This window comes from Callospermophilus lateralis, unplaced genomic scaffold (assembly GCF_048772815.1).
Source record: "Callospermophilus lateralis isolate mCalLat2 unplaced genomic scaffold, mCalLat2.hap1 Scaffold_64, whole genome shotgun sequence".
Classification (NCBI taxonomy): domain Eukaryota; kingdom Metazoa; phylum Chordata; class Mammalia; order Rodentia; family Sciuridae; genus Callospermophilus; species Callospermophilus lateralis.
The window spans coordinates 9,020-81,108 of NW_027514767.1; the positions used below are offsets into that span (position 1 = coordinate 9,020).

The 72,089-nt window shown below is 37.7% G+C and overlaps 1 protein-coding gene across 1 annotated transcript; it reads left to right on the forward strand.

The window, feature by feature from the left end:
• The first annotated feature begins 13,285 nt into the window (after nt 1–13,285).
• On the forward strand, nt 13,286–42,136 carry LOC143388561 (pseudouridylate synthase TRUB1). The gene is made up of 8 exons (XM_076842247.2): nt 13,286–13,588; nt 17,117–17,215; nt 19,606–19,661; nt 27,152–27,233; nt 36,639–36,711; nt 38,333–38,472; nt 40,678–40,734; nt 41,479–42,136. The coding sequence occupies exons 1-8, from the start codon at nt 13,300–13,302 to the stop codon at nt 41,736–41,738; spliced, it is 1,056 nt and encodes a 351-aa protein (XP_076698362.1). The 5' UTR covers nt 13,286–13,299; the 3' UTR covers nt 41,739–42,136.
• Nucleotides 42,137–72,089: the final 29,953 nt, after the last annotated feature.

A 72,089-nucleotide genomic window follows, 5' to 3' on the forward strand; every position in this document is an offset into this window, starting at 1 on the left:
CCATTGATTTAGGCTGTTGTTGGTTACATGAACCTTAGTATAAATGAAGATCCAAAGGAAAGAGTTTAATGGGGCACTAGGAGAAACAAGAAGACAATAGTTCCTAAAACGAAGGCATGTGAGGCAGTCAGTCCTGGAGAGAAACACAAAACATGCAGCCTCACTGTTCTCCCGGACCTTGCCAGCAGAGCTTGCAAAAGAACCAAATGCGTGAACGTGCGCTCTTTATGGTGGCACTTCCGCTGACTGGGGCAATGAATGAGCCAGGGACAGCCCTCAGAGGGGTAGAAGGCAATGAAGAAAGAGAGAGTAGTTTGGGTCTTCTAATGAACCAGGAGAAATCACCTTGATTTTGTCTCATTTTTGAAGGTTTAAATCTGGACCAAAGGTCAGGAGAGGGTCACTGGGACATCCAGAGGGAGTGATCTGGGTGTCTCCAGATATCATTTACAAATTGCAAGGTGCTGTTAAACCTTGGACATTGCTTTCTTAAACAACTTAAGAAACACATCTGGGGCTCATCATAGTTTCAATACAGAGCCAAGTTGTGCTAAGGTTTTCATAAAACAAACCACTCACTACCAATGGTGTGTAGGTGTCAGGGTTGGTTCTCATCTCCATTTTTGTTTATCACTGACAAAGAAAGATAACTACAGAGATTGTTTTTCTTTCTTATATCCTGCCAGAACAAATAACCAGTTGTTTGTTTTGATAATTTTTTGAAAGCCCTTAAAGGTCTACATTCTGCTGTGTCTCAGTAATTCCTTCCTCAATTCTTAATTAGATTATTACTACTTGAAAAATGAGCATATTTTTATTGCAAGGGGAATGGATAATAAATCTTATAAATTTAAAACCGGAATCAAAGCCCCCACTGAGTTAGGAGGAAATCAAGGGACTGTAAAATGTATTTCATTCATTTTCCCCTGGGCGGTCTGATTCTTCTAATGTCAGACTCTGCCTGCTATCTTGTCATAATGGGCTGAACCGTGCAGATAGGCAAGGCAAGACATTACAATGTACATTACTGATGATACACACAGAATTCTGATGCTTACAAATGTTCAAAGCATCATAAGGGAAAAGGCCTTTATTAATAAAGGCCTTGAATTTATCAGCTTCCAGGATTTAACTTCCTCTTGGATTTCAGTTAGAGAAATTTATCCAATTGAATAATTAATTTTTAAAAACTCATAGTTAGAGGATGCTAAAGATACTTCCTAAATTCACTATAATGAAAATTAGACTACCTCGTGGGTCTGAAGACTGATTTCTTAGTGCACCGGTGAACCCACATATTTTCTTTTACTCATCCCTAGAAATAAAAGAGAATTACTTCAGAGAATAGCGGTCATTATCAATTCTATCCATAGAAGTAATTACCATACTAAGTATTCTCACAGCACAGAGCTTTGATTATTGCTACCAGATGAATATTTTACTTTAACCTCAGTAAAAACTGAAATCTTTCTCTTACAGGACATAGCAAGTTAAGTAGTTTTAAAAAAAAAAATCACGGGAAAGCTTTTTTACTTAAGTGTAAGAAAAAGAGCATTGTGTTATATATTTCTAGGGACTTTAAAAATCCAAATATGATTCTTCTGTGGAAGAGAACAGAACATCGTTTCTCCTGTGGCAATTCTTCCCTTCCAAAGAAGAGTAAAGAAAAGGTTTGTAGTCTTAAAATGAATCATTGAACATTAATACCCAGTTACAGGTTTTATTACTGTAATCACAAAAGGCCAAAGACCAGCCTCATTTCCTATTGCATCTGTGGCCAGTTAACAACTTTTAAGAAAATTTCATGTTCCAATAACACACAGAAAAAGAACTGACATCATCTATAAAAAGGAATACTACTCTGCTTCCTCTTCAGCAATTCTGAACAGTGCCAGGTGATAAATAACCTTGCTTGGCCTCTCATGCTGCTCTGTCTGCAGAGCAAGCTTGGCTCTGGTAGATCAGCCTTCTGAATAATGATCCTGCCCGTAAGTTACACATTAGAAATCACTGACACTCTATTTGTTCACAAACAAACCCTGGTAACTATGTCTCCTTTTGAAGCTATGGACAGTTTCTAGTTTTCTAGATGATGTTGAGCTATGGAATCTTTTTTTCCCCATTTTTTTTTTTTTTTTTAGTTGTAGATGGACACAATACCTTTATTTTATTTATTTAATGCGGTGCTGAGGATGGAACCCAGTGCATCACATGTGCTAGGCAAGTGCTCTACCGCTGAGCTGCAACCCCAGCCTGAGCTATGGGATCTTTTTCTCACCCCATCATTAAATACTTCCCAAATACCACAGCCTCAGGACCTCTCTGCCTGCTGGTGCAATGCTGGGTACCACCCACCGAGAGCATGTCCAAGGGCAGAGGTGTGGTGAAAGATGGTGATCCCCACTTCAATCCCTAGACAGCTAACCAAGGAACTTGCGTCTCATCCATTCCAATTTCTGCAAGTTATACGGAAGCATTTTCTGAAACACGATGAAGGGAGAAAACCCTTCAATTTACCACTATGGGCATTGTCTTTGCTTTGCTTTGCTTTCTTTTCTTTTCTTTTCCTTCTCCTTTTCTTCTCCCCTTCCTTCCTTTTCCCTTCCTCTTTACATCCGTGACACGTGACTGGGAACAGAGCTGAGAACTGGGCATACAAAGAAAAGGTAACCCCCCCACACACATACACAGCTAGCCTCAACGAACTCCTAGTTTACCATTTATAATAACGATAGATCCATTCATTGCATGTTTACGTCATGCTAAATGTACTCTATGCACTTTTGCATTGAATCTCCATAACACTCTTGAGAGGAAGTCATCATGACCATTCTATTTTACAGATTAGGACAGGAAGCTCAAAGTGGTTAAGTAACTTGTCCCTGGTCACACAGCTCATAACGAGAGACTGGGATTCAAACCCAGGTCTGCATACGAAAATTGTGCTTATTCCACAATAATATTCTACCCCTGGAAAGGAAAATAGGAGCTCCAGGCTGGATGATACTGGCCACTGCATGAAAGAGGAACTATGTTTCCTCTTCTGAGGGAAGATTTCCCGGAAAAAGTTTGAATCTCAGTTTGATTATAGGGTATAAAATACATGCTTCAGCACATAAGGAAATATAAAGCACAAAGGAAAAAAGGCTTAGGTCAGTCAGTTTTTTTACTTTAAGCAAAAGTCTAATCTATAGACCAGCACCAAGCAGTGAACTGTGTGTTATTACTTTTTGATGACATAGAAATTGAGAATAAGTGCTTAGGAACTTTTATAGCAACTTAACAGAGTATAACAATGAGCATGGCATTGTATTTTTTGGGGGGGGCGGTTAAAGTTTATTTTAATCCCCCCTAAATAGTAGTTGATTTTCATTATATATAAAAAATATCCATCTGCAATAGATGGGGCATTTAAAACAACAACAACAAAACACTATTTCACAGTAATCTGAGAAACACTGGTTTAGGTCATTTGGAGTAATGTAACATTTAAACCACATTAATAAGTTACCAGTTTGATTTTCCATTCATGCCACCATGATTCCCAGAATAGATGATTTTTCTTCTCTAGGCCTGTTCATATTGAACTTGTGAGCATTGGGCCACTTTGGTGATATATCTGCCCCTGGATACTCTACCCAGAAACTGGAACAATGTCTTGGTTTGCAGGAATATTGGGTGCATGTTAAATGGACCAATTAATAACCAGTGACCTGTGAGGTTAAAAAGAAGAAAAAAATGTTTTCTGAGTTTTGATTTATATTTCTCAGGAAAAAAGAAATAAAGCATGTGCATATCGGAGAACCTGCCAATAATTCTGATCATAGGACTTAGTGGCAGACGTTGACAATACCTTTAAGTGGTGTGATTTATCCACAACATCCAGAGTCGTGTCCTTTAGCCTCCCGTGGTGGAGTATTTCAGGGAATAATACAAGGTGATAAGATTCTCTCAGGGCTATTCTCTCGGCAGAATACAGACATATAATCTGGTACTTGGAAGAGACATGCAGGAAAATTTATGTACCTAGGAATCGGAATTGGCTTATTCATGACTGGGAAGGAAAGTCATGCATTTAAGGAGTCAATTATTGCAACTGGTGACAAAATGCTGCTGCTAGTAGAAAATGTTATTTTATGAACACTTTTAAGAGAATTCTTTCCTCAAACCCCTGATGATAATATATTTAAGATTTCGATTGCACGTGTCATTTCCTTATTTCCAGAGGTGTCCTGGCTGGGAAAACAACCTCTGCCTTGAGTGCCACATCACTAGAGTTTCTGGGGTCCAGTCCCTGCTGACTGGTGACAAGCAAGAACCCTTCATGGAAAAATCTGAGGGAACAGTGGCAGAGTGGCCCTGGCCCCAGAGTCCAGCTGTGAGAGCACAGGCTTCTTGTTGTGTGACTAGAGAAGCTAACAGGGTGACTCAGCGGCTAGGGGAGAACGTGCCCTGGGGATTCCTTCTTTCAGACCCCTAAAATGGGTGGAAGATAAATGGCGGTGAGGTCAGGCTGCCGGTTGTGATTCTCTGCAGGCAGGTTCTAGGGGTACACTGGCCAACTCTGTGCGTGGGCGTGGGAGACAAGGAAATAGGCTAGGCCACTGGGCTGTTTTCAATGCCATTTATGTGCTACAGAGTGAAATAAGGGTGCCTTCGCAGTGAAGGCAACAGAGTTTATGCACATGAAATATATAAATATCAGATACCTACATTTAACAAAACAAACTGGCTAAAAACTCTGAAATGGATTAAGGCTAAAACTTCCTGAGTACCTTGCCTTTTGTTTGATGAACTGTACAAACTGGCAGCTTAGTGAATGCCACAGTGGCTCAAAATTCTGACAAGGTATGTAATATGTACTGCATAATATAGATAGCGGAATCTCAATAGTTATAAAAATTATATAGATATGACTATCAGGTGGAGAGAGAGAGAGAGAGAGAGAGAGAGAGAGAGAGAGAGAGAGAGAGAGAATGCACAAAACAGAATTGTGCCCTGGGAATAGTTATTTATTATCAAAGATAAATCTGTTGAGTGGGATATAGCAGAATATAGCAAAATAGGTAAAATTTTATCAGTTCAACCATTGATGGAGGAGTCACAGCCAATTCACAAACCCAGTATAAACTTGAAGTGCTCATGACACAGATAAAGAAAACAGACCAGAGACCAGCAATACTGAGTTTCAGTGTGGTCTCAAATGAACCAAATAAGTATTATATTCTCTCTCTTTGGAAACTCTGTGAAGGAGAAGTATTTTTGTTTTGGGAGAGAAGACTGGTCAGATGTTCATGGTTAATTAGTACATGTCCAAAGTATGAGAGCAAAATAGAAAAGAAAGGGAAAACAATAACATTTATTGTGGATGTAAGATGTGGGTGTAGGTCAGACCTTATTCTTGTAAGTCCTTTTGTAAAGTCCACAAAGCAATAAATATATAATGTACTAGATACAATGCAATTTTAAACAGTAAAAAGTAATTTTAGAATCCATATGCGAGCTTGGCTTTTTTTGAAATGTGTTTCCATACTTTAGGTTAACCACAAGAATCTAGAAACTTAGGCAGATATGCTTTGACTCCAAAGAATGAGAACACATTTTTATTTTCCAAATTGGCTAAAACATTTAGATGTGTTTTCATCTGTGGAATAGATACCAAATCACAGATGAGGAGGGACATATTCAAACCTCCATCCTGCCTCCCCTCCCCTCAAAAATCAATCTTACATTTAAAAACAAGTGAAATATTAAGAAGAAAGATCATGCTTTTCTAAATTCAATTAAGTGGTAATAGGAAAGGTTGAAGCTTCAGGAGTTTCGAGATAACAAATGATAGAGCTAAGCCTCCTCCCCCAGTTAGCCTGCAGGCCTATTCCATGCTAAATAAGAGGCTTTTCATTCAACCTGGTAATGGGTCACATCCATCACCCCTGCCTCTAAGGCCAGCCTTAAACTCTTCCTCAAGTGGAGAGCATTATTAAACTCTTAAAGAAAACTGAAGTCACAGAATGACATTTCCCTGGCTTATGAGAGTGCAGATTAATCAATGAAGACAATTTGTACATTATCTTTGGAATGTGAATATAGAATGGTTTTAAATATTCCAACTCCTCAGAGCCTGCTTAAAAATAGATACTGATAGCACTTTCTCCAAGCTCTTTATAAAAATGACCCTATTTACAGCAGTAGTCCATGTGAAAGTTAACTTTATGTACCCATCAGTCAGAAGGTACATAATAAACATTTGTTAAACAAATGAATGTTAACATATAAACAATCAATTTTATTCTATTTCTTTGGTAGTGTTTAAAGACAACATATGATGATTCCAGTAGTCTGTTTCTGTTGTATTTGTAAGCTAACATATAATCACATAGATGTAATTTACATTAAATTGTAAATATTTTTACTATTAATGCAATTTAATAAAATTTCAACATGTATAATGTATACATCTGTTTAACTTGAGATGTTATTAATCATCTTGAATATCCCTTGATAGCATTGTACTTGGTTGTGAATCAATTACATTCTTCACATGAATGTTTTGTGAACTCAGGAGTAATAACAGCAGTTTCATCTGGGCCTCAAAAGCAAAAAAAATCAAGTCCTCTTTATACATTGTAAAATAGCTCTATCACCCCTAGCCCTTCTGCATTGTGTCCCCTCTTTGTACCTCTTGGCCCTTTAAATTTGTCACATTTGTTTTACTCTGAGCTTCTAGGTTGGGGTGGGGGAGGGCACACACTGCATTGATATGAAAGCATGCTGTGTGGTTTCTGATAAGAGAGGTTGTGTGCTGGCCAGTGACTAGCTCTATTGCCAATGAGTCAGCTGAGATAGGACCATTCGTTTATTTGAGTGGACATGGGTTGACAGTGCAATAAGAGGTATTGGTATGGAACACACAGTTGAGGAAATGTAGGTTGGGCACAGAGTGATTCGGCAAGCTTTGGAATGTTTCCATGTACACAAATACCTCACCTTCCTGATCTGGACTGTTGTCTCTTGGATTCCTTGGCTAAATGCAAATGCCCCTAGAGGAATACACTTCAATCTAGTGTCACGTGTTAATATTATATTGAACTCACAGGTGTGCAAATTTTTTGACCTACAAGAAGCAGCAGTTTCAGTTGGTTCAGAAAACACCTTCCTGGGGTAATTCATCACATTGTCCTGTTATCAAACTGAGGAGACAGAGGACAAGAAATCTTGAGACAGGGAAAGACCGGGCATAGGAAGTACTGCCCTGTTATCAGGACCTGGTCACATTCTCTCAAGCTAGACATGATAAATCTACCATTGCTTCCAAGATCACTGTAGCTGCCGTGCTGGGCCCTCTATATCCCATCAAGCCCATGTGTAAGGCTCATTCTGGACTGAATTCCCCAGGCTTCTTCATTTAGGTTGATTCTAAACTATGTTTTCTATGACCTGTATTAGGACTCATATTCCAGGACCTAATGGTTATCTCTATAGAAATTTATTTAAATTCACCCTAGCACTCCAGCCTATCTCTGTGGGTTCTAAGATGATGAACTTTGGACTCAGGTGATCCTCATACCAAATCTAACTGTTAGTCATTGAGCCTTCAGCAATCTGCTCAATCATTTTGGACTTCAATTTACTCAGTTTTACTTTATGATAATATTTCTCAGGGGGTAAGATGAGCTGTGTGGGGTTAAATGAGTCACTGTGCCAATCACTGTGGACGGAACATGGTACTGCACAGAATTTATCATTTTGGAAGCTCTTTCTGTCCTCAAGTGCATTTACTCTCTTTTTGTCAGATACAAATTCCACCTTTTTTTATGTTTTTTTTAAAGAGGGAGAGAGAGAGAGAGAGAGAGAATTTTTTTAATATTTATTTTTTAGTTTTCGGCGGACACAACATCTTTCTTTGTATGTGGCGCTGAGGATCGAACCCGGGCCGCACGCATGCCAGGCGAGCGTGCTACCACTTGAGCCACATCCCTAGCCCCAAATTCCACCTTTTGTCAAAGACAAATGACATACACATAACTTCTATATCTTCATCCACGTCAGTGATACTCAAATTTGTGGTAAGGAAACAGCCCATTACACAACACTAGAGATCTCTCTTTTGGGTGACATTAATCCATTAAATGGTATCCTTTCTCCAAAGTTATTCCATCTGCCTTTCCTTACAATACCCACATTTCACCCTCTTTTTAAGAACATCATGGTAAACCTTCTCAAGTGGCTTTCTTAAGTGCAAATACTAATATCTTTCACTTTCTAGCCTAGCAAATTATCAAAGAGGATCTGTATTAAAAGGAGTTCTAAGGGTAGAAAGTTTGCCTGTCACTTACCTCTGGCATATAGAAACTCAAGGCACTTTGCTCTACAAGAGCACAAACTGAGATTGTTTACTTACTGCTGAATTTTCGATGCTTTCCACAGAGTAGAGCCTTGTTAAATGTTTGTTGAATTAATAAGCCCATTCTGACTTTCTATAATCACAACCTCCTTTTTATACAACTAACTTATTAGCCACCTATTCTAGACTCCTACCCAGGTTTCTTGTATGCAAGTTGCTATATCTGCCTTTAATACTTTTGAAAATTGAAATAATATTTAGCCAAATGGTGTCCTCTGGACTTACTCCAGAAGTAAATTCTCCATTATACCTCTAAGATCTTTGGCAGTGGTTATTGCAGGCTCTGGAAAATTTGGAGTAAGTCTTGGATTTCCAGTACCAGATTGTTTGTTGTGCTATAAAAAGTTAACCCAGCAAATTTGGGAAACTTGATCCCTGCACATTCCAAAGAAAAGATTGGCTCTGAGACAACTTCTGAATGCCTGGAATATCTTGCCTGATAAGAATGTACTAAATTATTAGGCACCTATTCTAGACTGCATCAGTTTAACCTGTGGAGCCAGAGACTGAGTAGCCAAGTAGGATTAGTCACGCAGGCACTAAAATAAAAACCAATGCTCAGATGAATTTCCCTGATTGGCAACACTTCACACATGTTGTCACACTTCAGTGTTACGAGAATCAAGCTCCATATATACAACTCCACTAGAAGAAGAAACTGGAAACTAGTGTCTGGTTTAATTCCACATACTTTTCCTTTTGTTAATTTTAATCGTTCACCATAATAAACTTCAACCATGAATATTGCAGCTTTTTTGAATGTTGAGTCTTTTTAGTGAATCCAGCCTGAAGTTGGTCTTGGGGACTCCCAACATATCCACAAACTCTATGCCTTGATCAAATTAACTAATCTCATTAAGTGTCAGTTTCTTTTTTAGTTAAATAATAATCATCATCATCACATTAATAATACTACCACCTACCTTGTGGTGAAGTTTTGGCACCCATTATATTCCAGAGTCTCCACAAACATAACTTGAGATTTACTCTAGACTTCCAGGCCAATGTTAAGTGTGAGTGCATATCATATATTCAACAAAAGTTTGTCCCCTTGAGCTATTTCTTTTGCAACTTTTCATATGCCCCCACCTCAAGATAGAATTTTCTAGACCAGGAGCTCTAACCTCCAGTATCACAGGGAGAGCCTTTTCCTTGGCACCCCCATGAACATTACTCTCCTCCAATTCTTTGCTTTTTCCATTTCCACCCCAAAAATTATTCTCCTTGATAGAGAAGACAGGCCAATCACAGTTTTGCTTCATCTTTCTCATCCATTTCCTTTATCTTACTAGCCTTAAGCAATAAATCTCTTTCTTGATCTTTTTTTAAACAGTTTATTTTTGTTTTCTTTTAATATACCTGGATTTTTTTTCTCCATTTCCAAGTCATTTGGATGTTGACTTTTCTGACCTCCTGCGGGTTTGTGATGATTTCTGGTATTAGTATTTTATCATCTATGTTCCTTCTTTTTAAACAAACAAAACCAAAAAATGTTCTTTGCATTTAAGTTTTACTTTACTGCTACTATTTTTCTTAATTACAAAAGACATGTAGGGTCAAAACCAAAACATTACAGATATCTATATTTTAAAAAGTTAAACTTTCTAGACACTCACCCTGAAGGTTCTGCAGTGTGTTTCTTTTAGACCCCTCAGCTCATAGCAGAATTCCTTGTGCAACCAACCACTGGAAAACCACTAATTTCTTTAGTTACCTTACCATTTTCTTCTCTATTGGGATTCATTTCAAAGGCACAGAAGATTTTTTTTTAAAAAATAATTTTCTAGCTCTTCCAAATTTTATGGGCAGATAGAACACGGATCTATCTTTTCTCTGAACTTTTTAAAAACTATGGTTTTCTCAAGTTTATGGCACAGGCTTGAGCATCCTCAGTTTTCTCTTCTTGGATATCAGGAATACCTTTCTGTGCCTTGAACTATATATGAACTATATATATATCTCAAGAAATTAGAGCTTGGAGCTCAAAATTCTCATCATGTTCTACTGATTCTACCGTCTATAGGAAGTTCCATGGGTGAACAAAATTTGGAGAAGACTGTTGAAAAACAGCTTTTCCAGTCATATATGCCTGCGTCAGGGATCAGAGAAGTGTTCTGGGAATGCAGCTGTAGATTTGACTCTTGCTGATGTGTGAGTCTTACTGGTGGACAATCTTTAGTGGCACATGGGCGGCTGAGGAAGGAAGCTGATTTAGAAAGTTGGAGTCTTGTTACACGGCATTGAGTAATTTTATTCTCTTTGCCATACATACGAGATTAAGGCATTTGAAGCCAAGTGTGGTAAATTTCATATATTACACACAACTATTATTTCATGTGTTCAGCACTCCACTTTTATTGGGAACTGGAACTAAACCCTTTATGGAGATTTCTCTGGGGACTCTCATTTACTTTACTTAACAAATACTCATTAAGTGTTCTATCTGTGGCTATTTCGGACCCTGGAGATTCTGCAATTAATGAACATTCTTGTTCTTATGGAGCTTATATTCTGGTAGATGGAATCAGACATTAAACAAAATGAGCAAAATATGTAGTATTTCAGATGAGGTACTGTGGAGAAAAAGCAGGCAGGTGAATGGGAAAGTGTTATGCAGCGGGATGTTCTACAGGTGGCCAGTAGCAACCTCATTCAGAACACTTTGGGAAGTGGATCAAAACAGGACGGTCTTACCCAACAATGTGGAATGAGGATTAGAGGAAAAGCTATTAGAAGCAACCGAGAAGAAAGAAGAAAACACAAGAGTGTAGCAAAAAAGGTGGTGGGGGGGAGACGGGGAAACTTCTCAGGTTCTGAGTAGTATTCTAGTATATTTCTGATCAATCCTCCCACCTCCTTCCAAGCTGGTATGAATCGGTTTCCGTTGCTTCTAACAAAAGAATCCTAACTTGTATGCATCAAGTAAAAATGCCGCTGCATTTAAGGCTTGCTCTATGTGAGAAATGTCGGTTATCTCAAAAATTAGAGCTTGGAGCTTCTGATGCCAACAATACGTATTTGATTATCAGAGCAGAATTAATTTTATTTCGCCCTAGCATCCAAGAAATCAAATGGGGAAAAATCCATTTCTTTTTCTTTAAATCAAATTAACTCAGACTCTGCTTTGGGCTGGTAGAAAATTCAAATTTAATTAAGCATTATTTGTCTCCCCTAGTTCTGCCCTCCTTCACATACCCACCCCAGAGTCACATAGAATTAGAGAAGCTTACTGATGTCTGGACAATTGGGAAAGGCTGTGTTTCAAATCTCCAAATAATCGTTTAACCCAGAAACCTTGTATGAAAGTCCCTGGTTCTTTGCTTCCAAGCTAAGAGGAGAACACATAAATCTTGGCTGAGACAAAATATCCCTTGCTTCCCAGGGTGTAGTCATCCATCCCTTCTATGTCCTGTCACATTCTGGAATGGAGAAAATCTTGATGCAGGCACAGATATCCGCTAATCATGTGACATGTTCATCTTTCAGTTAGCTTAGGCTTTGAAATAGGTCACAAGTATACCAGGCTTCCTTCTAGGAGTTGCAGCTTTCCACCCTATAAAAACTTCCTCAAAGATTTTTTTTTTGCCTTTCTAAAAATTGTGGTAAAATATATACTGTATACAGCACATAATTTGCTACTTTCACCATTTTAAGTGTATAGTTCTGTGGTATTAAAGTATATTCACATTTTTGTATTTTCCAGATAAAGATTTAATTAGAATTTCATATTCTAGTTGAAATGGGGAAGGATGAAAATATAGAAAGAAAGAAATATGATATTTAAAATAATTGTTGTGACATGCACTCATTGCATGAATGGCAGCAAATTCAAATGGGATCCCCTAACTGGTGATTCTGAGCAGCTAAGAGACATCATTAGGATACTAAATACTAAGGTCCAAGAGGGTGATGAAAAAGTGACTGTAAGAAAATGTTGAAAACAATGAAGACAAACTTATTTGTCTCACCACATTCAGTACAGCATTTAGTGAGTGTGTGGAGCGGAAATAAAATGCAAGAGTCTGTCTCCATTTTGCCTGTGCTAGCATCAGAATAATACTCTTTGAATTTTATTGAGTAACTTTGAATTGAATTGAGTAACTTTGAATTTCTCAAATTGAATGTAGTTTAATTTTGTGAATTTCAATAATGCTTTTCACATCCTAACAATGTTCTGAAGAATGCAACATAGCGAAGAATTAATTAGTACAGAAACTCTTCAAATTGTTAAGAAATGGGGAGGTGGGGGAGACGGAGAAGAGGGGTACCAAAATAGGTCAGAATGATTTGCCATTGGCTCGGCCTATAAGTTTCTTTGTGGGATTGAATTCTATTCACTTATTCATTTCCAAATATTTATTTAAGCTCCTACTAGGCGTGAGGCAATAGAGATACAGCCAGGCACAGGTTCCTGGCTCTAACTGGGCTTACAATAGGTGTATTTTAATTCGAAACCTTGATTGCAAATCGGACGAAACAGTGAGCCTAGGCGGCCGTGGACCCTGACAAGCCGCATCAAAGGTCATCAGGTTTTCTATTCTTTGATGCGGGATGCTTTTAGTTCAGGCGAGGGTGTGCAGGTGGGATACGGAGAGGTTCCTCCATCTAAAACATAGATTTGGTATTTGGGTTTTGGTACTTCAGGATTGCAACTGAAAATAACCTCTGGGGCACGCAACTAACCCCTTGTAAGAAGCAGAAAGGATTCTAGGAGAAAAACGAACCCAGGGGCGCCTCTGCGAACCCTTGGCCGGCGCGGGGGAGCCGTGAACTACAACTCCCACAGGCCCTTGCGGCCCCGCGCGTTCGCACGGCTGGGGAAAGAGGGCTGTCGAGCGCAATCTTGTTGCGTCATCAGTATGCGCCTCCCGGTAACAGGTCTGGGCCATCAAAGTATGGCAGCTGCAGAGGCGGCCGTGGTGTCGTCTTCGTCTTTAGAAACAGACCCAGCCCCTGAAACTGCAGAAAGTGCCGAAACAGCCGCAACAACGGCGGCGACCACGGCAGCAACGGCTGCAGCCATGGCGGTTGCAGCCGCAGCTAGGACCGGATGCGAAGCCAGGGTCGTCAAGGCCGCTTTGGCTACTAAGCTGCTGTCCCTTAGCGGCGTGTTCGCCGTGCACAAGCCCAAAGGGCCCACTTCAGCCGAGCTGCTGAATCGGTTGAAGGAGAAGCTGCTAGCAGGTACTGCAGCCCGGGAGGGGACCAGTTTGGGCTTTTTGCAATACGCATTGTTGGAGAAAGAAGAGTAAGGGAAAGGGAGAACCACCACCAGATTAGCCCTGGACAGAAATCAGGCATTTCGGGCTTGGGCTTGCCCTCGCGTGAATTAACTAATTAATTGATTAGTGTACCGGGGACTGAATTCAGGGCCACTTAACCCCGGAGCCACATCCCCAGCCCCTTTTTTGTATTTTATTTAGAGACAGGATCTGAGTTGCTTAGGGCCTCTCTAAATTGCTGAGGCTGGCTTTGAACTCGGGAGCCTTCTGCCTCAGCCTCCAGATTCGCTGGGATTACAGGCGTGCGCCATTGCGCCGGCCTGCATAAATTTTTGATAACCCAGTTGTCATCATGACGGAGTGGGAGATTAAAACACACACATACACACACACACACACACACACACACACACGCATACACAATAAATTTCTACCCTACAGTGAGCACACCAATTTTCTGCAATCTGATGCCTCAGGAGGGTTTTGTTCTGTTCATGTGGATGAACCTCTTCAGAGGAAGCTCTGGCTCTGTACCCGCAAAGTTGCATTCTTCAAAATATATTAGAAAAGCAGATATACTTAGGCAAGACTTACTTCAGTGTTTTTCACATTTTAGTGGGCATAAGAATTATTGAGAGTCTTGAACAACAGCAGATTCCTAACCCTTGCCTTCCAGAACCTTGTGCTTCTGAGGGTCACATACACTGGGAAAATATTAGAAGAGCCTGAAGGATCACAGAGTTCATCAGCCCACTAGATCATTACAGATAGTAGTATCACAGAACTTTAATTTTTGTTTTTGTATTTTTTGAACCTAGGGGACATTTAACCACTGAGCTACATTCCCAGCCCTTTTCTAAAATTCATTTTGAGACAGGGTCTTGCTACATTGCTGGGGCTGGCTTTGACCTTGTAATCCTCCTATCCCAGCCTCCTAAACCTCTGGGACTCAGACATGTGCCACAGAACTTTAGTTATATTGGACCCCACACTAAGCTAGATCTGTCTTGTTTTAAAGAGGCAAGAAGATGAAACATACTATCTCTTCCAGTAACTGAGCTCACAGTCTAATAATCTCTTCAGGCTTTAGTGGTAAAACTATTAAGGTTATTTGAGGCTTTCCAGGGTTTGGTCCTAGCCTGTCTTGCCATTAAACCAGAATGGAAACTTTCTTAATTGTTTAGTGTTCCCTGACAAACTACATTAAAAAAAAATGCAAAACCAAATTATTCTGATAGGAAATTAATTATAACTGGCACAATACAGATTTAAATGTTTGTTGGCTAACAGGTACGCTTAACAGAGTTGAATTCCAGTGTTATACCTACTCATTGTTTTGTTGTACTTTTGTCGCCTATTACAAAGGGTCATATAGGGATGTTGAAGCAAGGAATTGCATCAAGGGTAAGGATAGTATTATCATTAAAGTTTTTTTTTTTTTCTCCTTCATAGAGTTCCTGCCTTCATTTGGCCTGATTTGTTAGCCGAACTATGGCTTTATTGATCCTTAAGGTAATGGTTACCATTCTTTTGTTCCAACAAGTTTCTGACAGGATCAAAGCCATACTCTGGCCTTATGGTTAGTCCACCTCCAAGAACTGAATGTTCTTGTTGAAACTTAGTTAAAATTGATTGCTTCAATGCCATGGCTAGGTTGTTTCTGGAAACCACTCATTCAGATATTAATATTCTCAGTGCCATCCATCTCTACAGTGTTTGTGATTGAGCTATTTTTTATTTATGTTAACTAGACTGGGGCTTCCCAAGTGCCATTCTGACTAGTTGACAGAATTACCTGGGAAGGTTCTTTACGATTCCCACATTCTGATAATGGCCATGTTTGACAAGCACCAATTAAAACCGCAGTTAATGGTCATGGCCTCTAATAAACATCATTTGTCTTTTTTTTTTAATATTTATTTTTTTTTAGTTTTTGGTGGACACAATTATTTATTTTATTTTTTTATGTGGTGCTGAGGATCGAACCCAGCGCCCCGCACGTGCCAGGCGAGCGCGTTAGTGCTTGAGCCACATCCTCAGCCCCATGTCTTTTTTTAATATTGATTCCCATCACACTATAATCCCCACTGTTCTCTGTCTGAATCCTTCAAGGCCTGAAACATCAGAATTTTATAGCTGGAAAAAAACCTTAACAAATGTTCATCCATGAGTATTTGTTTCAGTAAATTGAGCCAAATTTCAATGTGGTGGAGACAGTATGTCTGTAAATTAGAAAGAGGTAAATTTGGCTACAGATGATACAGTAAGTTTATAGGGCATTCACACAAGAAGTATCAAGCTGAAAATACCCCCGAAGATTTCAGTAAATTCATGGATGAAAGATCCATGATAGATTGCAAGTGAAAAGTGAGGCATTTGAAGGCTAGGCCAAACCTTAGGAATTTATGTCAAACAGACAGCCATGCTCTTCTAAGCATGGTGATGTCGTAATTAGAGAGTGACACTGGGGCTGTGTTCCTGATAATGTGGTTCTGACTCAGTAGGGTGGTAATTATGCAGTGAGGCTGAGCAACCCAGCACATCATATTAGCTGTTTTACCTGGCTTCTCCATTTCTACTACTGCTTTGATTCCCCCTCATCTTTTCTCTCTTCCTTTCTTTGCCTTTTGCTGTTTTCTGTCTCCTGGGTTTGAAAGGTTGAGGGGGTGGGATGTAGATCATTATAGCTGTCTTGTTCTCTCCTTTCTCATTTAATCAGTAGCCAGTATTCTCTCAATATATTGTTAAGTATCAACAGCAGCAGCATAACTTTTAAGTGCTTCGTACTTTCCAAAGCATTGTCAGGTAACATTATTTAATTTTATCTTTATGACAAGCATGTGAGAAATAAATCAGGTTTTTTTTTAAAAAAAATTAAGTGCTTTAGAGGTCAAGAGACAACTGAACTGTTACCTGTTTCCCACATAACCTTTAGTTGAGATTTTTTTCTTTAAGGAACTGAGTTTTAATTAGAAGATGGGAAACAAACAAAAGTAGTTTGTGATCTCAGTGTCCTTGGCAGTATCCCTGAATGAGATGTACTCACAATGTTAGGTGGCTAGTTTACCAGTGAAGAACACCAGGTAATGGAAGAGAGTTAGAAATGCAAATTGAGGACTTTTAAAACTAGTTGTCTATATCAAAGTTAACTTCTTTTCATCATTCTCTGACAGATCACATTACCAGGAATTTACTAGATTTTTTATGGCTTGTCTTTGATATTTACCCATTTTTTTAAAGTATTGATTTTTTTTTTTCTTGAATTCTAGTTTCTAGACAACTAATTTTGGAACAATATTTTTTTCTGTAATTTAGGGAAGTGTGTACATTTAAAAACTGTTCTTTGCTAGTAATGTTATAGTCTTAAGTTTGTTAAGTTTGTATAATGTGTTATTTGTTTTGAATATCATCCTGTCTTCCCCCAAGTTTATAGAAACTCTACTTCACTCATCTTGGTAATTACTTTCGTTCATCTCAATTACTCTCATAGAAGCTGGAATGCCCTCTCCAGAATGGACCAAGAGGAAAAAGCAGACTTTGAAAATTGGACACGGAGGGACTCTAGACAGCGCAGCTCGAGGCGTTTTGGGTAAGAAATGAGAAAGCTAAATGGAACTGCCTCTAATATCAAAAAGTAAGATTGGTTGAATGCAGATTAACTGGTTAAAGCCATGCCAGTATTAGCCTAATTTGGAATGTTTTACTTCTACTGGATTAGAGTGCTATTTTCTAAAGAAACCCTGACAAAGTATAGAAAGTTATACTTTCATGTGTGGATTGAGGCTTTGAGAAAAGGTTTGTATCTGTACAGAAAACAGTTACCACCACAGGCCTGGAATTGCTATCTTTAGAAAGTTCTGCTTATAAGGTTTGTCTTGGGCTGGCATCTGCAAACTTAAGTTTTAGGAGTGTTCCCACCCTTCCCTGTAGGATAAGGGCAATTTGCTGTGCCAAGCTTTTTGCATGAAAATCTACTTTTCTTCCAAGAATCTGGAATTTTGTCCTAGCACATAAGCAGAGGATGCCTGGGTGACCATTCTCAAACCTCCAGTAAAAACCTTGGGCACTGAGTTGCTGATAAGCTTCTCTGAGAGAAACATTGTACATATATTACTGTTTTTTTCACTGTTGGAAAAAGGAGCAAGCTCAAGTGTGTCCCCCCTCATAGGAGGGAGGAAATATGGATTTCACCAGTGTCTTTCTCCCTTGTGATGCAATGGGATGCTGTTACATGAATTGTTTGGAATGCTTGAATGAAGCATTCTCTGGTCTCAGGCATTTAGAGTGCTTTTTGCCTTTGACGTCTTGCCTCAGTTATTCTGTTGTCATTTTAATGCTTAATGGTATATTCACATATTGCCTTATTCACTTATTAATTCGGGCAATAATTCTTGAGCACTGTGATTTTTCTCTTCTGTACGATGTTTTACCCCTGAGATTATAGACTCTTTCAAAGTCAGGGAATGTGTCTCAGTTTTCTTTTTTTGTTCCTTTAGAAATATTCCTCTTAGGAATGTGCACATAGTAGCTGTTCAAAGAGTATTGATTAGGGACTCATTTGAATGGAATCAAATTGCATTGAATCTTTGTTGTTATTATTGTACAAAGTTTTTGCCTCAGTGGGAGAAGTGTCAACACATCCTGTCATTTGAAGGATATTGTGTTCTTCAGAGTTTATTAAAGGAGGGCAGTTTTTGGTCTTAGTTCTAGAACTAATGTGACTATATTTAAATAGAGACCAAGGATCAATAGAAATGAGTTCCATAGAAGTGTAGAAGTGACTTTATGAATGAGTTGGGTCTTTACCCGGGTTTAGAAGGTTAGATTTGAATACTAAGGGGTTGGTACTGTAAAAATTGGAATGTTATGAAGTTGTTGGGGGTTTTGAAGTATGCAAAATGGGTTTTGAGAAATAGTTATAAAATGGTAGGAATTGGAAAAGGAAGGGACAGATTATGGAGCAGTCATGTTTGCAGTGGGTTAGGCCTATGGCGGTGGGAAGCAAGCATGGATCAGTAAGATTCAGGGGAATGAAAAGGTGAGGCCAGTCTGCTTTGAATTTTAACTCTATCAGTGTTAGTTGTGAGATGCTGGGCAAAGCTCTTAGACTCTCTGTGCCTCAGTTTCCTCATCTATAAAACAGGGGTAATTATAACTTTTTAGGGTCGTTTTAAGGATTAAATGAGACAATGAATGATGACAGTTTTTTTAGTTTGTTAATCATCTCTGCAGTTTCTTCTGAGTTCTGAATTGTGTGGTTATACTGTGTACTTATACACAGTTGGGTCCATTGATGATAAATACACCAATTCTATAGAATTTTGCCTGCTATTAAGTGAAGAAATTATTAAAGCCTCTCAACCTCACCTGATGAAATGTGTGGTTATAAGTATGTGTTTGAAACTGAAGAGAAAGGTAGGCCATTGTACTTTAGAGTTGGTCTATGTTAAAATACTCTCTCTAGGCCCTCATTTTAGCCTGTAGTTTTCTTTGCGTTAGATTGATTTGTTTTGTTTCTCTTTCCTGAATTGTATCCTGCCGGGCACTAATCATCTTTAAATGGTTCATTAGCTAGGATGATGGCTTTTGCTTTGTTTAGTAATGAACTCTGTCAAGATCTCATCACACCACTTGAACATGGTTAATTGCCACATGTATTTTTCTCTGGTGCCCATATAAAATTCCAGTGAGTCCTTTGAGATTGTTCTAAAACTTCATCATCTAATTGGCTAGGTTGAGGTTTCTGTAGTTTTTGATACTTTGAGAATGGGGAAAAAAGGGTCTCTCTCCCATTTTCTCTTCAGCGTTCCTTAGTTTTATGAGAAGTTCAACTGATCCGAGTAATAGGAACTTTCAAATTATGTTAACTGTATCTCTTTCCAACTTCACATTATATAGGTCAGGGACCAAATATGTAGATATTCTAAAAACCTAATTTTCAAAATAGAGTGTCATAGTATTTCTTTCTTTGATTTGTAGTGGTTGGAATTGGAAGGGGAACAAAAATGTTGACCAGTATGTTGTCAGGATCCAAGGTAAGAATACTGGAATATTTTTCTTTTATCTTTAATGTTTTTCTTACTGAACTATACTTTGAATATTTTCAATTAAAGGATAAACAAACTTTAAATTATATGAAAAGTTTCACTCTTATTAATCAAAATGTCACAAACATTTATGATTCAATTAGTAAGATTCTAAATTGAAAAATAAATTAGACTTAAAGAAAAAAATATCTGCAGTGTCCATAATTTAAAAAAATTATATGCAGCTTTTTTTAAAAAAATTAATTGTTAGATGAAAGCAAACTTATAGGTTATGATTTCTATTGGCAGATTTTTTTTTTTTAACCTTGGAATTTTTATAAAACTAGCATTTTATAAACCATATACTTTTTAACAAATCATACTTTGTTCAGTGGTTATAAATGTTTATTAAAGAAAAGAATATGGCCTTGAGATGACAAATTATATTGTTCATCTGTGAAAATAGCTTTAGTCAGGCATGGTGATGCATGCCTGTAATCCCAGCCAGTCAGGAGGCTGAGGCAGGAGGATTGAGAGCTCAAAGCCAGCTTCAGCAACTTGGTGAGACCCTAAGCAACTTAGTGAGGCTCTATCTCTAAATAAAATATGGAAAGGGCTGGGTATGTGGCTCAGTAGTTAAGCGCCCCAGGTTTAATCCCCAGTACCCACCCACCCACCCCCAAAAAGAAAGAAGGTAGCCTTGACAAGATCCAGAAGCACTTTTTTAGATCCTTGGTAGGAGAGAGAAGAGAGTTTACTCAGGCAAGAGAGGCTAGAAACTTGTGGACTGCATTGGGCATTGAGTGTGGCAGAAGGAACATTGAAACAAATCAGATGTCAAAGTAGTTGACCTCCCTAGGAAAGATTATTAGTGTCTCTTCCAGTTCTCAAAGGAAAGCTTATATGTGTATTTTAATTAGCAGTCAGGCCCAGGTTATGATAGCTGGGGCTGGGGGTCCAGTGAAAATGTCAGTGGAAGAAAGTTTACTATGCCAGAAGGTAGAGAAGGATTTCGCCAAGTTCTTAGACTAAATGTTTTGAAACCCTTGCTCTAAGTGTAATATAAATAGTTGGCAAATTGATTTTTATCTTATTGTTTCTTAAAAAATAAATGTGGTCAAAGACTGCTTGAGTGAATTTCCAGTTCATTGCAGACTGATGGATGACTTTTGTAAAGTATAATTAAAACCTTATAGCAATGTCAAATTGCTAAATAAGTTTCTAAACACCCTTATTTTCTGCACCTATCTTATTAAAGGGTACTGGCTCGTGGACCATACTTAAGAGTGGTGGTGGTCTGTTTAAGCTTTTCTTAAAATTAAAACCCTGGAAAAATCAATGGGCTTCAAAATATGCCTTCAAGTTGAAGGGTTCTTAATGCCTTAGATGAGTGAAAATTTTCAATGTGGCTTGCTCTGTAATCTTGAAAATAATGGTGTTGAAAAATCACAATACAGAAATTGTGTTAGAATGGAAGCATTTGCCTGTTTTTCATTAACTTTATACATTGTGCTTACTTATTAATGCACAGAGTTGAGAGTCTATTTCTGATACAGGTTTTTGCCAGTTGCTTAATATTTGTTTCTTATCTTCAAAATATAAATAATGGTTATTTAATAGGGGAATATGATTTTTCTTTTTTCACATTACTTGTATTTTCCAAAATCCTTACAAGTCACTTTTGTGTGTGTGTGTGTGTGTGTGTGTGTGTGTGTGTAATTTATTTATTTACATTAAAGACTTTGGGTTTTTATCCCTAAGATAAAATCTGTTGGGTTCATTGAAATATTTTATTCACCCCTTCCCCCAAACCACAAATATACACAAAAAAAATTTGTTATTGAAAGATTTTACTTGTAAATTCCAGGCATATTTTCAGAAATGTGATGACTGAAAATGTAAGTACATCATTGACTCTCATTTGAGTTTTACTTACGAATCATTTTGCTGCCCATCTAGGAAAGCTGAATGTCATGTGGTGACATCAGGGATCCTCACAAGACTATAACATAAATAGAATATCCCAGTTGTATCTCGTTACAGAAACCTAGTTCTTAGGTGTTTCACATTTCAAAAATAGGCATCATTATATTGATAGCTGTTTCTCATTTTAATTTTATGTTATGTATTTGTTGCAAGAACTGAATAATTATAAATTTACCTTTAAGTATGTTGAAAATTACATTTTTGTCAGAAATAGTAAAACTATTAATTAATATTTTTCTGATTATTGTTTTTAGTACTAGAGAGAATCTTAGAGATCATCTCATCCAATGACTTTAGAATTTTTTTGACTGAGATTCATAGCAAAAAAATTATTTTACATCATGACCCTATGTACACATATAAGTATAAAAAGCAAAAATTTCGTTGAACAACTTTAACCCTAGGTATGATGTACTTTTGAGATATATATATATATATATATATATATATATATATATATATTTTTTTTTTTTTTTTCCATTAAAAAAACACTGGTGGCTGTATCTTCCTGATTTAGTCCTGACCTGGTGTTTAATCTAATGTTTACTCCTTCTCCACTTCTTATTTTTACAGGTGTTTATTTCACAGTGTTACTAGAAAAATTGCACTTGTAGTATGTGCAGTGTAGAGTTACTTTCAGAGTTACTCTAGGAGTAGAAATATTTTACTCTAGGATGATAGTACTCAGTATTTTAGTACAGACATAACTCACAGTAAGTTCTAATTGGAGACATTGCTAATTACACCTGGGCTAATAATTTTTCTGCAGAATCAAGAAGCATCCTTAGAATTCTTTTCAACATAGTGACACTTCCTAGAACCACAATCAATTAATAGATGGAGTGCTGGACTTTTCAATAAAATCTGCAGGTCACCAGATTATTTTGCTTCCATCTCTAAAGAACAGCGATTATCTGGGTTTAAAAGTTAAGAAAAAAGCCCTTTCCCCACGTTCCTCATTATCTTGTCCTCCTGTCTTATAGTAACCCGTGTTCTAACAATGGTCATGTTTCTTGAGTGTTTTATATATATTTTTTTCACTACATTTTTTGGGGGGTACATGTATAATTTTGTAAAAAGCATCTAAATTTTCTTTTTAGTGCCTTCTTTGCACTATAACAATAATGTTATTACTGTTTCTGAGTATTTTACTTCAGGATTCACCAAATCAAATCCTCTCTCTCTTGAATTCCAGGCCTGTTAGATTTTTCTAGTTACGTGTCAAACACCTAAAATAAATTTTCACAAGCAAGTTCTGCTGGATTTCTTGAATACAGCTAATTTTACTTTTTTATTCCTATCAGTGATTTCTGGTGCTGTTGACAAAATATGATATGCATCAGAAGGAGAAAGCATGCTATTTCTTCAAGGGAGAGTTTCTGGGCCTAAACTCAGAAAGAAATTCCTTACAATCAGGGTATCAAATGACAGATAGATTATTGGCCTCAAAAATAGTTTATAACGGATGTAGAAGTAGATCTGCATAAAATATAATTCAGGCAAAGCAACTCTGAGAAATGAGGCTAATATGTTCTTCTGACCTCACCTGGTCTAAGTAGAGTATGTAGATTAAAGGAAGGTGTTAGTCCCTCTGCTGTTATTCCTAAATTATACCTTCTGTAAGCTGGTTATTTGCAGAAGCTGGATAACAGATGGTATGCTTTGGAGTAACCATCTTTGATGAGGTTTTGGATTGCTCTTTTTATTAGTTTTCTGTATTGATTGTTAAAGTTGGTTACTTTTACAGATGTTTTAGGAACTAGATCAACAGATGGAAGAGTTGATGTCCTATTATGGAAACTTGAATCTAATTAGTGTGGTAAAGGCATGAAGTTATCCCCCATCTATGTGGCAGTAAAACATAGTAGAACCTGTAGGCAAAGCCAGTGTTTCCTCAGAAAGCAGCTTTACATCACCTCCAAGAGCTGAACAAGTGTTATCATTGGAGTGCACAAAGTTTCCCACCCAACATGTAGCCAAAGGACAGAGGCTTTCCCTAAGAACACACTAGCATTTTTTAGGTTACCCAGTCATGAGAACTCAGAAGTGTGACTTAAATAATGTTTTACAAAACTTGGGCAGATCTTTAAGATACCAGTGTTCTAATCTGCCTTCTCCAGAGTGTAGTCTAATTTCTGCCCTTTCTATATCCTTTATGAATATTTCAGATATTTTATTTATATTGAAAATTTTGAAGGGTTTACACTTAGGAACTGTAAACAGCAATTCCTTCTTACACTCAAAGCCACATGTTTTTGGTTTGGTAGGATTATAAAACATATCCTTCCTCATTCTAAAAATATCCATCTTTTTGTTTTATTTGTAAAACTTTGAATCACAAACTTTTGAAAATGATTGTGTACACTTTCTGAACTACAAAATATTTCTTCCTGAAGGGTGTGGGTGGTGATTTGCTCTTAGATGTCTAGCTAACACCTGCTGTGGGGCTCAAGGAACTCGAGGACAAGGAGAGTAGAGTAGTGTAAGCAAAACCACGAGTCCCAAAGAGCACACAATTAGATGGAATATTCTATAGGACCTCTGTTTTATTGTAGTGGAATTATGATGTAATGAATAGTTTGAGAAGGCAAGAATCAATATATAAAATGTACATGGCAGACAGTTGACACACATGGATAATGATGTGCCAAGCACTGTGGTATGAGTGCTCAGTAAAATAAACTGCTGGCCACAGTCCTTATCTATTGTCACCATTGTGTTCCTTCCCTTGCAGTTTTTTCTTCCCCTGCAGTTGTTTTTGTTGTCTTATGTCTTAAACTGTAACCTCCTAGAGGCCTAGAGCACTATAACATCTCTAATCTGTGTTTGTGTTTGTCACAGGCACCTAGGAGAATATAAATTCATACTCCTTAAGATCTGTGATGGGATTTTATAGGTTTGATATAAGCCTCATTCTTTTGATGTACAAATTTGTATTAAGCACCTCCTCTTAGCCATGTTTTGGGAGTAGAGTGGATTAATTGTGTGGCTTTGAAAGATGAATAAGGTTTGATCCATAGAGAAGAGAGGGGTTCAAGGCCGTGGAAGTAGTTTGTGCCAAGGCACAGAATACCCAGAATCCGGAGGCCAGAATGGGCATTGGATACTGGCAAGCATGTTAAGGTCCCTAGTTCAAACCTATTACATAGTTGAGTGGTGGGTACAGTTGTAGCACAGTGTACAAGATTACATTGTGTTTTTTTCATGTAGCTAGATAAACCCCAACTTCCCCCCTCCAGTGGGCACTTAACACTGAGCTACATCCCAAGCCCTTTTTATTTTTTTATTTTGAGACAAGATCTCACCGAATTTCCCAGGCTGGCCTCAAACTTGTGATCCTCCTGCTGCAGCATCTTTAGTGCTAGGACTGTGCTGAGCCAACTAGATAGGTGTTTAAGGAAAAAAATCAGGATACTTTGTTACTTTACTGTTTCTTATGAGAACTCACTGTAACCAGATCAGTTACTATAACCAGATCAGTTACTATAACCATGGTTACTATGAATCATTCTGTACCTTTCTCCCCTTCTCTCCCATTTCCACCTCCCAGTCATAATAATATTGGAAATCGTATTGTTATCTGTTGCTTAACCAGGGCTGGTCCTATTGTTCTAAACTCTTCTTATGAAGTACTCACTGATATTTCCCCCAATTAAGATAAACAACTGATGCTGGAGCCCTTAAGACTACCTTGGCCACTTGCCTTCATTGCCTGCAGGGGAGGCAGAGTTCAGACCCAGCCAGGGTGGGCCTGAGCCTGTGCTCTCACCCTTCACCCTGTGGTTGCTCACTCAAGGTGGGGTGTTCCAAATATAGAAGCAAGAACTGGGCATCAGGTGATGAGACTGAGTGTTTACTTACAGGAAACTAATTTTTGTTAATCCTAAAGAAATCTTTTTAAAAATTTTAAAATTTTAATTTTAAAAATATTTAAATTTTTAATTTAAATGCATTGGAACAATTCTCTTCTTCATTTTTTAGATAGTCAAGCTATGTAATATGAAGGTGATGTTATCAAGGATCTTAGGCTGCTGTATATAATGTCTGTGTATTTATGGGATTTTAAATTTTAATTTTTTTCATTATTATCTTGGTTCCCTTCATTAGCAAAATAGATTTGCCATTCATAAACCTACATTTCAGCAAAATACTTTTGAGTTTTCTCTTTTAAAAACATACATAATAGCCAGGCATGGTGGCACACACCTATAATCCCAGTGGTTTGGAGGCCGAGGCAGGAGAATCGTGAGTTCAAGACCAGCCTCAGCAACAGTGAGGCGCTTAGCAACTCAGTGAGACCCTGTCTCTAAATAAAATACAAAATAGGGCTGGGGATGTGGCTCAGTGGTTGAGTGCCCCTGAGTTCAATCCCAATAGCAAAAAAATAAAATATATATATATATATATATATATAAAATAAAAAATACATAACAACAGATTATTTTCAGTCACAAATAATAGTTCTTGCACTTTTCTCACTGCTTTATGGGTTGCTTCAAATAAGTAGTAACAAGAATGTGTACTACAGGGGTGCCCTAAGATGAGAAGAAGACAATGCTTAGTTGACTAAGACAGATCTTATTCTTTTGTGGATATTGATCAGTTCTTGAAAGTGACCTTTCCTTTCAGAGAGCTTTAGTGTCAGTTCCTTTTATTGAGAAAACACATGTAATGGGTGAGTGCACTACCCCTGCTATTCTAGTTTTTCTTATTTTCTATATAATTAGCTTTTGTTAAAATGCATGCTCTAGTTACTAAACCTGATATTAGTATTTTATATAAGAAGTAATGAGCTAGCTTATTTAAAATGAATTTTAATTGTATGTGTGGTAAAATTATTATTGATTCTTGTGATGGCAATGTTGTGTTTGATTGTACCATTCTTTCTACTCACGGGCAAATAGCTGCCCCTGGTATCTGTGGAGGATTGGTTTCAGGACTTCCGCAGATAACAAAATCCATGAATACTCAAGTACCTTGTATAAAATGGCATAGTGTTTGCATATAACTTAAATATATCCTCTCATACTTTAAATTATATCTAGATTACTTATAATACCTATTACAATGTAAATGATATGTAAATATTTTGTTAAACTGTATTGTGTAGGAAATAATGACAATCTGTGGTTGGTTGAATTTGCAGATGCAGAACTCATAGATACAGAGGGCCAAATATATTTGATTTTTTTTTAAAAAAACAAACTGCCAGTATAAAAGAGGTTTTAGAAATTTGTTTGCAATACTAGTATGTTTATAAGCCATAATTAACATTAAAATGGGTTTTTCTTTCTCATGTTGGTCAGTATGGAAAGTTTGTGAATGTTCCTCAGTTTACACAAATGCTTCCCACTATCAGAAACAAAGAAACCAAAAAAAATAGTTTCAGTGTGTTGTTTTGCCTTCATTCTCTATCTGGTTGGTATTATTAATAAAATTCTGAATAAACTTCAAGGCATGCAGGATAGTTTTTCACAACCTCATGCCCCACTTTTCTGTTTTTCTTCCTCTAGAGGTACATTGCCATTGGAGAGCTGGGGAAAGCCACTGACACACTCGATTCTACAGGGAAAGTGACAGAAGAGAAACCCTACGGTATGAAGCTCATCTGACACTGTCCTCCTTTTTCACATTTAGAGAATGTTTCTGTGAACACAGAATTTAAAACTAAGTGTCTTACTTAATATTTCCAGTGGTTTTATTTTATTTATTGATTTTTGTGGTATTGGGGATTGAATCCAGGGCCTCAGATGTGTTAGGAAGTGCTCTGCCACTGAGTGACATGTCACACAAAGTTGCCAAGGCTAGCCTCACACTTGTGATCCTCCTGCCTAAGCTTCCCCCAAGTAGCTGGAATTACAGGCATGTGCCACCATACCTGGCTTCTGGTGATTTTAGTTCTCAGTACATTTCTTGAAGTTAAAAAGATTGGAACTTTTGTTTTTAATCACATTTTTACTTGTTTGGTAAGAATTTATGAACAAAGACTTTGTATTCTTTCTTTTTTCCTATAATGAATTTGTGTAATGTTCAGAATTATTCTTTCAAAAAACTCCCTTGCCAAAAACAGTTATAGATAGGATTTAGAGTATTTTTCCTTAGTAAGTGAGAAACAAAGCAGAGATACTGTCTTGCTAGATTTTAACTTGTGTCTTTCCTTTTTAAATTTTTAAGAAATAATTATTTCTTAGCTATTAATATAAATGTGCTGGGTTTAGGCCTTTAAAACTTATTATCTTATACTTCGGGAGTAAAAAGAATGACAAAGGGAAAGCTCATTCTCTGAAGTAAAGCTGGAACTCACTGGGGCTCACCTTAATTTTTCTGCCATTTCCTCTTTCACTACTTTAAGAAAGGATAGATAAATGAATTGGTCTCCTAGCAACTCTCACCGTGCTGTGCTATTTATAATGCAGCAGTTGTGGATTTGTCAGTCAGTTCACCTGCATTATTGTGTCACCAGCTGTGAATTATTTGTAGGCATTCTGGGGTTTTCCCCCATATTGAACGTTGTTTCTCCTTAATCCAGCTGTAGGCAGTCTGGCTTCTGGCTTCCCTAAGTTTTTGTGTTGATTGTCCCTAATATGTATTACAAGTTGTCCTAGTAGCAAGACCAACCTTTTTCTTGTCCATAATGTCTTCACTTATCCTGTTAATTAATTAATTAATTAATTTTTTGGCTTCCAATTTCCTTTTATTTTAAATTTATTTGTTCTAATCAATTATACATGACAGCAGAATGCTCTTCGTTATACACAAATGGAGCACAGTTTTTCACTTCTCTGGTTGTACACCCAATTTCCTTTATTTATTTATTTATTAAATACACAACAGTGGAATACATTGCAATCCTTATTACACATATAGAGCACAATTTTTCGTATCTCTGTATATAAAGTATGTTCATACTGACTTTCGCCATTATACATGTACTCTTTTTTTTTTTTGCATTACAATTCTTTTTTTTTTTATTTAAGAGAGAGAGAATTTTTTAATATTTATTTTTCAGTTTTCGGTGGACAGAACATCTTTATTTTTATGTGGTGCTGAGGATCGAACCCAGTGCCCCGCGCATGCCAGGCGAGTGTGTTACCACTTGAGCCACACCCCCAGCCCTACAATTCTTAATACACATATATACCACAATTTTTCATATCTCTGTTTATATATAAGGTATGTTGGTCCCAAATTCAAATCTTCATACATGTATTTTGTATAATTTATATAGAGCTTCATATCTTGCTCAATTAATCAAAAGAATAAGGTAAAGGAAAAATAATTCATTTATTTCTAAATCTTTTTAAAATTACATGTTGAATGATCCTTGAAATTATTAGTAGTATTAGCAAATAATAAATAGATTTAACTGAAATTCAACTCTTAACTTTCAACTAGAAGACTTAAGATTAAAGAGGCTAGGGCAATAAGAGGACAGAATGATTTTCAGAGTATATTAACATACACTGACAGCATGTATATAATTAAGTTTCCCAGTGTCTCTCTTTTTTCCAAGTCTAAATAAGGAGAGTGATTGATATTCACACTAATGTCCTAGGGTCATAGAACTAAGAATGGGATGCAGCTCAGTGAAGCATAGAGCTGTAGACTATGCAAATCTGAGTTTGATTTCTATCTCTGACCCTTTTCTAGCTGTGTAACTTTAAAAATTTCTTAGTCTCTCTCTGTTTCATTTTCCTCATGTCCAAAGTAATGATAGTGAGACCAGCCTCATAGTCCTATGAGGACTGATTGGAAGAGAATGGATATGGGGGTTTCATAAACAAATCACGAGGCTCTTATAGTAGTTCTGGGAAAGATGGTAGTAATTTGGACTAGGGTATGGCAGTGACAGACATGGAAATTTTCAAATTAGAAAAGTGGTCAGTAGGTAAAATTGGTGGGACTTGATTGGATGGGGATAGTAAGACTGTTGTCAACCATGACCTAGGGTTTTGGGGTTTTAAAACTGGTTACATGATGCTGTCACTCAATGAATAGGGAACATTAGTAGACGAGATTGACAAAAATACTTAAAAATCTACCCTTTCTTCCTAACCTTTAGCATTTAGGAATTGAAAGAACTCTGCCCTTCATTGCACAATTTGTAACTTTATTTACTTGCCTTAAAGAAAGCTCAGTTTGCTAACATAGTCTTATTATAATGTTGTAATAAATCAGAGAGAACCAAGAATGGTGGGTCATGCCTGTAATCCCAGCAACTCAGGAGTTAGAGGCAGGAGGATCACAAGTTCAAAGCCAGCAACTTAGCAGGACCCCAAGCAATGAAAAGTTTTTTGAAAGGTGGGATGGTATGCTGGATGGCTCAGTGGTAAAGCACCCTGGGTTAAATCTCCAGTACCAAAAAATTAATTAATTAATTGATTAATTAATTAATTAAAATAATAGAGAACTTAAGGAATTTAATAGCTAATGGAAAATTCTGAAGTATGTTCTTGACCCTCTGAAAACAAATTCTGAAACCTATGAGCAGTATTTTATATGCCTTCATTACTATTCTGAACTAAAATTGAGAACTACTCTAACTTACCTATACATTTTTTCAAAACAGTATAATATAGTAAATGAAATATAAAGAAAAGAATAAAAGTAGCTTTTAATAAAATAGATATAGTGATATGTATTATATGTGTGTGTGTGTGTGTGTGTGTATATATATATTACTATACTAACAGTCTTCATGAAGATGTCCACACTAAAATATTGTGAATCGAGGGCTGGGGTTGTGGCTCAGTGGTAGAGCGCTTGCCTACCATGTGTGAGGCACTGGGTTCCATCCTCAGCACCACATAAAAATAAATAAAATAAAGGTATTGTGTTCATTTACAACTAAAAATATTTTTAAAAATATTGTGACTGACACAAGTACAAATGCAGACTCACATAGGTTTATCATAGTAATAACTCAGGACTGGAAAAAAGTTCTTTTGTGCTTAAATGTAAAATGGAGTTAAGTTCTAGCCTTAGATAATTATAAATGGGTTTCACCTACACAAATACTTGGCAGACATCCAGAAGTCAGGAATACCCAGGACAGTTCTTATTATGTTCTATGATCTGAGCTTAGCAGGACATCTAGCATTCCTGGCCTCTACCTATTAAAGGCCACTGGAGCTTCCACCCTACCCAGTAATTGTAATCACCAAAAATGTATTTCTTAATTGACCTGTTCACACCAACTGGCATTTGAATGAAGTAGCTAAGGCAGTCTGCAATCAATGACAGGTGAATGCTCTTACATCATTTTGTCCTAAATACATAAGCACTGTTTTTAGCTTTTGTGTCAGATAGCTGAAAGTTAGCTTAGAGGAATAAATAAATGTGTCTCTGCCTTAGTAGACTTCAAGACCATATGAACCAGGCCCTTCCTGTTGTTCTCTATCATAGCACCCTCTGATATTCCTAAATAGCATTTTTTATTGCTCACAAATATATCTTTTATGTTAATCCCTTGAGCTATGGGGCCAAAAACCCTGTTTCTTTTGCTCCTCACTATATTCTTGGTATATTATGTGGCATGTAGAAAAAAAACACGTAGTATGTGAGTTAGTAAGGCAATCCACAGACGCATCCTCTATGAAGATGTCAGTAGATAAGTTCTAGGTAAAGCCAAATATCTTCCTCCCTTCTGCTGCCTTTTCTCCCACATCTGGGTATTAATTCTGCTGTGTCCCTGAGGACACTGAGCTCAGAACACTAGGGCTCTGGCCCTGAGGCTAGATGTGGGTCCAGCTACTAGGAAGCTCTATCTGTTCCTTTATTGGGGATTGTCTTTTTCTATCCCTCTATGACTTATTTTGAGGTAAGAAGTGTGAAAGTGAAGTGATATTTCAAGCTAATCACAATGGTCTAACCAGAAATTCTGGGATAGGAAGTTACCAAAGTCTTTGCAAATGGTCTCAACTAATGTTATGTTCTAATGGGAGCAGCTTCTCAGGTTGCCTATGCGTCTAGGGTTATGGTATAGGAAGCTGAAGAGTAGAGTTTGATCTCAGATTGGATTAGTGTGTAACTGAGTATCAATCTTCTCAATGGTGCCATTTGTTTACACTTAAAATTTTTTTTATTATAAAGTATTACACAAGTAAAGAAAAATGAACAGTGGATAAGTTTATAGCTTAATGAATTATCGCAAAGCTAAACATTCATGCAGCTACCAAGAAATAGAAGACTCCAGGGCTAGAGGTATAGCTCCGTGGTAGAGTTCTTGCTTAGCATATGCAAGACGAGGCAAATAAAAAAGAAAAAAAATAAAAAGAGTCCTAGAACATCTTCTTATCTTCTTGTACCTCATGGGAGTCATACCTCCTCCTTTTCCAAAGATAATTACAATTCAAACTTCCAACATTATGGTGATAGTTCTTAAACAGTATGTATCCTTTTGTGGTCAGATTCTTCCACTTATATTTGTGAGGTTTATACATAGTGTTACTTGTGTCAGTATTTTGGACTTTGTTATTGCTGTGCAGTATCCCACTGTGTGAATATACCAGTACACACACACACACACACACACACACACACACACACGTATGTATATATGTATACATTACAATACTATTCTTTCTTTGTAGTGTGTATGTGTGTGTGTGTGTGGTGCCCTGGGATCAAAGCCAGGGCCTTGTGCACTATAGGCAAGCACTCTACCATAGACCTATACCCAGTCCTCTTCTGTTGGTAGGTATTTGGGGTTGTTCCCAGTTTGGGACGTTATAAATAAAACGCGATTTATATTTTGTCCTGTGCATACCTAAGTTTAATTGCTGGGTCATAGAATAAGTGTACATTCAACACTATTGGAAATTGTGAAATAGTTTGTCAAAGTGGTTGTGTAACTTTGTAGTTCCACCAGCTATTTATGAGTTCCACTTGTTTGAAACATCTTGATATTAGAAATACATTCTATTAACAATGTTTTTACTTTGGGCCACACTGGTGAGTATGTAGTGGTGTTTTGTTGTGATTTTAATTTGATTACTAAAGACATTCAGCATTTTATTTGGATTTTTTGGCTTATTAGCCATCTTTCATGGACTGTTCAGGTCTCTTTCTTCCTTTTTTTCTTTCCTCTGTATTGAGTTGCCTTTTTCTTATTGCTTTGTATGAGTTCTTTATATACTTTGGATGTCTACTCAGATATTTTCTCTTATTCTGCATCTTGCATTTTCCTTCTCTCAATTGTATTTTTCAAAAAGAAAAAGATCTTGTCTTTATTTGGTTCAGTTTACAAGTCTTTTCTCTATGGTTAGTCTTTTTAGCATTCTGTTTAAGAACATTTTTCTTACCGCAAAAGCATGAAGATATTTCCCTGTGTTCTAGAAGTTTCTATTGTTTTGCCTTTCACATTACATCCATCATTCTTTCATGTTGCATCCACGATTGTAATCCATCATTTTTTCCTACTTGGATATCCAATTGGCCCTGCATTTCCCCACTGCTCTGCATGGCCTCCTTTGCCACAGATCAAGCACTATTCAGGCTTGGGTTTGTTTGGAATCTGTTTTGTTACACAGATCAGTTATTCCATCCTTGTGTTAACACCAAACTATCTTAATTGCTATAGTTTTAAACTTAAGTCTTGACATCTAGAAGAATAGATGTACTTCTTACAGATTTTTTTTTTTCCTATAGGTTTGTTTGTTTTGTAGCTTTCTTATTTCTAATTTGCTGAGTTTGAGTTTGTTTTTAAATCATGGGTAAATACTGAATTTTATCAAATATTTTTCTGAATCTGTTAAGTTTTTCTCCTTATTGAAATATTAAGCTAGACTTATATTTCTAGAATAGATTTGATAGCATTTTCTGGTATTTTCTTTGTTAAGGAAGAGTTTAAATTATAGATTTTTAACTAGCTGTCAGACTATTATTTTTAAATTTCTTTCATCATTATAAATAATTTTTCCCCTAGGAATTTTGTCTTGTCTAAAATTTCAAACATAATTGTCTTAAAGTTATTTATAATGTTCTCTTTTGATCTCTTTTTATTTTGAAGTAATATCAAACTTAGATTAAAATTGTAAGAATAGAGCAGATAACTTTTTCTAAATCACCCCAGCGATGCTTAGCCATACGTCCCTTGGTTATCTCTGCATTTTGATTTGATTTTTGTATATGCTCTCAGGTATGAGTCTGAGTTTATTTTTTTACAAATGGATGTTAGAAATCTTTTAGCACTCATCTTTGGAAGAGTGCCCTTTCTCTACTAACCTTTGAACTTCTGTCAAAAACAAGTTGTCCATATATGTATGCTTTTATCTTTAGATTCTTTATTTTATTCTCTTGATCTATTTGCCACAGCTGTTTGTGATAGTGGGACTTGTCTAGTAACAGTTACCGTGTTATGGGCGAATATTTTTAACTCCATCATACTGCTTTTAGTTCCCATTTCATTTAAGCATCAACAATTATGTTGTAAGTTCACTGAAAAAGCCAGTAAGTTTTAAGCAAATTATGATTTATTACATGATCTCATATATGTTAATTTTATGAGAATGACTTTAAAAGTTATTTCAAGGGGCTGGGGATGTGGCTCAAGTGGTAGCACGCTCGCCTGGCATGTGTGTGGCCTGGGTTCGATCCTCAGTACCACATACAAACAAAGATATAGTGTCCGCCGAAAACTAAAAAATAAATAAATAAATAAATATTAAAAATTCTCAAAAAAATAGTTATTTCAAATGAATGCTGTCACATTGATGCCTTTTTAATTTACTGAACAAAGAATAATTATTCAAGTCCTATGACACTTTGATCATCAGTCTTCTTTTTCCAAATATACATCTTTTGGCTAGTTATTGGATCTTGTTGGTGTAGAAGTTTTTATTTTGCATTTCTTTTTAAATTCTCTCGAAGTAGAGATGTTATTCTTATAGGAACAGTTGTTATAGGACTAATATCATGTTTTAGATGTAGCCAGCATGCTTTATTCTCTAGCCATGTATCGCAAGGTTAGCTTTTATTATAACTCGCTAGGTAAGCTTTTTGTCTGACAATTCAAACATCAGATGAATGATTGGCCTCGGTGACTTTTAAATGTCCTTCAACCTTGAGATTCTATTATTTTTTAGCAAATTAAATTTCAGCAAGAATGTCTTGAGCACCATCTTAATAATGAATGTTATCTAAGAAGAGAAACTGTCTTTGCCTTTGAAAGGCTCAGAATTTTATTGGTGAGATAATACCTTAAAATATTGTTAAAAATTGTGCATGATTAATTATAGAATGAACAGCACACACCATAAATGCCTGAAATGTGAGCACAGAGGAGGAGTCAATGTGGAGAAGTAGAATGAGAAAGAGCACATCTTGTCATCTTGCATGGGGGAAATCAGTGAAAGAGAGCCACTGAAGGGGGACAAAGGAGTACACATTTGCAGGAATGCAGTGAAGAGCTTAGCTAGCAGAAGCAGACAGCAGTTTGGTCTTGTTTTTAAAATGAGGGGCTACGTTATGAATTACTGCAGTTTTATCAGCAGTGGCATTCCTTTGGGTGGGCCTGCACAGTTGTTCCATTAGCTGTCAAGTTTGAAAACTGTAGATTTGCATAACTAAGTTTTGCCACCAGTAATTATGTCTTAATATTGCAGCAGAGTAAAATTTTTTTGTGAACAAATCCTCACCCATATTATGAGACACATCTGTTGGAGGAACAGTATGAACAGGACTTCCATCTGAGATCTGTGATTTTGGAGTTGCTAGAGATTGGAGCTATCCTCAGACTGGCAACCCTCCTGCCTCAGCTTCCCAAGTTGTTGGTATTATAGGCATGTACTACCAGGCCCAGCTGTGGGGAAGTACTTTTGAGTTCTGTTGCTTTTCATCATCTGTTTGAGTCTAGTAGATTCTAGTCTTTTGTTTGTGTTTCTTTTTTAAGGTTCAAGGTCATACAGAGGTTAAGACTGTTCTCCTGGGTTGTTTCTACAGTCTGAACACAGTATTCCATGTTATCATTTGATTTTTATCATGGTGTTAGAACTATAATTAAAAGTGCACTAATTTCCAGATGTGCTGCTGCATGTCTGTTAATCCCAGTGGCTCAGGAGGCTGAGGTAGAAGGATTGCAAGTTCAAAGCCAGCCTCACCAATTTAGTGAGGCCCTAAGCAGTTTAGCAAGACTCATGTCTCAAAATGAAAAATAAAAAGGGGTGGGGATGTGACTCAGTGGGTAAGCCCCTCTGGGTTCAATCCCTGATACAAAAAAAAAAAAATTCACACTAGTTAATTTTTGTTTAATATTGTTCAATTAAAATCAAATAGACATATACAAAAAAAAGTTCAAATGAATTTCCTGCAAAATTGTAAAGCACCATAGTTTCTTTCCATTAACTATGACTTAAACAAGTTATAGAATATTTCTAAAATTTAGTTTATTACTGAATATGAAATATGTATAATGAACCATCTGTAAGTATGAAAATTCCAGATATTCAATTTATATATCATAGTTTTCAGTTTTTAACCTTATGTAACTAAACTCTTCTCAGGTAAAACTTAAAATGTGGATAATATTTTATAATCTTCTGTCTCACATTAAGTTTTTACAATATTTGATGTCTAGAAACTTAGAAAATAATTGATAGACATTACTTTTCTGCCTGCTTTCTGATCACCCCATTATTGATCACCACAGGATCGTTACTATAGCTAATGTGCATTTTTCTCATGTCTCCTACAGGCCACAGTCAGAACCAGCAAAAGTGCAAACATGATGATTGGGCCATTTTTATTGAAGAAAAAAAAATTGAAGCAATGGAAATTTAATCTTAACAAAGAACAATATGAGATTTTCTATCCATTTTATCTCATTAACACATATTTTATTCTTCTCAACCAGGTAGAATTTGGTCTATAAGAAATACATTTTAATATGCTTAGTTGGAAAATTTTTTTTAAAAGAATTCAGAGCTGTTGGTGCTGAAAAATAGTGCATGTATTTCTGTGATTGTTTTAGTATCACTTTTTGTTGTTGTTCATTTTTGGCAGATAAAATAACACAAGAAGATATGGAAGGCATACTACAGAAATTTACTGGGACAATAATGCAAGTACCCCCTCTGTGAGTTCAATTATTGATTTGATTAAGTGTTTAAATTACTTTCCACTGCTTAACATCACTCTAAACTAGAATGGGATTCCTTTTGTTACATGGCAAGGCAGATTTTAAATCTGCCATAGGGAATGATCGTGTAAAGGTGAGCCAGATTTAGACTCACGTGAAGCTCTGTCTAGGAGGTAGTGTGGCGTGGTCTCCTGTCCTTGGGTGTTCCACAGTCTAGCATCTGGGCTGTTTGTGTTTTTATCAGCCTTTCCAATTCTGTCTACAGATATCAAGGCAGTTCTGCTGCTCAGAGATGTCTTTTTCCAGAAATTGCCATGAAGGACCGTGCGGAGAGCATCAGAGTTGTGCTAATATGCACTGCCTCTCAGAAGTTAGGCCCATTCCTTTGGGGCCTAGAATTTTTCTCTATGACAAATGGAACAGATGACAGTTATACTAAAAATATAAATATTTTGCTTTACCACTCGGTTCATTCAGGTTGCTATAACAAAATATAAACTATAGCTTAGAAACAGCAGAAATTATTTCTCACAATTTTGGATGCTGAGAAGTTCAAGATAAGGCACTCCTGGTTCAGCTGTTGGTGAGGGCCAACTTTCTCATAGCCAGTGCCTTCTTACTGTGTTCTCACAATGAAGGGGCAAGACAGCTGTCTGGGGCCTCTTTGGTAAGGGCAGTGACCCCTTCTGGGAGGGCTATGCTCTGTGATCTAGTTACCATCCGAAAGGTCCTGCTTTCTAATACCATAATACTGGTACTTAGGATTTCAACTTTTAAATTTGGAAGAGTCATAGCACCACTTAACCATATTTGTACACGTGTGACCATTTCAGGCAAATCACTTTTTTTTTTTTTTAAATGACTGAGGTTGAGTCAGGATAAGTTACTAAGAGTTATTTTAGAATTTTGTATTCATATTGCATTTTTAAGTCTTTTTTCCCCTCTTTTTAAGAATGTTGAACTACCTATGGAAAAATGGTTTTTCATATATTTCCTCAAATGTAAAACTTTAAAAATTTTAATAAGGCCTGAATAAAAATTAACTTAGGCCATTGTTAAACTGAATTAAACTTATAAGGACCATTTTAGATTTTCTTTGCTCTGACTATCCAAGGATTTTGTGACCTAATAAAATTTTATTACATAAAGCTAAAATATATGAAGTAGAGTTTATGCTTATAAGCTTTTTAGAAACACTGATAACTTTAATATAAAGTGAAATTTATTATAGTAGAAATTATTTCAAGGAAATTTATCTGAGATCATTATGACCAGAGGCTACTACTGAGTTCCTTGTGCCCTTGACATAGAAAGAGACTAGGGAAGGGAATGTATGAATAGCCCATCTCCAGGAAGATCGTTAAAGAAGGGCTCATTGAATGCCAGAATGGGCTCAAATTAGCCTCTAAGATATTTAGGAGCTTTATCCCTGAAAACATTTTGGAGTGGGTTGGAAGAAAAAACAGTTCAAGTTTTAGAAGGGCTTTTCACTTTAAAGGGCTGCTAGATATTTTTCTTTTCATGCCATCATATGGAATTACCATCTCTCATTCTCTCTCAATCTCCCTCAGATCGTCCTCTCTTATTCCCTCCCTCTCTCCCTCTCTTATCTTGTAAGCTATTCTGCATTAAAGAAAGATGGACAGAGACTTTCAACTTTAATGAAGCGAGGTGAAGTAGTAGAAGCAAAACCTGCCAGGCCAGTAACTGTATACAGTATCTCCCTTCAAAATTTCCAGCCGCCATTTTTCACATTAGGTAAGATGGAGAAATCTGAAATCATTTGTATTTACTGTACCTTTATTTATATTTAGTTGCTATTCAATAATTCTAATGGTTCCCTATGTTTTTGGAGATTCTTCTTAAATTTTGAATTTATGAAAGGTTGTGATTTGGTTACATATTTAATGAGATACCTCAACCTACATGAAGGTTCAGAAATGTCTTTTTCACTAGGCTGAGTTTTTCATGTTATAGGATGTCATCTTGCTATTAAATTGGAAGTAGCATACCTTAGATCCATCCCTCTGGAGAAGGTCTGGGGATGTGGCTCAGTTTAGAGCACTGCCTAGCGTGTCCAAGGCCCTGGGTTTCATCCCCAGTACTGCAAAAAGAGAGAAAAAGCTCTCTATGGAGAAAACAGTATATATCTTCAATGTTTTAGACTTAAAATTTTTACCTTATGGAATGCTTTTCTTTCCATTTTTGACTACTGCTGATACATTTGGTTTTAGAATAGATGTCAATTTGTCCTCTTAATATTCTTTAATAAAGAAAAAAATTCTTTATTAAAGAATTTTATCCTTTAATAAAATATTTTTAGCTTTTGGACAAAAACAAATTTTAAGAATGGACTCATTCCGCCCCCCCCCCCCCCCCGCCCTTTGTTTCCTGTAAGTTACTACTAAAGATCCTGAAAATATGGAAGAAACAGATAAGGCAAAATGTATCTTTGACAACATGGTCACATTTTAATTCAGGCCATCAATTTGAATATGTAATTCAGATTTGAAATAAACTAAAAAGCTAGTTTTTGTTGTTTAGAAATTTTATGTGTTTCCTGGCTGCAGCAAGTTGTAGGTAAAGTCCTGAGCACCTAAGAGCTGTGAAGTATCAGGAGATGTAGTTCTTGATGCTCAAGCTCTCTGACATTGATCCCACCATGAATTTCATATAGTTAGGATTCCTTTTAGAAATAACTTTCCAAAACCTTTATTCCTAAACTTTGTTGCTTTTTGTCATTGGCATTATTATTTAATGTGTATTAGGTTTCTGCAGAATGTGGTATTATATAGTTAAAGAAACTCATTTTCTTAAGTACCTTGATTGTAAACTGACAAATAATGAAAAAAAAAATCACACTGAAAAGTATTTTGCTCCATTCACTGAAAATGCAACAGCTGGCCTGGCAGAGTGAGTATTGTTTACAAAAATAAGAAAATTCCTATTTTTCTGACTTCATATGTCATAAATGCCTTATTTCTTTGACTCAAGACTGCAGTAGGCCAAAGAGTTGTCTTTCACCGAAGTCAGATATAATGCAAAAAATGTCAGCACACCTCGATTCCATCCTGGTGCTCCTTTGTATTTTATCAGTGTCCCCAACCATTAGTTCATGGGGGGAAAGAAAGAAGAATAATTAAAATCTCGAGGTGGGGAATTTTTATTAATTTCCCTGATGGCTGTATTCCTGCCTTGATATTAGAAACAGCAAGAATGTAGTCCTTTTGTGTAGAAATGCGGCAGCTCTTTTCGGTATATCTTGAAGATAATGAAATGAAGCAAACCCCTGCTCTCCACCGATGAACTTGTAAATGCTATGCTAACAAGCTGATTAGATATTCAGTCAGTCCTAGGACTTTGTGTAATTTCAAGTTATGTTGTGATTTTTTTCAAAAATATTTCAAAAATAACATTTACTTATCCTGAGTTTTCTGAGTATAGTATAGTACACAAACATGATTCTTATCATTGTGAAAGGATTTCTTTGTTGCTTGGTTTGTTGGTTATATTTTTTTGAACTTACATATCTGAAAGGTTTTAAATATCTACAGCTCATGGGAGCAAAGCTGATATTTCTAACCATTTAAAACCTAATAAATGAACAAGGTTCATGTATCTGAAAGTATTTTTAATGTCTGTATTTCATGACAGCAAAACTGAGATTTCTAACTATTTAAAACCTATTAAGGGAACAAGGCTGAGGTATTAAAGTGGTATGACTCGCCAGTTAATTTAAAATGTGTTCATGAGTTTTTGCTGTTTGCTTTCTCCACACTTTGACTTTTCAATCTCACAAACACATATGCTGCAGGATGAATAATTTATGTTTCAGCACATAAATATTTTATCACTCAATGGTTTGCATAGTGCATTTTTTACACTTGTTTAGGGGCATCATTTCTATGTAAAGTGGATTTCATAGGAGGTTAGCAATTTACCATGTCACTGTTAACATTCCAGATGTTGAATGTGGAGGAGGTTTTTATATCAGAAGCTTGGTCAGTGACATTGGCAAAGGTAAGCAGAAAAATGAATTATGAATTATCATTTAGAGAGTAATATTCCTTTTTGATGGGAAGAGGGAATTTTCTATTTTTCATATTTCTGAGTACTGGCCTGTGGAACTGAGCTCTTACTGCTTTCAGCCTTGGGAGCATTGTCAGTTTCTAGCATGGAATTACCATCCTCTGCAGCTATAGTGAGGGACTTGTGATGGGACAGGAAGAGAAAGGAATGGCAGATGAAGGCAGGAGTAATGAATGCAAGAGCCAATGTTTTTTTAAGTACAAAACATTTTAAATCCAAGTAGATATCAGAAAAAAAAAGACGTATCCTCCTAAAAGTTATATTTATTGATTCAAATCACATTAAAAAAAAAATCCTGGAAACCATAGTCTCACAAACCACCAGGAAGTTGTGATTCTGGCTCTGCTTTTCCCGGCAGTTACAACACTAGAATAGTATATCTCCTGTGCAAAGTAAGGGTAAAATTGACCTCATGAGGTTGCTTCATGAATTGAATAAAAATAAATATGTGCCAGTTTTTTGTAGACTTTAAAGCAGTTCATGAGTTATTATATTGTTTTGCTACTTAATTATTTGTTTATCTCAGGGGTCTTGGCTCTTACTGGTTTACTTATAGTTCAGCTTTAGGGATGGTTTTGAGAGGTTTGAGTCAAGTTCTTTTGTCTTTTGAAAGATTGTAGATTGTGAAATACTGAAACACTCATCTTATGGAATTTTCACCTTTTGTTGCTGTAGAGCTCTCTTCCTGTGCCAATGTACTAGAGCTTACCCGAACCAAACAGGGGCCATTTACACTAGAAGAACATGCCCTCCCTGAGGACAAATGGACAATTGATGATGTTGCACAGTCTCTTGAGCATTGCTCGTCTCTTCTGCCAGCAGAGCTGACACTTAAAAAATCAAAACCTGAAGAGTCTAATGAGCAGATTTTGAGCTGTGAATATATGACTCTAAATGAGACAAAGGGGGAAGATGATGTTAATAAGACATTCTGAAGTTGACCTGAGAATATCATCATTTCCTGGTTGACATTTGAATCCTGTTTGTAGATGCAGAATGACAAGCTACGTGCAAGGGACAACCGGTTCTTCTAACTACTACTACTTCTTTTTTTTTTTTCATGAATAAAAATGACCATCATTTAGTATCTATAGCCTACAACTTATTTACTATACATTATGAATGGAGTTGCACTTGTTCAATTCTTTTCTATACTATCAATTGTTCTTTTAAGATATTTTTATATTAAAATATGAATTTGATTGGAATCAGGATATTGATGCTGAGTTTGATTTCTTCAGCCTTTTTCTATGAAAAAGCTGAACTGATTTTCTAAGCAAAGATTTATGAGCTACGTGTCTGAGTAACATCATTAAATGTGATTTTGATTTTATTTGGATTTCCATGTGGCTTCATTGTTTAAGAATTCTCTAACTCTGAAATGGCTATTACTGAACTCCTCCTTGCCTTTGGAGAGTTTGTTATTTAAAAACATTTCCTTAAAAAGACTGTACTCACCTAGTATTTGCTGTGTGTGTTTAGATCTTAGAAATGAATAAAGTTTTATAATAAATATTTGTAAATGAACCAATCATTGCTGCTACCACTTACAATATGTAAAAAAAAACTAATATTGAATTAATTTCTCTTCCGTTAGAGTCCAAGATAGCTCCTCCTCCAATAGCTTTGTGCAGCTATGTGCTCTCTTTTTTTTGGTGATTTCATCAACCCAATCAACTACTTTGTGCCAAATTACTAAGTAACATAATTTTTAAAATTTAAACTACAGACCTGTATCTTAAGTTAAGGTTTTCTCTGATCTTTAAATTTTATTTCTCTCTCTCTCTCTCTCTCTCTCTCTCTCTGGTTTCTTCAGTGGTTTGCTCTTTATAGTGAAGTTTATAGACTTGGAGATAGCTGCCCTGTACATTCCAGCTGATGCCTTCTGCTCCAAATACTTAAAAATAGTGATTCTAAAATGTTTTTGTTCAAATAACTGGAAAGTTACAAATCCCTCTTTCCCATAATTTTGAAAATTACAAAATAGTAAATTTTATGTAATGCATCCTTCATAATTTTGTTGAGAATGTAATGTATTATGCAACTGATATGCAGAAATGTTTAATTTCCTCTTCATTTACTCAAATATAATTTCAAAAGGAAAATTTTAAATTTCATAAAATTTGAGATTTCATAAAATAAATTTTCATAATATAAAATTTCATAAAATTTTGGGATTTTTATTGATTACCTTTCTTCTTAAAGGTGGTTGCCTGCTTGCAACTCAGCATTTTAACATTTAAATTTAAAGTGATTTCATTTGTGGTTTATCTATATGTGGTTAATATACAAAGTTAGGTGCTTCAGTAAAGCATCTTCAGCATATTGGCAACATTTGAAATGAAAATATTAAAACTAATTCTTAGTATGAGACCCAAAACTGAGCATATTGATACCTTGCTGCATTAACATAAAATGACAAACACATAAATTTATAAATTGAAAATTTATTATTTTACTTATTCATTTGTAGTACTCTACAATTTGTGTCAACCAAAGGTGACAGTGGCTACCTCTGCCTGTTAAGAGTGGCATAGGTTACAATGTTTTCATTCATTGCCAAAGTCCAAATTGGGGGATGTTTCAGTTTTAGAATATGGATGAGGTAGTTCTGCTTTTTTTTTCCATCTTAAAAATTGACATGTACAATTTACTGATTAGGAAAATGTCAAGATTATTTGAGAAGGAAATAACTTCTAAAAATGATAGCCAGTCCTTTTATTTTATATTGAAAACATTGAAGAAAATTTTCCCAAATAGAAAAATTACCTCTAGTCCTTACCATCCTAATGCACTAACTTTCAAAGTTTGATTTTTATAATACTATTTTTTCCTTTTTGTTCAGATAATTAGTCTTAAGTCACCTATACTACTTTGAAAAAAAAACACAGGGGCCCTCCTCCACTGAGCTATACCCCCAGCCCTTTTTTTTTCGAATGTGAACGAAAAATTTATTTGCTCATTTCTTGCATTTGAAGTACTCTTCGATGACATCCTTGGCCTGAGATTCTTTGCCATAATCCTTAATAACTACACAACTGCAACCAACCACTTTACGGGGCTTGCCCTCTCGGTCAATTTTACAGAGTCCTACCCATTCTCCTAGTTTCTTGTTGTCATCGACCTTAATTAGATTGATTTGGTGTTCAGCACAAAGGGCCTCTACCAATTTGACATACATAGGCTCATTACAGTTGGATGCAAGTACACAGAGATGGGCCTGGCGCAATTCCTCAAAGTCCAGATGCTTCTGCAACAACCTTTTTAGTTTTTATTTTGAGACAGAGTCTCGCTAAGTTGCCTAGGCTATCCTTGAACTTATGGTCCTCCTGCCTCAGCCTCTTGAGTAGTTGACATCACTGTGACCACCATGTCCGGCAGGCACCTATAGTTTTTTTATTGAAAATTTTTATTTGATATTATCCATATTTAGTTTTGATAGTGATTATTGTAATCATATTCCTACCTACTCATAATTTGTTTGAATCATTTTCCTATGACAAAATACTTGAATTGTTTTGTTTTATGAAGATAAATTCTCAGAGTGGGATTATTCAGTGAAATTATTTGACTTAATAAGAGAAAAATCAAAGTTTCTCTAAATTGCTTTTGTGTGATTACCTGCATACTTTGTACATCTAGATAAATAAATGTCTTAATGGTTTCTTGATCTGTATGAGTTATTTATGCAGTAAAAGGTTGATAAAAATGTTTATCATGACTTTTGTAAACCTTAAGCCTTTTTTTTTTCATTTTGCTGTCTAGATTTGCTAACTTATTTTATGAATTCATTCTCTTTTATCATCATCAGGTGTGTTAAGTATTAAGGGTTAAATTTTACTGAAACTTTAAAATATTATAACTCTCACAAGTAGCTAAAACTAATAGAGATGCTCTGAAACATTCAAGATTCATCCAGTCTGGAATTTAAGTACCAGCTCTTTCCCCACCACCATTTTAATCAAAAATATTAAAGAAGTATTTATGTCTCATATATTTCAGGCCTAAGGCTTCATACCATAATACAGTTATTTTTCTTATAAGCAAAAGATAAATTAGAAATTCTTAAAAATGTCTTAACCTGGAATATACCAAATCTCTACATTTTGGACACTTTAAGCCTTTTATATTACTGAAAAATATTGACCTAACCTAAGACCAACAAAGTGGCTTTAGAATTATTTTATTTGTGGTCTTAAAGTCCCTAAGCCCTAAGGCTGGGGTTTTAGCTCAGAGGTAGAGCACTTGTCTTGCACACAAGAGGCACTGGGTTCGATCCTCAGCACCACATAAAAATAAATAAATAAAATTAAGGTATTGTGTCCATCTACAACTAAAAAAAAAAATCTTTAAATCCTTGAGCATTAAAATAATAGAAATCTGCTGTCGATAAATTCAAGATTGAGAAATGTGAGTAAGAGCTAAACTCACAGTGTCTTATACTGACCAGATCTTTTCCTCTCAAATACTTGAATCAAGACAAGCCACTGGCTCATCATCAGAAATGATTCTGCTAGGAGTGCTTTATGTCAAGTCTTCAGTACATCTTATGACTCTGACCAGTTTGAAATTTATATTGGACTTACAATGGGCATATAGAGGTTCAATTACGTGGTGGATTGTTCTGTTTTCAAAGAAAGCAAGCAGTTGACCTTTTGAGGTATAAAATAGAAGATGTGATTCAAAAGCACTCTATAATGTTAAGACATTTATTAAATAGAGGATAATAAGTATGAAGTTTAGGCTCTGAAGTCGTCATAATAGCCTTGTACTTAAAATTTAAATAGGATTGTATTGAAATTTTCTTTCTTTAAGGTGTGTGTGAGCAGCGCTAGTTTGCCCTGCTGGTTCATTTTATGTCATTGTCAAACACTTGTTACATGACACTCAAATCAGTCACACCTTCATTTGTCAACTTGTGAATTAAATTCTTTGAAGAGAATATTTTCAGATTGCTGTTTTCAACAGTGATGCCAGTAGGAAGGTTTAAGTCAGAAAAGTATTTTACTCTTTTATCCATTACTTTTAAAATTCAGTATATCAGATTATTTTTCTCTCTGTCTTAATCTGCTCTTCGTTTCTATGCAAAGTCCTTAATCATTTTAGGCCTCAATTTGTCCATCTTTAAAACAAAGGAGACAAACTTTTCTCTAAGAATTTTTCCAGCAGTCAAATATTGGGGTTCTGAGTGTAGGTCATTTGTATTTATTCTGTTCAGGAACTCATTCCTCATGAAACTGAGTCTTCATCTTGTTCATCAATTCTGGAAAATTTTCATTTCTTTGCATATCACGTCTCTTCCAGCTAGTAGTCCTATTTATATCTTCACATTTTAGTCTGTGTCTAATTACTCTTTCATATTTTTCATCTCTTTATCCCACTATTCCTCATCCTGGGAAATTTCCTCAAATCTTCTTTCCAAATAAAGAATTCCTTCTTCTGCTATTTTTATTTACTGTTTAACAACTCTATTTCAGTGGCTATTGTGTTTTATTTTTATTCCTAGAACATTAACTGTTTTTCAAAATCTTTTTGTGTGTTGTCTTATTCTTTCAGTAGGGGTTTGGTAAACTTTTTTAAAATCTTTTTATTAGTTATACCAAAAAATCACACATATCATAAATATATAGCATTATTTTTTTTTCGCAAATCAAACGTGTAACCAGCAACTAAATCAAGAAACAGATCATTACTAGTCCCTCTCCCCAAGCCCTCTAGAAGCTCTTTTCCAATCACCAGTTACCACTCCTACCCCCCACAAGGATAACCCCTTCTAGCATTATAGATCATTAATGTTGCCAATCTTGTGCTTTATATAAATAGTATTCATGCCTGGCTTCTTTTCCCAATGTTATGCTTGTTTTTTTTGTTTTATTTTTTGTTTTTGGTCTGTTTGCTTTATGGGCATTGAACCAGATTCCCTCTACCACTAAGCTACATCCCCAGCCCTTTTCATTTTTTATTGAGGCAGGATCTCACTAAGTAGTTGCCCAGGCTGGCCTTGAACTTGCTTCAGCCCCCTGCACAACTGGGATTTCAAGCTTGCGCCACTGCTCCCAGTTCAAAGTTACAGTTATAAGGTTCTTCCATTTTATGTTACTGTCTTAGCTCAGAGTGCTTATAACAAAGTACCACAGTGGGTGGCTTAATCAGCGGACATTTATTTCTCAAAATGCTGGAGAATGGGAAATACAATTTCAGGGTGCTGGCAAGGTCAGGTTCTTGGTGAAGGGTTTCTTCCTGGCTTGCGGATAATTACCTTCTCACTGTGTCTTAATGTGGCAGAGAGAGGAAGCTCTTCTGTCTCTTCCTCTTACAGGGCACTGATCCCATTATGAGGGCTCTAGCCTCATGAACTCACCTAAACTTAATTGCTTCTCAAAGACCCTGCCTCCTACCCATAACACTGGGCGCTGGGACTTCAACATAGGAACTTTAGAGGGAGACAGGCATTTGGTTTATAACAGCTGCCTATAGTCATAAGCTAGTAATTCTCACTATTGCTTAATATTCCATTGTATTTAGTATTACCCCTGTTTATTCATTTTTCTGAATGATAGGCTGGCACTTAACTAGCTTTCAGTTTGGGATCTATAAGTGATCTAGTACTGATCTCCTGGTAAAAATATGCACACATTGAAGTTGGACATTTCTAATAATGAAATCTAGGTTTTAAACTATAGATGGGTTAAGCTTTAGTTGGTACCAGAGCAGTTTTTCAAAGTTACTGTTCTAGCAGTGTGTGCGCATTCTGGTGGTTCCTCACACCCACCAGCACTAAGTATTTAACATTTTGGCCATTTAGGTGGGTGTTTAGTTAATCACATTGTGGTTTTAATAAGCTTTTCCCTGTTTTTTTAGAGTGTTGGGGTGTGGGGGGGGGTATGTATTTTATTTATTTAGTCTGATTGCCTGGTCTGTTGGTCTATTTAGTCCTATTGTCTACTGGTCCAATAGTTCTGTTTAGTTACCTGACATTTTTAGGGAGTGTGCGCTAATATTTTTCAAATCTCCTAATTCTCAACCAAGGCAAAATTGTGTCCTTGATGTTGCAGAGTTGGATTATGAGTTAACTCATAGTTAATTATGAGAAAACTGTGTACTTGGGTCCAGAGTATCTTTCCAGAGAGGTTTGGAGTTTGCTTTTGTGAAGCACACCAGAGATATCACTATTCCAAATCTTAAATGTATAGTTTCCTAATAATAGAGCCTCCAAATACACAGTAATACTAAGTACAGAACTGAAAGGCGAAATAAACAAATTCACCATTAGAGCTGGAGAAATCAGTTCCCTCCCCTGTGACTGGTAGACCAAGTAGACCAAAAAAAAAAAAAAAACAAGTGATACAATGGGAAACTTGAACACAAGCAACCAAATGACCTGAATGATCCACCCAACAACAGCAAAAATAGGGTTTTAACAAATGTACATGCAAGATAGACCATCTCTATCTCATAAAGCAAGTGTTTAATAAAGTTCTAAGAATTTAAATCATATGCTTTATATTCATGTATTTTATGGTCTCTGACCACAATGAAATGAAACAAGAAACTAATTACAGAACTATCTGGGAAATCCTCCAATACTCAGAAGTTAAATGACAAACTTCTAAATAACTAATGGGTGAAGGGAGATATCACAATGGAAATTAAATTGAACTGCAACTTGCAATTCATGAGACACAGTAGAAGCAGTATTCAAAGAAAAATTAATAGTATCAAATGCTTATGTTTGATAAGAAGAAAGTGACCTAAGTTTGCACTTAAAAATTAGAAAAGTAGTTACCCTACTGGTATGAGTCAGCACCACGTATAGCCAGAGGAATGAGAAGTTCCATTTGTGTACAGTGTGTCAAAAAGCATTCTACTGCCATGAATAACTAGTTAGAACAAATTTTTAAAAAACACTAAAAGAAAGTTTTTTAAAAAGTAGAAAATCTTTCTGTGGTGTTACATGCTTACAGTCCCAGCTTCTAGGGAGACTGAGACAAGAGAAACTCTTGAGCCCATGAATTTCAAGACAACCCTGGGAAACATAGCAAGACCCCATCTCAAAACGAAAACAAAAACACAACAAAGCAAAAAACTAGAAAAAGAGAAAATTTAACCCAAAGCTATCAGAGGAAATAAAATAATAAAGAGCGGAAATATATACACGAAAAATAGAAATCAGAAAAAACAATAGTAAAAATCAGTAAAGGAAAAATTGATCATTTGAAAAGATCAGTGAAGTAAAATGATACAAATTACCAATATCAGGAATGAAAGAGGAGACATCACTGTAACTATTATAGACATTATACAAAACCCTCATGCACAAGACCAGGATTACAAAAAAAGTTAAGCAGGCATCTCTCAGATGCACAGAAACAAAACAAAGGATTTGAAAACCAAAGCAAACAATGTATAAAAAGGGACAATGCCTGAGGACTAAGCAGAGTTTAACTGGGGAATGCAAAGTTCACTCAAGGTTCAATAGTTGATGTAATTCACCATATCAACAAATTACACAGAAAAACCATGGGATCATCTGAGTAGATGTAGAAAAAACACCAAACAAGAACCCATTCCTGATCAAATCTCAGCACATTAGGAACTGGACTCTGCAAGCAGCTCCAGCACACCTACTAAATGCTCCATAGCTAGCAACAGTCAAACTTTCCCAATCTGATGAAGAGCGTTTCTGAAAAACCTACACTTAACATTGCACTTAATTGTTTAAAAGGGAGAACTGGATACAGTAGTGCATGCCTGTAATCCCAGCCACTCGGGAGGCAGAGGAAGGAAGATGGCAAGTTCAAAGCCAGCCTGGGAAATATAGCAAGACACTGCTTCAAAATAAAATTTCAAAAGGACTAGGATATAGCTCATAGGTAGAACACTTCTGAGCTTAATCCCCAGAACTGAAAAAAAAAAAAAAAAAAAACAGAAAAAAGAAAGAAATGCTTTTCAAGATCAGAAAAAGGCTATTTTATCTATCTGTCTACCTGCCTATCCGTGTCTTGTTGGTATTCTGTTTCTCTCAAGGATCAGGACTAATATACCTGCTTTTGTGACTGCCATTTTCTTCTGTATACTCTGCTAAACGTGAAACATTTCATTTTCCCTCTCTCTCCTTGGGAGACTTGTCACCCTTTTGAATTCAATTTATCTTGCTGCCTTAACTTTCTGATAGGCTTAAGAAGTTCTAGTTTTTACACACTGTTAGGATGGAATTGATATTCTCTTCAAGCTATTTATACCTAAGAGGAAGCTTAATTAATGCTTCCCCTCCACCTCCAGCATTTATGGTTAGAAAGGTTTGAGGTCACTTTGTCCAAGATTTTTGCTAGAAATGAAATTTTCCGTATCTTAAGAATGGTTAAGACAGATAAACTGACTTGCAACAACATAATGTGATAGTTAATTTTATATCATTAGAAAATAATCTAATAATTAATGGCAGAAATTTTAATAAATTAGCATTCATATATTCAGGTCCTTTGAAATTATTTGAATTTTCAATTCTTCCATTAGGGAAGAAAAGGTGGGGCATGGAAAAGGAAAGTAACCTCAGCAAACTCCAAATTATTGCATCCATAAGGACAGGGCTTTGAGGTCAGATATCATTAAGTCATTAATATTCTTTTGGCTCACAGAATTAGCAGTATGATCGAAAGGTGATGACTAGGTCATTTTATTCTATATAATTTGAATATGTTAGTTGTCAAATATTCACAGTGCCTTTTGAGTGAAGAAACAATATATGGCACAAAAGGCACAGTCCAGGCCTTTAAGAAGCTTCAGACGGGAGTTCAAGAAATGTACATATAAAAAGATTTGTAGTGGTACAAGACAATACATCAGTATCAGTGAGTGCTGTTGCCAAAAAGCTGTTGATGCTTAGTGGAGCAATAACTCATTTCTGCAAACATCTGTTGAATTTCTACTGAAAACAGACGAGGAGAGTACAGAGCAGGATATCAGCAGAGAGGAGAAAGGCCTTGAATTGGACTTGAACAATGAACCCACAGAGTTAAGAGAAGAAGCAGCCGAGGAAGGAGAACGGTGGCAACAGAGACATCAGTGGTAAGGATGGAGAGAAGGATTTGCATATTTGGGATTGCCTTGAAAGCCAGTATTGATTGACAAATCACAGGTTCATAGGGAAGGTTTATTTAAAGGAGATTACCCTGGCAGTGAAGTGTGGCAAAAGCAAAATAGAGAGAAACAGGAGACACTGGAGGCACAGAACCCAGTTAGAAATGAGTGAGGTGTAGTCCTGCAGGCCAGAGGTCACAGACTCAGGACTAGAGTCTCATCAGATAGTGAGGTCTCAGTGAACTGCATAAAGGAAACTTGATGGTATCCAGTGATTTACTAAATAATTGAAGGTCGTGGAAAGCATGACTAGCAATAGTCATGAAATTAATTGTCTTAAAGGGAGTAAATCTAAATTCTTGTATGAGTAGTGTGCTCTCAGGCACTAGGTAGTTGTTGGCACAGTTGCCTAGGACAATGACAACCACCAGGCATGTTCCTCTTACAACCAACACAGAGCCACCCAGAGAGGACTGTGCCTTTCCACTTCTCTCTAGGGTGTGGCTGTGGAAGGAATGTGGAGGGCGGTCTCCAGTTGGGGCTTCCTAATTATTATTTGAAATATTAAATCATACCAGTGGTTGGAAGCGTGGACTCTTGGTGTCGGAGATTCTCCCAGCCCGACTGCTTATTACCACTATTAACCGTAGGTAGGTTAATTAACTTCCCTAAGCCCCAGTTTCCTCATTAATAAAATGGGGGTATTAATAATGTCGACTTCACCAAGTTATGAAGCCTTAATTAGGTCATTCAGGTGGTGTTTGGGATGATTCTGAGAAACCAGGGAGCAGTCAGTCGGCAGTAAATAATAGAGGGTAATAGCACATGCTGACTTACCCACAGGGGAGCAGGAGGAACCTGACCCCATGGTTATGAAGTCAAGCGATACATTTCAAAGGTGCTTTATTTGATTCTGTTTTGGTAAGAAAACTGTAAAGGAAACAAAGAATTTCCTGACAGCAAAGATGATGAAACTGTGAAATAGGCCACTGATGAAGCAAGGTGGCTCTGGAGGCGGTAGGCGTTCGCCTGGTGCATATCATGTGTATTAAAATGCACCAGAGTGTGTGTGTATGTGTGTGTGCATGTGTGTGTGTACGTGTGTGTGCATATGTGTGTGTGTGTGTGTGTGTGTACACGCGTGTGTATACACAGCCTTGAAGTAAGTACAGCAGTCCACTGCTCTGTGGTTTCTCATTTCACAGCTTCGGTTACCTGCTGTCAACCACAGTCTGAAAATATAAAATTTCAGAAATAAACAATTCATACGTTTTATTTTAAAAAAACTTGGTAATGGGGATTGAACAGGGGTGCTTGACCACTGAGCTACATTCCAGCCCTTTTATGTCTTTATTTTTAAACAGGGTCTTTCTTTTTTTTTTTTTTTTGGCTATAGTATGTTCATCCCAGTTTATTTTATTTTTTTTTATTGGTTGTTCAAAACATTACAAAGCTCTTGACATATCATATTTCATACATTAGATTCAAGTGGGTTATGAACTCCCATTTTTACCCCAAATACAGATTGCAGAATCACATCGGTTACACATCCACAATTTTACATAATGCCCTATTAGTAACTGTTGTATTCTGCTACCTTTCCTATCCTCTACTATCCCCCCTCCCCTCCCCTCCCATCTTCTCTCTCTACCCCATCTACTGTAATTCATTTCTCTCCTTGTTTATTTTCCCATTTCCCTCACAACCTCTTATATGTAATTTTGTATAGCAATGAGGGTCTCCCTTCATTTCCATGCAATTTCCCTTTTCTCTCCCTTTCCCTCCCACCTCATGTCTCTGTTTTATAGTTGCTCTCATTATATCAAAGAAGACATTTGGCATTTGTTTTTTAGGGATTGGCTAGCTTCACTAAGCATAATCTGCTCTAGTGCCATCCATTTCCCTAAACAGGGTCTTTCTAAGTTGTTCTGGCCTTACCAAGTTGCTAAGGCTGACCTCAAACTTGAGTTCTCCTGCCCCAGCCTCCCCAACCCTAGGATTATAGGCATGTGCCACCACCCCAGGAATTCACAAGTTTTAAATAACATTTATTATAGTATCTCATAACTGTTCCATTTTATTTTTAGTAATTGTTGTTATTCTCTTACTGGGCCTGATGTATAAGTTAAGCTTTATCAGGCTCCTATATAAAGGAGAAATCCTAGTATACATAGGGTCAGTACTGTCCATGGTTTGAGGTGTGCACTGGGACACATTTGTGTGGATAGGGTGGGGGACTCTAAACCCTTTTCATTTACATCATTTGTCTGTGCCTCCAAGAACCCTGTGAAGTCAGTAGGATCTGTTTTTTACCTGTTATTTAGGTAAACAATTCCAATTGGCACTAAGGACCAGATGACTCACCGAGTCACCCAGCCAGAGTGGCAGAGCCGGTGCTTGTACTCTTCCTTTACATCACATCTGGAGAAAAGAGCTCTGAGGGACAGATGTTTCATGGGAGGGATGAAACATATGCCTTAATGCCAAAAAAATAACTAGGAGTAAAAGCAGAAAACAAGACATTTGTTTCTGTTGTAGTATGACAGGAAACAAGGCCCTTCTGGGTTGGGCTTGAGCATTTAGAGGTGATTTGGTGTGGGTGGGACTGCCCTTGGAGCATTGCACCTGGTCCTGGACCACTTGTTACTATGCTCATGGAAACCAGCTGGGTGAAGTTGGAAAGAAAGCCCTGAAATGAGCAAGGGACTGATGGGATTGATTTATAAGGAAAGAGTAAAAGAGTTAAATGTGTGTAGTTGACTACATAGTTAACTACGCACAAAAAGAATTAACTGTGTACAGTTAAGAAAAGATATGAGAGACCAGCTAAATGGAAACAAATGTCTGAAATATGTCAACATTAAAAAGGGAGATTATTAGTTCCTGAACATGATACCTGGAGCCTGATATGCAGTAATAGGAAGAAAACTTAAGCTGAGCATATAGAATGTTCTTAGTGAGGGGTCTGTTAAGGCCTATTGTGGAGTCTCTGTCTCTCTGCTTCCTCATCATCATGTGAGCTGCTTCCCTCTGCCAAGGTCTGCCATGATGTTCAGCCTCACCTGAGCCCCCAGGAATGGAGCCTGCTGTCCATGCACTGAGACCTCTGAGACCGTGAGCCCCCAAATAAACTTTTCCTCCCCTAAAATTGTTCTGGTCAGATCTTTTCATCACAGCAGTGAAAAAGCTGACTAAAACTGTGGGTATATAAGCAGACGTCATTTTTTAGAGTTCTATATTCAAATACAGGCGTAAACAAGAGATAAGAAGATTTCCTTTAAAATACTTCAGCAGGGAAAGGGAGGAGAGAAAGGAAAGAAAGAAGAAGGAAAAGTAGAAGGAGGGGAAGGAGTAAGTCGAGAGGAAGAAAGGAAAGATGCAGCAGTGTGGCCAAACCTTGACAATGGGGAATCTCGAGGAAGGCAACGGGTGAGTTCATTTTTTTTTCCTACTTTTACTTATGTTTGAAAACATTCACAAAAATCTCAAAATTATTTTCTGAATATAACTTAGTCCCTGGGCTCTGAGGACTAGAAAGGCCTTGTTGCTAGTGGGCTCACTTCTAGGTCCCAGGGCCTGGGAAGGTCAGCCATTCGGCTCCACAGATGCCCAGTGGTCCGGGTCAAACCGCTCTCCACAGCTGAAGGTGGAAATCAGGAACATTCTTAGAACTGTAGGTCTCTTGTGGAAGCTCCCAGAGGTGGGGCTTCTGAGGTGAGAGAGTAAGGACAAGGTCATTGAGCTGTTGCCCACTGACCTTCGCTGGTCTCCTGTCCCTGCTTTGTAGAAATATCTACCATTGAGCAAAGGTGTCTTTGGAATGACCGAACTTTATTCTTTTGAATGGAGAAGCATTTTCTCCTTATTGCCTGAGTTTGGGAAGAAGAGTAATCCATAAAGTGAAAGTTTTTTAAACTCCAACCAGCATTTGTGAAGCTGTTTATTTTCTTTTTTCTTTTTTTTTTTTCATTGAAGAATTGGGCGGGGGCGGGGGTGTAGCTCCATGGTAGACATCTCCTAGCGCGTGCAAAGCCCTGGTTCCATCCCCAGCACTGAAAACAAAAATTTTTTTTGTTTCAAAAGACAACATCTCTCTTTCAGCCTCTCTAGAAAGACCTCATTTCACCTTCTTGCCTTGAATTTTTAGGGCACAAAATTTAGAAAGCTTTAAGAATTTATGCCTTGAGCCTGCTTTTTTTTTTGTTTGTTGGAGGAATATAAATATTTTATTTGAATTTTGCTGGTGGCAATCAAGCATGAACACTAGCCTGATATCTGAGAAGCTGTCACGCCTGAAATTTTCCACAGTGCACAAGGCCAGCCCATGGCAGCCAGAGTGAGGTGCAGTGTAGCCCAGTGCAGGACAAACTCCGCAACCACAGGAGCTGACTGGGAGGGAGGCAGGGCTGGCTGATGGGAAAGCCTGGTTGAATCCCTCTCATCAAAGACATGCTGCAGTGCTGGTCTCTGTCCTGGGCCGGGCCCACCTCAGCTCCTACCTGAGCTCGTATTACAGCACCTAGGCCCCTCCGCCCTCCTTCTACCTTGTTCTCTGCCTTGTCTCCAGAGTGGAGTGTTCTGAAACACTCCTCTTCTTATGTTCCTATCACCCACACAATAAAACATGGCAAGGAGCAGACCTTGTAGTTGACTGCATCCCTGGTGCTTCACACCATGCTGGCTTATAGATATTCTTTAAAAAAAAAAAAAAAAACTTTATTGTATTTGTTTATTTTTATGTGGTGCTGAGGATCGAACCCAGGGCTTCGAATGTGCTAGGCGGGTGCTCTACCATTGAGCCACAACCCCAGCCCCCTGGCTTATAGACATTCTTCATGAAGATCTGACAGAATGCAGGCAACCTCATGCCTCCACTCTCCTAGTTGCCTCTCTGTGCCTTTCTTAACGTTCTTAACCTCTATCCAGAAGGTGGCTCTTCTCCCTTGTCCCCTGTCTTAGTCCATTTTGTGTTGCTTTAACAAAACACCCCATGCTGAGTGATGTGTAAAGAAAAGAGCTCACAGGTTTGGAGGTTCCTGAATATGGTTCCAGCCTCTACTCAGCTCTGGCTACATCACAACATGGTGGATAGTGTCATGGTGGAGCACACCTGAGAGGCATTGATTCATGGCAAGATAGGAAGCAAGAGAGATTTGGGGGGCAGACTTGCTCTTTTTATAATAACCTGCCCTTGTGGCAACTAACTGGCATCCTATGAGGATACTTAATCCCTCCTAAGGTGGTGCTTCTAGTGACCTCATCACCATCCACTAAGCCCCACCTCTTAAAGATATCGCCACTTTAACACCACCACACAGAAGACCAAGTCTCCTTGGGCATATGAACTATTGGGGCACTCAAACTACTCAAACCATCCCTGGTTTTTCAAGGCTCCACTTAAACTTTACAGTAATGAAATCTTTATTGATGGCTCAGTTAGAATAGACTCATCCTCATCTTGGTTGTCATGACACCTGGTATGTCCACTTATTTTATACTTAGCACCCCATTTTAATCACACACTTACCTGCGTGTCTTCCCCACCAGGCTGTGGGCTCTTTGGAAACAAATGCTATGTTTTGATCTTGATATCCCCAGTGCCTGGCACATTCTAGACACTCAACATCATCAAATAAACTCGGGAGCCATAATATTACAAATATTAAAAGATAATGGGCACCCAGCAGGTTTGGGTAAAGTGAGATGGCCTTCATCGTCACACGCGTGCTGTGCGCTGAGCTACCCCTGCTTTCCTGTCTGTGGTTCCGGGAACTGGAAGTGAAGCTGCTGCCTATGTTAGACCTCAGCTGACCCCTGGCCTTGCATGGAGAGATCGTCCCCAATCCCTGTGTCTTAAGACTGGGAATATTTATTCCACTACTCTAAGCTGCCTCTCAATTTTAAGAATCTATGAAAGAAACAAGATGATATATAACTTATTCTAATTTGTGGTGACTTCTCTGTTTCCATTTAAAGGAGGAGCTGGAATTGGATTGTTTGTTTGGTTTGGTTTCTTCATCAACGAGAAGCATGTTAATATAACTAGTCTGGACATCTGTCCCATTTTCAAAAATTACAAGTTTCGATCATTGCTAAATTGTACAGATCCCAATCTGTCTGCTCTGCATACATTTGCATTTATAAAAGCAGAAGCAGGCTAAAAGTCTTTCTAATGCAATCCCCTAGATACATGAAGTATTAGATTGCTTTCCCCATTGGTTCGTGCATTGCTAAAGGCTTAAAAGGATCATTGATTTGAATTATTTAATGTGTACAGCAGGTTGAGTTTCTTTCTTTCTTTTTTTAAAAGAGCCTCTGGGGGCATTGCTTTTTTTTTAATCTCATTTTTCTTGGAAAATAAGTAGTTAAAGCTGTATTCACATAAGCTCCCAAAGTGCCAAATTTTCATTGTGTTTTTAAACCATCTAGGAAATGTTTGATTCTAATGAAATGTTACTGCTGAAAATTGGGCTGAAATTGCTGGGCTAAAAATATAGTTATAACTACACATTATTCTAATGTTGTGATTTTTTTTTTCCTCTTGGAGGGCTGATACAGATGAAGAGATTGGAGAGATCCAATCTATAATCAAAAGCCAGCCTGGATTGTTGTTGCTGTTTTTGGCATTTAAGCTGATTTTCACTTAAATTTGGTAAACAGTCCTAGACTTTCAATGTTGAGCATTTTTACCATGTAATTTAAGTTTTAATTCTCTTTATGTTTTGATAGCTCACTCTTTCCCCATGGAAAAGGCAGCTGTATCATGTCAGCATGATTTGTGCTGCTAACATCTGGGAGAATGAGCTTATTTTAGTTTGTGTTGTGTTCAGAAAGCATGCCAAAGATGAAGACCTTCTTGTGTTGTGCAGTGTGGCTTCCCATAACAAAGCAAAGGCCCTTACTTCATCCGTTTGACAGAACACTGCACAAATAAAATAAAAATATGAAAGTCCCATCCACACAAGGCAGTCAGTCTTGCTATGTAAAAAGTTCAGGTGGGGGGATTAGAAAGGTGACTGTACAAATTATCATCTAAAATACACTTGTGACGGTGAAAAGGGGTGCTAAAATAACTAAGAGACACTAATCTACAACAGGTAGAAACTGGAACTGTCCAGGGTAAAGCAGAAGTCAGTGCTCTAACTAGAAAATTTGCCCCTGATTCTAACGGTCTCATTTACATTGCTATGTAGCAAATTCTGGAAATTCTGGGAAGTCATTGATGTAGTTCTGTGCCAAGGAGCAATATGGTAGGAATTCTAATATTTCAGGCAGTAGAACATTTTCTTGGATTTGTAGCTGGTAAAAGACATGTTAGGGCACAAGACAAAGCAATTGAGATTAGATGAAGGGCATAAACATGGTCTAATAATAAGTCTGAGGTTGCTGACAGTGAATTTTTGTTATTGGCTAAACATCTTTCTTAATAAATCAAATGAATTTAGCTATTGTGGAGGGGTCAGAAACTGGCGGCCGACCAAGGAAAGTTGGATTTGGGTTGCATGTGGCTTTGATTCCCAAATCAGAAATAATTAGCCAAGAATTTCAGCGAATGAAATAAGTTTTTGATGTTTCATGCCCCAAGTTGCAGTGAGTGTCCTATTTTCACTTACGCTAATTTCTTCTGAATTAACATACCTTAAAAATAGCTGTAGCTTCTCAAATCTGGGAGAGTAGCATATGCTTCTTGCTAGACACTTTCCTTTTTCCTGAAGGTCTCTTTGAGGTCTTTTAAGAACTCAATTCAATCCAGCAGCTATTATGTGCCTGATATATGTAAGGGGATGTATGTATGCAAGGTACCTCTGAGAGAGAGAGGGGAGAGCCAGGCTCTGCCCTCAACATGCTTCTCTATGATCCAGAGAAGAAAGAATAAAATAGTCATTCAAGAGTACATAGGTAGGTGCCATCCAAAGTGTCTGTAATACATTGAAGCCAGGTGGTGGGTGTAAGGATAGTTGTAACAGTAGTCTGTAATTTTCTAAACATTTAACATGTTTTACCATTTTTAAGAGTCAAAAAAGGAATGTGAGAATTAGAGGATTAAGAGCATCTGTTGCGGGACTCTGTCTTGCCTTCATCTAACCTTCTTTACAACATTCCGTTCATTTGAACTGTGACTTGGCTTCCCTAAAAGCTCTCACATGAGAAGAGTCTTCTTTCTCCCATGCCTACTCTACGGTAGACAGCAAGGTGCACGATCTGTTGGGGCCCTGCGATAGTCTCAGTTATTTGCTCTTAGCAACTTTCCTATGAAGTTTACTCTGTCTTTCTTGCCTCACCTCCCCTATCTCACCTACACTGAGTTTTAGCACCTGATTCCTGGTGTGCCTTGCTCCTTGGCCCACTCCTTGCACACAGAATCTGGGATATGGACACTGTTCATCTTTCTACCACAGCCCCACCCCAAGCCACCAACAGCTCTCAATTAGCTCCTGTGGTGGGTTCCCTTCTCTCTCTGCAGAAGTCCACTGTCTGCACCACTGACAGATGAGGCTGGGGCAGAGGCAGGTTTGGAAGTCCAGAGGAAATGAAGACTGCAGGGTGTTAGAATTGTTAGGGTTAGCCTTTAGATGAGTCTAAGGCTCACAGCACAGATGGGGGCTGATGGTCTGAGATTCATCAGTGAGCTTAAACCCAGGGAGCAGGTTTAGATTGTTATTCCAGGGACAGTGAAGCAAAAGGGACTTCTGAGCCCTCAGTCATTCAAAGTGAGGCTCATAAGGCAGGAAGGAAGTCCAGAGAGAGAAGAATCCTGGGGATCAAGGTGTAAAGTATTTCCAGCAGGAGAGACTGGCTCCTGAGGGAAGTAAGACATGGCTATTGAGGAAAGTAAGATCAGAGCAAACTGCATTCATTGGACCTGGAGAATGGGGATTTGTTACCTTGAAAAGAGTAATTTTAGAAGCCACTTGAAATTTTTTTGCAGGATTTTTTGGTGTGTGTATTATTCCAGGCAAAAAGACCAGAAAGCTACCAGTTATATAGCAGTTATCACCTGCCCAGCACCATGTTACCCCCATTTCATTCCCACAGCAGCCCCTATGGAGTAAGTAACTCTGACGGGGAGGACCTGGAGGCAGAGGAATGAAGTAGATATGGAGATTGCTTACGGTCACACCAGCTAGTCAGTGTGGAGCCACGGTTTGAACTTGGGCAGTCTGACCCCCATAGCCTGTTCTTTTAATTACCAGATTGGTGCTCAAAGATGACTGTGGAAAAAGAAAAGAAGAAAATAAATAAGGAGCCTCTGGGCTAGAGAATTGCAAGCTGTTTACACAGAAGTGGAAAGGAAACCTGTAACAGTGGGCGAGATCAGTGGGGGAGGCAGATCAGTGTAGAAGAGACAGACCTCCCCCAGCAGAGACGGGGAGCTGGTAACTGGCTGGGAATTAAGCCTCTGAAAATACCCACAGAGCCGGCTTTCTCAGACTAGCTCACATCCTCTTGGACGCTCACACCCGCCTTGATGAACACAAGAGTTTCACCCCTTCATTTAATACTATTGATAATCCAAGTCATATTAAATATTATGTCTGAAATAAAAACAATGGGGGGAAATGCTGCTTAGTTTTCAAACTCTACACTAAAGTCCAAGTTCTAATATGACACAGACTCACAACACACACACGCACACACACACACACACACACACACGCACACACACACACACACACACACACACATACACACACGAAAATCTCTGACCTGCCCGGTGGGAAAAAAAAGATGGAACAAAAAGGAGCCTCTAAAGAGGGCCAATCAGATACAGAAAGAGCAGGGACAGGGACATCGTTGGTGAAGCCCTGCAGGTGAGATCTCTCATGCAAGCGGAGCGGCAGGCACTGTTGGGCGGGCAGGACAGCGGTCCTTTGGGAGCTAATGCTGTGTCTTTGAGCAATAATACTTGGGCACGCGTGGTAGGTTAGGAGCGAGCGCGGTGGTCAGAAGCAGAACACCTAATGGGGAAACGTATTATGAGTCCTGTAGAGGCAAGACAACAGTCCTGAGCCCCCAAATCCATTCCTTGCTTTCCTGAGAGAACTGAGCATTAAAATTGCAGGTGACCTTGAGGAAGGAAGGTGCTCCACACAGTCAGGCTTCTCCCAACCATCCTCGGAGAACAGGACCAGTCAGCAGTGAACCTCTTGGCCTTGGTCAACAGTTGCCTTCCAATCTCTGTTGCCTTGGAAATCCAAACATCTTTGGATCCCTCCTTTTCTGCTGTGCCAGCATGGATGGAGCTAAGTGAGAGCGTTTGTACCATCAGGCACCACAATTGGTGACCCTATCACTGCACATGCAAATGGGCATGCTCCGGGCTCTGCCAGCCCTGGGCCTGGAGTGCGCTTTTGAAGAGATGTGATAACAGCCACGTCCTGTTTATCTTGCCTTCAACTCATGGACAGAAAGAGGCAGCTGACAGTCTGCTTGAAAAGGGATAATAACAATAGAATAAAAACCTAATCTCACTCTTTTTCTGTGCCGGTTTCCTACCTTGCCCTAATTTCATAGATGAAATTGCATACATAGAACCGCCTTTGCAATTTAGCTCTGAAGTCCAAGAAAGGTTACACAGGGGAGCGCAATGCCTTTTTATATACTTACTCCCTGGTGGGCTAAATCACCTAGAAAGCTGGAGGAGAAAGCTCCCCAGCCCCAGCAGGTGCAAGGAGGGGACCTCTAAAGGATATTCCCGCATCCCAAAGTTGAGAGCAGTGGAAGTCGGGGAGTGATCATAACTATTATCTTTTTTATTTTTAACCTCAGTTGCAGGGAGTTAATTATATCCCTCAGTTTGTGGCACACTTTTGTAGTTATTTCAACCAGCCCCTGCTCTTGTTTCATGTATTTATTCCACATTCCTGCTCACTGAAGATGCCCCAACCCTAGCCCAGAGGCAATTGTTCTAACATATTTAATGTGCATGTATTTATTTGTATGTGTCTATAGATTGTGTCTTTTCTAAATTAATCTAATGGTGCTATGTGATGTGTCTGTCTTTCTTCACCACAGTAGGTCTTTTTAGGATTCAGTCTTGTTGCTCTGTGTGCTAGTCTCTGATCCTAGTTGCTAGGGAACACTCCATGACTCTTAGGTGCTCACAATTTGCCAAGTTCAGTACCAAAGTGTGGTAGGTGCCTTATTGTATTTGATCTTCACAATAACCCAGGAGCAGTGTGCTGTTATTTTGACAGTGACCCCCAAATCAAGTCAAACAAGTCAGAATTATAGTAGGCGATCCATAAAGGTAGATGGTGGTGTGCCCAAAGCCAGGGAGGGTTTGTGTTCACTCAGTACCTTCAGGTGTTGCTGCTAGCAGCTGGTTCTGCCTCTTTGCTTGTCTTGGTCTTTAGGTAATATTGATTTCAGCCCACCTGCCTTTCTTCCCACTGGCTGTCAGTTCCCTTGGGTCAAGCAGAAAATGGAATCACCTAGTACCAAACCAAGAAGCTACAGTCACAGAGCATCCACATCTTCTCTTGGGAGAATAATGTTGTGGAAGTGAGGGTGGCCTTAGTGCCTCTTGAATTGTGTAATCAACCACAGCCCAAGCTACATCCTACCAACAGAAAATTACAGAGCCCTGAGCTTCAGAACAAGAGCCACATCTTCAATGGCCCCACCATTGGATAAAAGGAGAATTGCCAAGGATCTCAGCTACCTCCTTTTCTGAGGAGAGGGGTGGGGGTTGAGTAGAGAAGGATAGATAGATGCTGGGTGTGTGACTGAGTATTGCTACCCAAGCTTTCTACAAGAGGCTAGAAGCTCTGTCTGAGGCCCTTAAATTTGTGAAAGTTAATAGACTCTTTGTGCCAAATATGAACATCATAAAGGACTGAACTTTATGTTTCTATTCCTACATGAATCTGGTAGAATAAATCTGCTCTCTCTCTTTTTAAGAAACTTTTTTGACACCAGTTACATGTTAAACATTACATGGAGTAACTAATGAATCATGCTCTATGAAAATGCTTCAAATTTCCATATATAAAGAAATTTTTAGCTGTGTGTGACAAAAGAGCCCTCACGTTGTGTTCGAATTCTTTGGAGAAGTCTTGTATTGTGTTTTCTCAGATCTTGGATTTTGTTTCTCAAGCCTCCTTCCTATCTCATTACTTATTTTGGAACTAGTACATTTAAGTAAGATTTTCAACAAGTCTCCTTGAAAAATCATCTGGTTCCTTTCTTTTTTCTTCAAAAACACGTTGAATGTAGCTGATATGTTTCTTTCAAATTAAATATTTCCTCTAAGGTGGGATTTGAAATGTATGCCTAATTTTTATTGACTAGTATTTCACCTCTTGTTGTTGAACTTCTGCTCTTATTATTTTGTAGGTCAGCTTGGCTATTCTAATAAAGATTTTCTAACATATTCTGTTTCCAGTGTGTCTTATCTTTTGACTGCATGCCAGTTGCTATTAACTTCTTTGAGTCTTCAAAATAGTTCACAGAACACTATTTCATTTCTATTCATAAAAAGAATAACCAAGGTTAGTGCAATGAGACAATGTTCTAATGGACATAATGCCTAGCAAATTTGAGAAGAAAGGAGGCCCCCCCTGGACCTTACAGGTGGGTGATAGGTCACTGGACTTGGACTCCAAATGGATGTAGTCTATGCATGAAGCAAGAGGAAGGTGGGAACAGTCATACCTAATGAAACTTGATCCATCCTAGGGTAGAGGAGTCCAGGACTGTGGGGACTCAGAGCCACCCTGAAATACCAGGGCTCAGGGAGAGCTTCCTAGAGAATCAGTCTCTGAGTTGCCAGGTGATGAGGAAACCAGGTCAACTCTTCTGGCTCCCCAGAACTGCTCATTCCACATCCACTCACTGGCCTTGGAGTTGACCACCCCGAGAGGCCTAAAAGTCTGCCAGGTCCTCTTTTCTGCAGAGCAGTCACGCCAACATGGAGCCAGGCCCTAGGAAAGGGCTGCCGTGTCTACTACGACTACAGAGGCTGGCTCACTGGAAGAACCCACAGCCACTCAGTCCATTCTGGCATCTTTCACAAGGAGAACTTCTGACTCAAGGATGTCTCCTTTTCTCCCCCCACTTTTTAGAATCTGAGTTGGGAGCACACAGAATTGCTGGAAGGTGGTCTCTTCTGGCAAAGTGAGACACAAGGGCCTCTCCCAACAGAAAGGGAGAAGCAGATGGAAGAAAATCCTCCTGCTCCAGTGGTAATGGACTCCAACAGGCAGTGCCCAAATGCGGCCTTCCTGCCTTGAGGGCGCTGACTTCACAGCCTCTTCTGATTAGGGCATGCGGTCTGCCTCTTCCTCCTCTCTGTTGAAAATGGAAAATCATGGAAGCCTTTTACCAAATGAAAACTGGCTAAAGATCTAAAAATGAAAAGGAAAAACATGAGTACAAATTAAGCAATAATGAAAAGATAGATTACTCTTCATCAAAAGCTGACAGGAGGGCTGGGATTGTGGCTCAGCGGTAGAGCACTCGTCTAGCACATGCAAGGCCCTAGGTTCGATCCTCAGCACCTCATAAAAACAAATAAATAAAATAAAGGGTATGTCTAACTACTTCTAAAAAATAAATGTTTTTTAAAAAAAGGTGACAGGGAGGAAAAAAAGAGAAAAATGAAATAATGATCTAAATGGCCCTATTTGTTAGAAAACCAACATCAGAGAAACTAGATGTTGTTTATAATCATGTATATTTCTATAGAATAAAATGTGTAGAGAGGTTTGATCTGCTCCTCTCTGAGTACAAGTAAAAGGAGGTTTTAAAAAATGCAAAGCCATAGCAGGTTCTGGGCCTCCTGCATGTTACTGTCTCCTTCAAATTACAGAATGTTTAAGGCTCGGTTTTAATATAGCCAAGATTACAGAAGACCTGAGAAAAAAGGTGTCCTGTCCTCTCTGGCAGGACACTCTGGCTTTCTTACTAGTCACTCTGCAAAATCTCAACTATCTTAGATGGAAACGAAGGGAGCTACCCTGCGAAAAGAGAAGCTTGGGGACTTTCAGAGCTTTAAGATCTACTCCTGACCTATGTCCACCATTCTAGATCTTTCCTATAGTTGTACAGCAAGAGCATCCCAATCACAGGAAATATTAAATCAAATTTCTGTAGAGGGAAATGCAAAGTATTAAAATGTATTACGAAGCTAAAGTAATTAAATCAGAATTGGTTTAGGGATGGACCTGCAGATCAATGAGACCAACATCAAGGCTAGAATGTGGACTTGCAAATGCATAAAATAATTTAATGGAAAATAAAGATGGCATGGAGAACAGTGGGAGAAAATTGATCATGCGGTAATTATTGAGGTAACTGGCTGGTCGCTAGGGAAGAAATAAGCTTATTTCCTATCATCTTCCTTGTGCTAAATAAATTAGAGATGGATGAAATAATTCTCTGTGCACTAAATATATATTTTTAAAATGTTAAGACTATGTGTTGGACTGGCCCTGCCCCAAATCATATAAAGATGCAGAACTGGGGCTGGGGTTGTGGCTCAGTGGTAGAGCACTCACCTAGCATGCATGAGGCAATGGGTTCAATCCTCAGCACCACATAAAAATAAAAAATAAAGATTATTGTGTCCACCTAAAACTAAAAAATAAATATTTTTTAAAAGATGCAGAACTATTAGCAGAACCCAGTTTTTTAAAGCATTTTTATCTAAAAAATAATTTTACTTTTAATAAAAAGACTCCACGAAGGAGCATTAATACATGACTTATCAAATGATGAACTTAACCTCTTCAGGTCTTATTTTAAAAAATGAGTGACCTGGTCTTCTAGGTCCTCTTAAAGCTAAACCTTACAGCTGAAACACCAGGTCCCTATTAGCTTTTTGCATAGGGAATTACAGTTAAAGCAGAACTAGTTCTGAAATCCATTACAAAAAAAATTAGTCCAGTATACTGCACAGAGACTTATATTATTACACCAGTTTATTGAATCATTAACTTTTGTTGTGTTTGTTGTTACCACGGACTGAACCTAGGGGTGCTTAACCACTGATTCACATCCCCAGCCTTTTTTTGGTTGTTGTTAATTTTTTATTTTGAGACAGGTCTTGCCAAGTTACTTATGGCCTTGTAAGTTTGCTGAGCCTGGATTTGAACTTGCAATCCTCCTGCCTCAGCCTTCTGAGCAGCTGTGACTACTAGGTATGACCCAGCTATATTGGAGATTTTTAGCATGCCAAAATGATCCTGGCTTAGACTAGCAAGATTATACCCTTTGCTCATATTAACTCTTTTTTTCAATAGACTGATTTTTAAAAATATAAACTAATACACTTTAAAAATACATTAAAAATCAGTCCTAAACTTTGGGTCCAGAACCACATCCTAACCATAACCATGCATAAGATATGTATATTTTTGTTTCTTAAAACTACTACTCAAGGGCTGGGGATGCAACTCAACGGCAGAGCACTTGGTTGGCCTTCACAAGGCCTGGGTTTGATCCCCAGTACTGAAAAAATAAATTACTGATAAAAGTATCAGCAGTTCCATCATCAACTGTTACCTGAGAGAAGATTAATATGGTTAAAGACTCAAAATGGCTAAACAAACTATATCAAAAAGAGGGGCTGGGGATATAGTTCAGTTGGTAGAGAGCTTTCCTTGTATGCATAAGGCCCTGGGTTCAATCCCCAGCAACCACTTAAAAAAAGAAAGAAAATATATCAAAAAGGACAGACGGGATAAAAAGAGTAAATGAGGATATTGGAGCACAGACAGAATGAGGGCTGGGAAATGAATAAAGCAAGGAATAAGATCAAAACCCAAGATGCCCCAAATAAACAGCTACCACTGGCTGGCTAAGCTCCAACCACACACCTGTGCAAGTGCATCCCGCACCCAGCCATACCCACGGCTTCTGCATCCCTGGATTTGACCGACCATGGATTGAAAATACTTGGGGAAAATTGCACCTGTTCTGAACTTGTACAGGCTTTTTTTCTTATCACTATTTTCTAAAAAGCATAGTATAGCAGCCTACCAGGTATTATAAATAATCTAGACATGATTTCAAGTACATGGGTTATATGCAAATGCCATTTTATAAGGAACTTGAGCATCCGTGGATTTGGGGTATCCACAGAGGGTCCTGGAACCAGTCTCTGTGTGGGACAATTGTATCAATTTATTTAATCCTCATGGCAAGCCTCTGAGGTAGGAACTATGCTCATCTTTTTTTAATGTCTTTTTAATTTGTTCCATATATATATATATATATATATATATATATATATATATATATGAGACAGTAGAATGTATTTTGACATATTAGACATACATGGAGTATAACTTCCCATCCTTGTGGTTGTGCATGATGTGGAGCTAGCTACACTGGCTGTGTATCATATATGAACATCGGAAAGTTATGTCCAATTCATTTTACTCTTTTCTATTCCTATTCTCCCTCCCTTCCCTTAATTCCCCTTTGTATAATTCAATGAATTTCTGTTCTCCACCCCTCAATGTGTGTTAGCATCTGCATATCAGAGAGAACATTCCACCTTTTGGGTTTTTGGGACTGGCTTATTTCACTTAGCATATTCTCCAATTCCATCCATTTACAGGCAAATGCCATAATTCCATTCTTCTTTATGGCTGAGTAATGTTCCATTGTGTATATATATACCACATTTGCTTTAACCATTCATAGCTTAGCTATTGTGAATTGAGCTGCTATAAGCATTGATGTGGCTGTGTCACTATAAGATGCTGATTTTAACTCCTTTAGGTATAAACCGAGGAGTGGAATAACTGTGTCAAATTCTAAGTTTTCTCACTATGTTCATCTTTATTTTACTGATAAAGAGCAAACCCAGAAAGACTGAGAAACTGGCTCAATTTCATAGCTAGTATGTGGTGGAGCCAGGATTTGTATCCAAGCATTGGATCCAGGGCCATGTAACCAACTGCTGCACTAAGTAAATATGTGCCGTATCAGTGGTGCCAGAAGTGGGCCATAAACCTGAAAACAAAATGGACTGATCAGAACTCCCTTTAATCAGCACATCCCCAGGCAGAGAAAGACAATGTCATGATAAACAGAGCCTACTAGTGTGTATCTCATTTTGTTTCCAGAGGTCCTGGATGAGTTTTTTTTTTTTTTAAATAACTATAGCAAAATGCCTGAGGCAAGCTAACTTTATAAGTAAAGAGGTTTATTTAACTCGTAGTTCTGGAAGCTCAAAGGCAAGGCCTAGGCTCAGCTCTACTGAGGACCTCATGGTGGAATGATGTCACAATGCCAGGAGCTCTAATGGGAAGAGACCACTTCTCCAAACAGAAAGCTAGAAAGAATAGGTGGAGCCAAGCTCAGGCTGTAAGCAGCAACCCCCAGGAGAAATACCTTAATTAAATTGGTTTCATGCACCAATTTAAATGTTTTTTTTTTTTTTTTTTTTTTGGTGTTAGCTTTTTGAGTTCTTTATATATCCTAGAACTTTTGCTCTATCTGATGTGCATGTGGTAAAAATGTGCTCCCATTCTGTAGGCTCTCTCTTCACCTCACTGGTTGTTTTTTGTTTGTTTGTTTTGGTTTGGTTTTTTGTTGAGAAGTTTTTCAGTTTGAATCCATCCCATTTATTGATTCTTGATTTTATTTCTTGAGCTATAGGAATCTTGCTAAGGAAGTCAGGGCCTAATCTGACATGATGGAGATTTGGTCCTACTTTTTCTTCTATTAGGTGCAGGTTTTCTGGTTTAATTTCTAGGTCCTTGATCCACTTTGAGTTGAGTTTTGTGCATGGTGAGAGACAGGGGCTTAATTTCATTTTGCTGCATATGGATTTCCAGTTCTCCAAGCACCATTTGTTGAAGAGGCTGTCTTTTCTCCAATGTATGTGTTTGGTGCCTTTGTCTTGTATGAGATAACTGTATTTATATGGGTTAGTCTCTGTGTCCTCTATTCTGTACCATTGGTCTACAAGTCTGTTTTGGTGCCAATACCATGCTGATTTTGTTTCTATTGCTCTGTAGTATAGCTTAAGGTCTGATATAGTGATGCCACTTGCTTCACTCTCCTTGCTGAGGATTGCTTTGGCTCTTCTGGGTCTTTTATTTTTCCGGGTGAATTTCATGATTGCTTTTTCTATTTCTATGAGGAATGTCATGGGGATTTTGATTGGGATTGCATTAAATCTGTATAGTTCTTTTGGCAGTATGGTCTTTTTGACAATATTAATTCTGCCTATCCAAGAACAAGGGAGATCTTCTAAGGTCTTCTTTAATTTCTTGCTTTCTGATAGATTTTGCTTTTAAGAACATTTTTAGATTTACAGAGTTTCTATTTACCTCACACCAAATTTCTGCTCTTATTAACATCTTGCATTACTATGGTACATTAGTGGCAATTAATGAGTCAATATTGATACATTGTTATTTTCAATATCCATCCTTTGCATAGATTTCCTTAGTTTTTACCTAATGTCATTTTTCTATTCCAGGAACCCATCCAGGACACCATGTTACATCTACTTTTCATGTCTCCTCTGGCTCCTGGTGGCTGGCGCTGTTTTAATCTCTGTTCTGCAGAGCCTGAGGACTTCTGCAGAGTTCCTTTGAAATTACAGCTCAATATTTTCAAGCACTTATCCAAACAGCCTAATGTTCTGATGGCTCATAGCCGTGTTTCAAGGCAATAAACATCTCTGTTTTCTGTGCAGCTGGAGGAACTGCTGCCTAGCCTCCCGCCAGATGACTAATTGGGGACGCAGGAGCATTTTTCCAGGTAAAGCATATTTCATGGGATTTCTTAAGCTGCAGCCTTATATGCAATAATTGTCCAATTACAAGAATTATGTTCACATTCTGCTCACTCTGTTTTCACTAACTATGTCTCCAACTTTGAAAAATATGACTTTTAATCACTGAAAATTTTACTTGACTGTAATTTCTGCCCCCCCCCCCATCAGTTTCCTTTCTATTGACTCTTTTCTCTTTTCCTATCTGCCTATAAACATGCTCAGGGTTCTCCTGGGCTTCAAAAATGAAAGAAAAAGTTTCTTGCAGTCTAGCTACCATCTAGTTCCTTGTGCCACTCATTGCTTACAATTCTGGAAAGCCTAACTTGTACATGATCATTATTTCCTTTTTTGGTCTGTCCTTTTACTCCATAATCAAGTATAAGCAGAGCTCCTTCCTCACATGTGAAACTGACCTTTTGAAGGTAGATGGTATGTGCCATATAATGACCTTCTCTTGGTTCTCTTTCTTCTTATGCCCTTAAAAGAGCCGAGTGTGGTTTGTCCCCTTCTTCAAAGTGGCCTTTTTGTTGTTGTTGTTTTTCCAGTACTAGGGATTAAACTCAGGGGCACTCAGCCACTGAACCACATCCCCAGCCCTATTTTTATATTTTATTAGAGACAAGGTCTCTTTGAGTTGCTTAAGGCCTTGCCCTTGCTGAGGCTGGCTTTGAACTCACCATCCTCCTGCCTCAGCCTCTGGAGCCCCTGGGATTACAGGTGTGAGCCACCGTGCCCGGCTTCTCACTTGTTTTTTATGACATTGAACAGTCATGGTCTTATTTTCCACTGTCTTTTTAGCTTCCTTTCCTCTTCCCTTTCTCTCAATGTCCAGCGTCTGTCTTGCCTTTGACTTCTCCATGTTGTCTTATCCATGCATGTGTCTTTATTACATGATCACCTCTATGTCTGTAACTCTGGTCTCTCTCTTAAGAGGCATTTGGCCAGTCTTCCAGTCTTCCATTGCCAAATGTCCCTAGACATTTACAATTCGATATCCCTCCGTGGTATTGACCTTGCTCAATGTCCAACACATAATCGTCCCCAGCCCCTCACTTCCTCTTGAGCTTCTCTAACTCCTTTTATTATTCCTACTCTTCTCTCTGGAGCCCAGACTTGAAATTTTAAGTTTTTTCATCATAACCCTCTCTTGTCTCCCGTGATTAATCAGTAGCAAGAGTAATCTAATACTCTTTGAAAATCTCTCTCTATATATTTCCTTCCTTGGAATTATGGTGCACTCAGCAAGTATTTACTGAGAGCCAAACATTTGGCCAGTGCATTTTTATTTCTGTTTTCCTGTCTCTAATTTGTCCCTTGCCAATTAACTCAACAGAGATGCCAGGTGTATCTCCTGAATATTCTATGCTAATTTTGTCATCCCCGTGCTTAGAAACATTTAGCTACTGAAAAATACATTCTGTAGAGTCCTAGGGTTCTGCATAGTTCCTTAAAGGTGCCAAAGATAGGTGTAAATGAGACAAGAAGAAATAATTTCCTATTCCTATCGTGTTTCGTCAGAAAGGCCCTGTGTCTTTAGCAAAAAAAAAAAAAAAAAAAAAAGAAAGAAAGGCTGGGGTTGTGGCTTAGTGATAGAGCACTTGCCTAGCACATGTGAGGCCCTGGGTTTGATCCTCAGCACCACTTAAAAATAAATAAGCAAAATAAAAGTATTGTTTTCAAGTAAAAAAAGTAATTTTTTTAAAAAAAAGCTAAAAAAAAGTTTTGAAAACTACTAAACTACTTATTTAGCCTTGAACTGACCTTTAATGCCCTCTCCAAGCAGATACTAATGTCTTTCCAGCCTAAAATGCTGCAAGCTAACTAAAGACCAGCCACCTTTTTAACCATGACTAGACTAATTGTTGTCACCAGTGGGAATCAAGTCAGCATGTGTCAATGTGTCTCTCACACCATGACCTCTTCTTGACTTCATCTTCCCATGTTGAATTCTGTATCCAATTTTTAAAAAGCCACTTGAAAGTTGAGCAACTCCATCCACTTTCTTTTTTTTTTTTTAATTTGTTCTAATTCATTATACATGATAGCAGAATGCATTTCAATTCCTTGTACACAAATGGAGCACAACTTTTCATTTCTCTGGTTGAACATGAAGTAGGTCACACCATCGTGCAGTCATACATGTACCTAGGGTAATGATGTCCACCTCATTCCACCATCTTTCCTACCCCTCTACCCCCTCCCCTTCCCTTCGTCCCCTTTGTCCTATCCAAAGTTCCTCCATTCTCCCCCCACCATTTTGGATCAGCATCCACTTATCAGGAAAAACATTTGGCCTTTAGGTTTTGGTTTTTGTTTTTGTTTTTCCTTCTATCCACTTTCAAGAGAAACTTTCCCTTTTCTGAAAGTCTATGAGCTGTTTGTGAATCCTTTAGCACTTACTGCATACTTGCTTGATTTTCTTGTTTATCTTCATCCCTTAGGTATTGTAGACTCCTTGAAGGCA

What these genes read in the sequence shown, in the direction of transcription:
- LOC143388561 (XM_076842247.2), top strand. Translation starts at nt 13,300, where the DNA reads ATGGCAGCTGCAGAGGCGGCCGTGGTGTCGTCTTCGTCTTTAGAAACA. An exon ending in ATAATGCAAGTACCCCCTCT is followed by an intron (nt 36,712 to 38,332) that starts GTGAGTTCAATT and finishes TTATCTTGTAAG; the next exon opens with CTATTCTGCATTAAAGAAAG. An exon ending in GGTCAGTGACATTGGCAAAG is followed by an intron (nt 40,735 to 41,478) that starts GTAAGCAGAAAA and finishes TTGTTGCTGTAG; the next exon opens with AGCTCTCTTCCTGTGCCAAT.